The 72,089-nt window shown below is 40.1% G+C and overlaps 3 protein-coding genes across 3 annotated transcripts; 1 reads left to right on the top strand and 2 right to left on the bottom strand.

Annotated features, from left to right (window-relative positions):
• Positions 1 to 49,728: 49,728 nt before the first annotated feature.
• Positions 49,729 to 51,743, top strand: LOC133796888 (delta(8)-fatty-acid desaturase 1-like). The gene is made up of 2 exons (XM_062234579.1): positions 49,729 to 50,013; positions 50,128 to 51,743. Exon 2 carries the CDS (start codon positions 50,129 to 50,131, stop codon positions 51,470 to 51,472), a length of 1,344 nt encoding a protein of 447 aa, XP_062090563.1. The 5' UTR covers positions 49,729 to 50,013; position 50,128; the 3' UTR covers positions 51,473 to 51,743.
• Positions 51,744 to 51,924: 181 nt separating this feature from the next.
• On the bottom strand, positions 51,925 to 53,011 carry LOC133796889 (acidic endochitinase-like). The gene has a single exon (XM_062234580.1). The coding sequence runs from the start codon at positions 52,912 to 52,914 to the stop codon at positions 52,018 to 52,020; it is 897 nt and encodes a 298-aa protein (XP_062090564.1). The 5' UTR covers positions 52,915 to 53,011; the 3' UTR covers positions 51,925 to 52,017.
• Positions 53,012 to 55,141: 2,130 nt separating this feature from the next.
• LOC133793710 (acidic endochitinase-like) lies at positions 55,142 to 56,176 on the bottom strand. Its single transcript, XM_062231005.1, has one exon. It carries the CDS (start codon positions 56,165 to 56,167, stop codon positions 55,256 to 55,258), a length of 912 nt encoding a protein of 303 aa, XP_062086989.1. The 5' UTR covers positions 56,168 to 56,176; the 3' UTR covers positions 55,142 to 55,255.
• Between the last annotated feature and the right edge of the window lie 15,913 nt (positions 56,177 to 72,089).

The following is a 72,089-nucleotide window of genomic DNA, read 5'->3' as shown; positions in this document are numbered from 1 at the left end:
AGAAACATGTGATTAGGGCATGCCATGAATGATTAATATGAGATTGGTCAGGGCTTGAGTCTCTGAGTTTGTGCATGATCATAATTATGCTAGCAAATGTTTAGTAAGCATGCTAAATGCCCTGTTCTTGGATAATTGGCATATGGTACACATTGATAGCATTGCTTACTTGTGCATGGCACTGACTAATTAGTCAGGTTTGGCAAAGGTGCTAGTACCCACTGTGAAGCCGTGACTCACTACTCAGGTTCGGCAGTGGTGCTGGGCACTGGTCACGCACTGACTAATTAGTCAGATCTGGCAAAGGTGCTGGTATCAACTGTGAAGTTGTGACTCACTAGTCAGGTTCAGCAGTGGTACTGGGCACTGGTCACACAGGGCTGACTCACTAGTCAGAATTGGCAAAGGTGTTAGTATCAACTGTGAAGCCGTGACTCACTAGTCAGGTTCGGCAGTGGTACTGGGCATTAGTCACACTTTGCTAACTCACTAGTCATGACAACCCTAGTGTGTAGTGCAAGCTATGTCGATTGGACCTAATCGACCCTCTGTATTGAATGACTCAAGGAGCATTAATGCAGGACCGACCTCAAGTTCGATGAATATAAACAAGCATTTATCTAGCCAAGGGCTAGCCATGTAGAGCCATTGCGGGAAATGGGCACTGGGCCCCTAGTGACTTGGTTGTCAGTCACTCAGTATGGTTTACTAGAACCTCAAGTGATATTCACTCGTCTGATCAGAGCTATGAGCTCTGCATGATCATTTTGATCATCATATGCATGGCTTGGGCACTGAGGCCCCAGTGACTTGCTTGTTGGTCACTCAGCATGGTTTATCGGAACCTCTAGTGTTACGACACTCATCTGGTTAGGATTGACTTGATAGTCCTCCAATCAGATGGCCAGGACTTCTTATCCTGGATACCCCAGCATCTGTTTGAATTCATTTGCATGCTGAATAGAGCTATGATTGCTAGACATGCCAGATATGATTTGATATCTTGATATGACTGTTTATGAGCATATGAGTTTTCTTGTTGGGCTTCGGCTCATGGGTGCTTTGTGGTGCAGGTAAAGGAAAAAGGAAGCTGGACCATTCTTGAGTTGGAGAGCTTAGGTGATGACGTGTACATATGCAGCTGTTCGACTAATACTTGGGCGAGGTTTGAAAGTGGAACTAGGGTTGAACCCTGTTTTGCCGCTTAGAACGGCTTGTTGTAAATACTTTCTTGTAATAAACTCTGAAATTATATTTTTGGGATCCCAATGTATACAGTAAACGTTCTAGTGAAACGTTATATCTTAACCAAAGTTTTTAATCCCTAAACTGCTAATCACACTTAGTTACACGTTTATGGCCAAACGACTCGATTAGCGAGTTTAGCACTGTTTGCAATGTGCACTATAGCGGTCCTTGAAGTTGGGGCGTTACGTTTATGTGACGCCCCACATCACTATGGCTGCTTTCTGGATTGACAACTAGCCCTAGAAACCAAGACAAGTCTTTCCAGCATGCTTTGTCCTCACTTGCACACTTCCTGGGAAAACTTCCCAGGAGGTCACCCATCCCTAGATTACTCCAGGCCAAGCACGCTTAACCATGGAGTTCTCAAGTGATGGGCTACCGAAAAGAAGATGCACCTTCCTGATATAGGTAGTACCCATCAATCCATTTAAGTCCTCTTCAACTGTGTAGTCCCATACCTACACAGTCTTAGAATCATTACACTTGACCTTCCCCAGGCGGTGTGGGATTGCACAGCTTACCCGGTCTTTCCCCTTACGGATCACGGGATTCTGACTGTCACAATCACCCCCCCTTACGGGCCCGACGTCCCCGTCGGCCACACTTCCGGCTGGGTCAAGGGTCAAGGCTCTGATACCATTATGTGACGCCCCACATCACTATGGCTGCTTTCTGGAATGACGACTAGCCCTACAAACCAAGACAAGTCTTTCCAGCATGCTTTGTCCTCACTCGCACACTTCCTGGGAAAACTTCCCAGGAGGTCACCCATCCCTAGATTACTCCAGGCCAAGCACGCTTAACCATGGAGTTCTCAAGTGATGGGCTACCGAAAAGAAGATGCACATTCCTGATATAGGTAGTACCCATCAATCCATTTAAGTCATCTTCAACTGTGTAGTCCCATACCTACACAGTCTTAGAATCATTGCACTTGACCTTCCCCAGGCGGTGTGGGATTGCACAGCTTACCCGGTCTTTCCCCTTACGGATCACGGGATTTTGACTGTCACAGTATAACATAATACTAAAATAATATAAATGGCATAAAAGTAAATAAAAACATGTATAATTTATGGTGATGCAAAATATGCATCATGCTATATTGTGTGTCAAATTTGGCCAAACTCTTAGCATGTGCTGACCCAACTTTTAACATATGACAAATTTAGTACACCATTGGCGCAAGTTTTTTGTAAAGTGAACTATATTTTATCAATGCATCACCAATTTGACACTCCATTGGAGATGCTGTTCCAAAAAGTGTGTCAAATTCGACACATCAATAAATGCTATTTTTTATTTAGTATATTGTCACTAATTATTATAATTGACTAGTTTACAATTAATGTACACCCATATATTATTTTTTATTTGTTTTAATAGCAAATTTCTTGGAGAACATAATTTGGATAATAAAAAATAAATTTATGTATGTTCTTAATAAATATTAAATGAATTATTGATTTTTTTCTGAGTTAATTTGCATCTTGTGTGCATTGAAACACAATTATAAATATTCTGCCAAATATAACATTAACCCATTCATTTTTTTTTCTAAATTTAGCACAAAATTTATATTTTGCATTTGAGACGGTCTTCTGTATTGTTGTTGGATTGGTAGCATAAATGAAACTTAAATTATCGATTAGAATAGATGTAGCTTGATAGGATACCAAATTTAGTGTGGTCAAGATCAGATTCTTCTTTTATACGGCCGAGTTCCAACAATGATATTTTTCTTTATGCATTTCTTTATATAACGCTCAACCTCCCCTACGTATGGTGATACCATAGCTACGCATGGTTAGGATTGTTTACCTAAATTTTATTTGGATTATTAGAATTCCAAAATAGACTGGTAACCATTTGAATAGTCTAATTCATTGATAAATTAGTTGGATTTGAACAATTTTAGATACTATAATTGATTGTTAGGCGATAAGAAGAATCTTATGCTTGGATAACTTTAGATGTTATTGGTTGTTAGGGAATTTGAATTGATACAATATTTTGATATTATTGGCTGTTAATTAGTATACCTTAGCAAGTAAGAAGGTTATTTACGATTTAGATACTCTAGGTTGTTAGTTAGTCTACTTATATATTAGTATCACATTGTGAGATATTTTTCATAAAGATAAAGTTGGTGGTGTATTTATATTCCTTAAACAAGAATAAAATGTAATTTGTTAAGTTACTTTAGGTTGTTTATTAGTATTTGTTGTTAATCTTATACAAGTTTTTAATTTTAAACTGGAAGTGAACATGTAAAACAAAATATGAATACATAAGCAAGTAATCTAAAAGTTTTTAAATTTTGAACTGGAAGTGGACACGTAAAACAAAATATGAATACAAAAGCAAGTAATCTAATATGATACTTAAGATTAAAAATAACAAGTTTCATTTAACTACATTTTGTTTTGTGGTGTCAAGTTGCTAAAAATATCAAATAATTATCGTATAATATACATTTCAGCAATTAACAATTTTTTTTTTCTAGATGATTTCATTGTTAATATCTCAAAGTTCAATAAAAAAAAATAATAATAAATACACAAACAAAAAACTAAACATATCACTAAGAGAATTCAGACCATGATGTGGTAATATGATTTTTAAATTCCTAAACAATATTATCCTAAACTCCCATGGATAATAATAGTTTTGGAATATTAAGGAATAATTTGGCACAACTTTTAGAAAAATTAGAAATTTATTTCTGAATAAATTGTGCCATAAAAGTGTTTGGTACGCAGTCAAAAAATAACTTATTGAATAATTTATGCAGAAATTACAACTAAAAGTTAAAATTGTCACAACCCAACTTTTAAACTATTACAATCTAGCTTTTAACTTTTTGTAAAACCTCATTTTTGAAAAAATTCTAAAATAAATGTGTTTTTTTTATCTAAATATATTTACTTATTTATTATATATTATATATTAATCCAAATTAAAATATTTAAAATAAATTAATATGATAATAATATAAACAATATTTAAATATTAAATATTATTATTTTGTTCTAAAAATATTCTTATAATTTTATATTTATTATATGTTTTTAAATATTTTTTATTTTAATAATTTTATATTAACAAACCACATTATTGTAGACATTTATTTTTGAAATGTTTAATACAGATTTTGTTATACATTATAATATTAATTTTACATGTTTTTAAAAAATATATATATAATATGTTAACTTTTTTAAACATAAATGATAATTTTTTTAATAAAAATTAAGATTATGTATTATATATTATTATTATAATGATATTTTATAATATTTAAATTTATATTAATATAAATATTAAATATCTAGTTTTGCATTAAATATTATTATAATATTTGAATTCATATTAATATAATTAGTAAAAAATTAAAATTATATATTATTATCATAATAATATTTTATAACATTTAAATTTATATTAATATAATTATTAGATATCTAGTTTTGTAGTACTATATATTATTATAATAATGATATTTTATAACATTTGAATTTTGAATTTATATTAATATAATTATAATATATGTAATATTATATTAACTATTATTATAATAATAATAATATTATTGTTATAATAATAATATTTTATAGTATTAGAATTTATATTAATATAATTAACAAATATGTAATTTAAATTAGTTTTAAATGTATCTTCCGTTAAATATTTAGAATGTTCTGTTAGAGTTAACAATACTGTTAAAATCGAAAATAATTATTATCTACACACTTTTTATATAGAAGAGATATATATATATATATACAATTTTATGTGTATTTTATTAGATTGTAAACATCATTTAACATTCAAAACAGATTGTTTACAATCAATCTAATAACACATTTTATTTAGAACATTGATTCAGAGTCTAAAGAGCATACCTCCCATATTGCCAATCCATTTCCTCCCTTAGCAATCTTCCAAATCACCTACAAAACAAGTGCAAAATGCAAGAGGGACCTAATGGATAGCAAACCCTTACCACAATACTACTCTTACCTCAACTTTCACCCATACTGTAACGCCCCAAACTCCAGGGACCGTTACGGTGTGCCTTGTAAACAGTGCTAAACTCGCTAACCGAGTCATTTGGCCAAAATCGTGAACTAAGTATGATTAGCAGTTTAGGGATTAAAAACCTTGGTTAGGAGATAACGTTTAATATATACATTGGGATCCCGAAAATATAATTTTAGAGTTTATTACAGAAAATATTTACAACAGGCCGTTCTAAGCGGCAAAACAGGGTTCAACCCTAGTTCCACTTTAAACCTCGGCCGTGGCGGACGAGCAGCTGCATATGTACACGTCATCACCTAAGCTCTCCAACTCAAGGATGGTCCAGCTTCCTCTTGCCTTTACCTGCACCACGTAGCACCCATGAGCCGAAGCCCAGCAAGAAAACACAATAAAGCATGATATAATATCAACAACGATCATAATAACCATTCAGGACTATCAGTCCAAGCAAATAGGTGACAATAGCCAAAAGTCACAATAATGAGCATCGCTCCTTCTAGCCATGTGACGATAGGGTCACCAGGGCTTAACCGATAAGTGATTCTTCCTTAAGTTTGATTAGGACAGGTGCAAGGTGATTAGTCACCAACATAACCTTCCTCACGACTCTAGAGTCGAAACTATGGACAACGTCCCTTAGCCATGTGGCAAACGGTCACCGGGGTCATATACCTTGGCTATAGTCATCTGGTCGTAGATCAGGCAAGCGCTTATAAGTTCTTCGACCCTAGGGTCGGTCTAGCATTAATGCCATAGAGCCATTCAATGCGTGATTCTCGACTTTAGAGTCGGTCCCTGACTAGTCAGTGTCTTTCACAAGCAAGTCATGCCACCAATCGTATACCACATGTTCAATATCCATAAACAAGGTATTTAGCATGCTTACTAAACAGATACCAGTACAATTAGGACCATGCACAACCACAAAGGCTCAAGCTCTGAACAATATCATACCCAGTATACAAAGCATGTCCTAATCACATGTTTCTCATGCGTCATATGCAATAAATCCAGCAATCTAACATGCACCAATAACAGCCATGCATGTCATGTTTAATAGTCAACCAACATGCATCAAGAATAGCCATGCATGTCATACATAACAATCAACCGACATGCATCAGTAATAACCACGCATGTCATACTCATTAATCAACCAACATGCATCATAATAACCATGCATGTCATACATAGTAATCAACCGAAATGCATCATAATAACCATGCATGTCTCATATACACAGGGTGCAGTTTTCTTACCTCAAAGTCAAGCTAGAACGATTAAAAAAACAACCCTTGAGAACGATCAACTTTTAGTCCTTTAGCGGTCACCTAGTCATAACCAAATATAAGGTATCATCAATAAAAATGATCAACATAAGTTCCCAAGTCAATATCTAGCCTCTGGGACATCAATCCCCACTTAACCGGGTACTAGGTACAACCCCGAGGCCTATGACTTGAATCCCCAAGCTAAAAACCACATTTTGGAAAAAATTGGCCTTAAGGGTCGCGGCCCTACCCTGCTGCGTCGCGGAGCGCCCTCAAACAGAGAGGGACCCCTCCTCCCCCCCGCCAGACGCCAAGCACCGCGGCGCTCCCCTGCTGCGCCGCGACGCCCAGCCCAAACCAGCTAAGTCGGCCACACGCACCAGAATTTCCCCTGTGCCATTTCCTCTCAAACCAGTCCTTCAAACCATCATAAAACCTCTTCCTAACATACAATTAAACCCCCTAATAACACCCATAGCTCACCCTCATCAAATCCCAATCAAACCAACACTAAAACTCCCTTTGATTCACACTTTCCACATCAAGATTCTAAGGCTGAAACTAACAACCAAAACAGAGCATAACTTGAGTTCAGTGATCAAAACTTACCTTAAAACCTGTTTTGAACTTTCCACACAAGCCAAATCAAGAGCTCCAACCCAGCCCTTAAGTTTCCCTTGGTTGAATCCCCACCTAGAACTCAAAACCTCAAAGGAGGAATGAAGGAAATTGTGTACGGGAAAGGAAGATGAGAGTCTCTGTTTTTGTCCTGTTTAGTCTACCACTTTCTATAGCCAACAGCCACCTAAAGTCACATATATCCTCCCTAAAATGACCAAAATACCCTTGTTTCATCCAAAGCCTTTAAAACCATCACAAGGGTAAAATTGGTACTTCCCGCTTACACCGTTAATCATAATTAACGCTTCCCAATTCCCGCTAATCTCAATATCCTCAAACACCAATAATTCATATCCCATTACCCTTTAATTCCCGGTAATGCTCTAACCATTGATATTACCCCGAGACTCACCCCGAGCCCCGAACTTAAACCCGTTATGACTAGACCGAACATTTACATCTCATGATCGTCTCATGTCGATAGCTCGAGCCAATCCACCTTATAGTGTGGCTATATTAATTAATCACAATCATGCACCCAAAGTATACAATTACGCCCACAGTGGCCAAATTACCAAATTACCCTCATAATTAACATACGAGTCCATATGCATGCATTCACCATCATATAATAATATAATCCACATAAACATGCATATAATCATTAAATACTATAATAAATCAATTATGGCCCTCCCGGCCTCCTAATCAAGGTCCTAAACCTCATTAGGAAATTTGGGGCATTACACATACAACATATATATATTATGCTCTTATACCTTAAGAGGTATTAGTGGGTTAATTGGGCTCATTATATTATGAAGTGGTGAACTATAGTTTAATGGGCCAACACATAGTCATTAGGGTGTCACCATGTGTCTCTAATGCAATTAGTAAGTGTAAACCATCCCATTATGGTTATTGGTAATTAGTAGGCACTTTAGTTAATGGTTGTGATTATGGAATAATGTCTATGATTATATTAGTCCATAACAATAATTCTAACATTCTCCCACTTGGACAATATAATCAAACCACCATAATATTGTCTAACACATATATGGCAATCAAATAAATCATACATAATATTATACCGATAGGATACAAATATTACATATGACTTGGCCATGTAGACATTTAAATATCATAACAACCATTAACTGTCAAACCAAAACATGCATGAGGTACGATAGATTGAGACTATGCGCATTCATCTCCTTTTGTACCTGTCACTTCGATGAACAATAATATATACATATATAAACATATATACGTAATAGCAACAATAAGAAGTGACTTCAATTATCATTATGCATGTTCAGAACAAAACACAAGCTATAAGCAATCCATACAAAATACTAGCATGTTCAATACATAAATAACAAAACTCCCACTGAGCTCAACAAGCTAGGCTCCCGACAATCCCATTCGGGCAACGTGCTCTAAAAACACACATACAGGTAAGCCTTTCGTTAGTGGGTCTGCTAACATGCTAGTGGTAGGCGTGTACTCAATAGAAATGAGGGACTCAACGACTTTCTCTTTAACAAAATAGTACTTTATATCAATATGATTTGAGCGAGAAGTACTCCTAGTGTTCTTAGAGAAAGCTACTACTGCAGAGTTGTCACAATACAATTTCAGCGGCCTCGAAATAGAGTCTACAACATTCAATGTTGAAATGAAATTCCGCAGCCATATTGCTTGACAAGTAGCCTCATAACACGCCATATATTCTGCCTCCATCGTAGAAGAAGCTGTGAGTGTCTGCTTGACACTTTTCCATGAAACAGCTCCTCCAGCCATCATATAAATGTAGCCTGAAGTGGACTTTTTATCATCCACGCATCCTGCATAATCAGCGTCACTGAACCCAACTATATCAATAGTGTCAGCTCGCCGATAAGTCAACATATGATCCTTTGTACCCTGAAGATACCTCATGACTTTCTTAGCCGCTTTCCAATGGCTAAGACCAGGATCACTCAAGTATCTACCCAACACGCCGACAACAAAAGCAATATCAGGACGTGTGCATACTTGAGCATACATCAAGCTACCAACCAGTGACGCATAAGGAACGACTTTCATGTCATCTCTTTCTTTATCATTTTGTGGACATTCAGCCTTTGAGAACTTGTCACCCTTCACTATTGGTGCCTTCCCAGGAGAACATGCATGCATATTGAATCTTTTCAAGATCCGATCAATGTAAGTCTTCTGAGACAAACGAAGAATACCATTAGCCCTATCCCGAAAAATCTGAATACCAAGCACATAGGAAGCCTCACCAAGATCCTTCATATCAAAATGGCTAAACAAAAGTTGTTTTGTCTCAGAAAATAGATCAGAATTATTAGATGCAAGCAGGATGTCGTCAACATACAATACTAGAAAAATAAAGCTGCTCCCACTGACCTTCATGCATATACATTGATATACTACATTCTCCTTGAAGCCATTTGCAGTGACAATCATATCGAACTTGAGATACCACTGCCTTGATGCTTGTTTAAGCCCATAGATAGACTTTTTGAGCTTGGAAACCATGTGTTCTTTGCCAGACTTCTCAAAACCAATAGGTTGAGTCATGTAAACATCTTCAAATAAATCTCCATTCAAGAAGGCGGTCCTCACATTCATTTGATTGAGTTCTAGATCAAAATGAGCAATTATAGCCATAATGATTCGCAACGAATCTTTGGTGGAAACAGGTGAAAATGTTTCTTTGAAATCAATACCTTCTCTCTGGCTATAGGCTTTAGCCACAAGCCTAGCTGTAATGCCCCGGATTCCCTATTATGGTTAATGGCCGGATTAGTAGGCCGGGAGAGCCATAACTGTTTAATTATGCCATTAAATGTGTTTATGCATGTTTATGAGAATTATATTATAATATAATGTTAAATGCATGCATGTGAGTCCACATTTGTTTACAGGGGTATTATGGTAATTTGGCCCATTGAGGGTATAATTGTATATTTGTATGTGCGATAATGATATATTGTGAGACCACATTATAATGTGGATTGGTTCGAGTATTTCGACATGAGACGATCTTTAAACGTGATTTATCGGTTTGGTCATAACAGGTTTGAGCTCGGGGCTCGGGGTGAGTCTCGGGGTGATATTAAAGGTTATAGCGTTACTGGGGATTTAAGGGTAACGGGTTATGAAATATTGGAGTTTGAGGATATTGAGATTAGCGGGAAATGGGAAGCGTTAATTCTAATTAATGGGTTTAGCGGAGTGTACCAATTTTGCCCTTGGGTTGGCTTTAGAGGCTTAAGATGACACAAGGGGTATTTTGGTCTTTTTGGAAGGATATATATGACTTAAGTGACTTAGAAAGCTGTAGAATAAACAGAGCAAAACAGGGGTTTGCTTCCTCCATACCCGTACATCACCTTCTTCATCTTCTCCATTGCTCCTTTGATGGTTTTGTGTTCTTGGTGATAGTTCAAGCTAGAGGAACTTAAGGGCTGGATTGGAGACTTGTCTTAGCTTGTGTGGGAGGTTCAAAATCAGTTCTAAGGTGAGTTTTAGCCACTGGTTTTTATACATGCTCTGTTTTTCGTTTTGGTTTTTAACTCATGGTTTTTGATGTGGGGAGTGAGGATTAAATGGAGTTTTTGGTGTTAGTTGATTGGGGTTTGATATGAGTGAGCTAAGGGGGTTATGTGGGGGTTTAATTACATGTTTGAGGGAGGTTTTATGAGGGTTTAAAGGTCTGGTTTGAGAGGGAATTTCACAGGGAGAAAAACTGGTTCGTGTGGCCGACTTAGCCATTCTGGGCTGGGCGCCGCGGCGCAGCAGGGGAGCGCCGCGGCCCTTGGCGTTTGGCAAGCAGGGAGCCTCTCTGTCTGGAGGCGCGCGCGGCGCAGAAGCAGGGAGGGTCGCGGCCCTTAAGGCCAATTTTGCTAAAATGAGGTTTTTAGCTTGGGGATTCAAACCATAGGCCTCGGGGTTGGACCTAGTACCCGGTTGGGTAGTATTTGATGTCTCGGGGGCTGGGATTTGGTTTGGGAACCCTTGGTTATCATTTTTATTGATGAATCCTATATTTTGGTTATGACCAGGTGACCGCCGAGGAATTTAAAGGTTGATCGTTCTCAGGGGTCGTTCATATTATAATACTCACTCGAACTAGAGGTAAGAAAACAGTGTATGAATATAGTTGCACCCTGTACAGGTATATGGCATGTATGATTTGATATTTGAGGCATGTTGGTTGATATATGTGGACATGGATTGCATATTAAGTGCTAGTGAATGCTGATTACCTGCTTGAGACACTGACTAGTCAGGGACCGACTCTAAAGTCGAGAATCATGCATTGAATGGCTCTATAGCATTAATGCCAGACCGACCCTAGGGTCGAGAAACTTATAAGCGCTTGCCTGGTCTACGACCAGATGATTATAGCCAAGGTATATGACCCCGGTGACTGTTTGTCACAAGGCTAAGGGACGTTGTCCATAGTTTCGACTCTAGAGTCGTGAGGAAGGTTATGTTGGTGACCAATCGCCATGCACCTGTCCTGATCAAGCTTATGAAAGAAATCTCCTATCAGTTAAGCCCTGGTGACCCTATCGTCACATGGCTAGAGGGAGCGATGCTCATTATTGTGACTTTTGGCTTTTGTCACCTACTTGTTGGACTGATAGTCCTGAATGGTTATTATGAACGTTGTTGATATTATATCATGTCTTGCTATGTTTTCTTGCTGGGCCTTGGCTCATGGGTGCTTTGTGGTGCAGGTAAAGGAAAGGAAAAGCTTGGCCAGCCTTGAGTGGAGAGCTTGGGCGATGTAATGTACATACAGGGCCGCTTGACCGCCACGGTCAAGGAGTTCTCAGAGGGACTAGGGGTTTACCCTATTTTTGCCGCTTAGGCCGGCGGAGATTGTATATTTGGAACTGTAGCAACTCTTTTTGTAACATGAACTACTTGTAAACGTTTTAAAAAGGCTCATGAGCAGTTTATTTACTTAATAAAATGTACCATTTCCTTTTTATTGGTTTTTCACCTTAACCTGTTAATGGTACCTAGATCACGTTTTTAACCAAAGGACTCGGGTAGCGAGTCAAATTTCCGGTTCACCGTTCACCGTAACGGTTCTGGGGTAACCAGAGCGTTACACTAGCCTTATACCTTTCCACTTGCCCATTCCAGTCACGTTTGATCTTATACACCCATTTGCATCCAATGGGTCTGCAACCTTTGGGTAGTTCAACCAACTCCCAAACTTCATTTTGTGACATAGAACTCAATTCTTCTTTCATTGCATCCATCCACAACATAGATTTAGGACTACTCATGGCTTCTTGATAAGTGACTGGCTCAGAATTATCCCCCTCATCAAACTCATGTTCCTGCAAATAGACAAGGTAGTCATCACGAATAGCAGACCTGCGGGTTCTTTGTGATCTTCTCACCATAGCTTCATCATCCCCAATATCAAGATTTTCACCTTGTTCTTGAAAATCTTGAGTTTCTACCGGAATCTGTTCAATCATAGGGTCATCAATAGGAGCGAAAGCGACAGGTACAGGGACAAAAATGCGGTCTTCCCTGAAAACAATTTCTCTGGACCCTTGACTTGAACCAAATTCATCCTCAAAATAGACAGCCCTATCTGATAACATAACCCTGGTGGTGTGAGATGAGCAATAAAATCCGGAACCCCTTGATCCAATGGTGTAGCCCACAAAATAGCCACTAATGGTCTTCGGATCAAGTTTCTTAGACTGTGGATTATAGGGCCTCACTTCTGCTTTCCAACCCCAAACATGAAAATGACACAAGCTTGGTTTCTTACTTGACCATAGCTCATAAGGCGTCTTTGGGACAGACTTGCTGGGCACTTGATTCAAGATATAAGCTGCAGTCTTTAATGCCTCACCCCATAAAAACTCTGGCAAACTAGAATGAATCAACATACATCGCACCATGTCAAGAAGAGTGCGATTTCTCGTTTCAGCAATTCCATTCTGTTGGAGTGTTCCTGGCATTGCATATCTGGCATCAATGGCACATTCCTGTAAGTACCTAGCGAAAGGCCCGGGGTTCCTTCCACTTTCATTATAACGTCCATAATTGTAATGCCCCGGATTCCCTATTATGGTTTAATGGCTGGATTAGTAGGCCGGGAGGGCCCTAACTGTTTAATTATGCCATTAAATGTGTTTATGCATGTTTATGAGAATTGTATTATAATATGATGTTAAATGCATGCATGTGAGCCCACATTTGTTTACAGGGGTGTTTTGGTAATTTGGCCCGTTGAGGGTATAATTGAATATTTGTCTGCGTGTTAATGATATATTGTGAGACCACATTATAATGTGGATTGGTTCGAGTATTTCGACATGAGGCGATCTTTAAACATGATTTATCGGTTTGGTCATAACAGGTTTGAGCTCGGGGCTCGGGGTGAGTCCCGAGGTGATATTAATGGTTATAGCGTTACCGGGGATTTTAGGGTAACGGGATATGAATTATTGATGTTTGATGATGTTGAGATTAGCGGGAATTGGGAAGCGTTAATTATGATTAACGGGATAAGCGGAAAGTGCCAATTTTACCCTTGAAATGGTTTTAGAGGCTTTAGGTGGCTAAGGGTATTTTGGTCATTTGAAGGGATTTATATTACCCTTTATGTAACGCCCTGGTTACCCCAGAACAGTTACGGTGAACAGTGAACCAGAAATTTGACTCGCTACCCGAGTCCTTTGGTTAAAAACGTGATCTAGGTACTATTATCAGGTTAAGGTAAAAAAAAACAATAAAAAGGAAAGGGTACATTTCATTACGTAAATAAACTGCTCATGAGCCTTTTAAAATGTTTACGAGTAGTTTGTATTACAAAAGAGTTGCTACAATTCCAAATATACAATCCCCGCCGGCCTAAGCGACAAAAATAGGGTAAACCCCTAGTCCCTCTGAGAACTCCTTGACCGTGGCAGTCAAGCGGCCCTGTATGTACATCACATCGCCCAAGCTCTCCACTCAAGGCTGGCCAAGTTTTTCCTTTCCTTTACCTGCACCACATAGCACCCATGAGCCAAGGCCCAGCAAGAAAACACAATAAAGCATGATATAATATCAACAACGATCATAATAACCATTCAGGACTATGAGTCCAACAAATAGGTGATAATAGCCAAAAGTCACAGTAATGAGCATCGCTCCCTCTAGCCATGTGACGATAGGGTCACCAGGGCTTAACTGATAGGTGATTTCCTTCATAAGCTTGTTTAGGACAGGTGCATGGTGACTGGTCACCAACATAACCTTCCTCACAACTCTAGAGTCGAAGCTATGGACAACGTCCCTTAGCCACGTGACAAACGGTCACCGGGGTCATATACCTTGGCTATAGTCATTTGGTCGTAGACCAGGCAAGCGCTTATAAGTTCTTCGACCTTAGGGTCGGTCCCGCATTAATGCCATAGAGCCATTCAATGCGTGATCATCGACTTTAGAGTCGGTCCCTGACTAGTCAGTGTCTCAAGCAGGTAATCAGCGTTCACTAGCATTTAATATGTAATCCATGTCCACATATATCAACCAAAATGCCTCAAATATCCAACCATGCATGTCATATACCTGTACAGGGTGCAACTGTATTCATACACTGTTTTCTTACCTCTGGTTCAAGTGAGGATTATAATATGAACGACCCCTGAGAACGATCAACCTTTAAAATCCTTGACGGTCACCTGGTCCTAACCAAATTATAGAATTTATCAATAAAAATGATAACCAAGGGTTCCCAAACCAAATCCCAGCCCCCGAGACATCAAATACTACCCAACCGGGTACTAGGTTCAACCTTGAGGCCTATGGTTTGAATCCCCAAGCTAAAAACCACATTTTAGCAAAATTGGCCTTAAGGGCCGCGGCCCTCCCCGGCTGCGCCGCGGCGCGCCCTCAAACAGAGAGGGCTCCCTGCCTGCCAAACGCCAAGGGCCGCGGCGCTCCCCTGCTGCGCCGCGGCGCTCAGCCCAGAACAGCCAAGTCGGCCACACGCACCAGAATTTTAACCCTGCGTTTTCCCTCTCAAACCACCTCTAAACCCCCTCCAAACATATAATTAAACCCCCAAATAACACCCTTAACTCACTTACATCAAACCCCAATCAAACTAACACTAAAACACCCCTTTGATTCACATTTTCCACATCAAAACTCTAAGTCTGAAACTAACAATAAAAACAGAGCATAACTTGAGTTCAATGATCAAAACTTACCTTAAAACCTATTTTGAACTTCCCACACAAGCAGAACCAAGTCTACTAACTCAGCCTTGAAGTTCCTTAGCTTGAATCTCCACCAAGAACTCAAAACACCAAAGAAGGCAATGGAGGAAGTTGTGTATGGGAAGGGAGAAGATGAGAGTCTATGTTTTGTTCTGTTTATTCTACAGCCTTCTAAGCCACTTAAGTCACATATATCCTCCCAAAAAGACCAAAATACCCTTGTGTCATCTTAAGCCTCTAAAGCCACCTCAAGGGCAAAATTGGTACATTCCGTTATACCCGTTAATTATAATTAACGCTTCCCAATCCCCGCTAATCTCAATATCCTCAAACACCAATAATTCTTATCCCGTTACCCTAAAATCCCCGATAACGCTATAATCACTAATATCACCCCGAGACTCACCCCGAGCCCCGAACACAAACCTGTTATGACCAAACCGATAAATCATGTTTAAAGATCGTCTCATGTCGAAATAATCGAACCAATCCACATTATAATGTGGTCTCACAATATATCATTAACACGCAAACAAATACTCAATTATACCCTCAACGGGCCAAATTACCAAAATACCCCTGTAAACAGATGTGGACTCACATGCATGCATCTAACATCATATCATAATATAATTCTCATAAACATGCATAAACACATTTAACAGCATAATTAAACAGTTATGGCCCTCCCGACCTACTAATCCAGCCATTAACCATAATAGGGAATCCGGGGCATTACACTTTAGTTGGTTGTAGAAGCTTGTAGACTAAACAGAACAAAAAAACAGAGTTGCCTTCTTCCCTTCCCGTACACTATCTTCCCTTCTTTCTTCCTTTGGTGTTTTGAGCTCAAGGTGGGATATCAAGCTAGGGAACTCCAAGGCTGAGTTAGTGGACTTGGTTCAGCTAGTGAAGGAGGTTCAAAACAGGTTTCAAGGTGAGATCTAGTCACTTTATTTCAGGTGGTGCTCTGTTTTTATCTTTAGATTTTCAGCCTTTGTTCCTTGTTGGGAGTTTGGATTTAAAGGGGGTTTTGATTGATGTTTAGATTGGGTTTTGATGAGGGGAGGTTATGGGTGATGTCTAGGGGTTTAATCATGTGTTTGGAGGAGGTTTGGAGCTGGTTAGAGGGCTTGGTTCCAAGGGAAAACGCAGGGGAAAATATGGTGTTGCGAGCTATCGTTTTGGCTGAACTGGAGGTTGGGCCGCGGCATGGCCAGGGAGGGCCGCGGCCCTTGGGGGATGCTGAGTTTGGGTGCCTCTATTTGAGGGGCGGGCCGCGGCATGGCCAAGGAGGGCCGCGGCCCTTAGTGGCTTTTTCGGCAAAAATGTGTTTTTAGCTTGGGGATTCAAGCCTTAGGCCTCGGGGTTGAACCTAGTACTCGGTTGAGTAGTGTTTGATGTTCTGGAGGCTAGATTTTGGTTTGGGACCCCTCAGTTATCATTTTTATTGATGAATCCTATATTTTGGTTATGACCTGGTGACCGTCAAGGAATTTAAAGGTTGATCGTTCTCAGGGGTCGTTCATATAATAATTATCACTCGAACCAGAGGTAAGAAAACAGTGTATGAATACAGTTGCACCCTGTATAGGTATATGACATGCATGGTTTGATATTGAGGCATGTTGGTTGATATATGTGGACGTGGATTGCATATTAAATGCTAATGAGCGCTGATTACCTGTTTATGACACTGACTAGTCAGGGACCGACTCTAAAGTCGATGATCACGCATTAAATAGCTCTATAGCATTAGTGCAGGACCGACCCTAAGGTCGAAGAACTTATAAGTGCTTGCCTGGTCTAAAACCAGATGTATTTAGCCAAGGTATATGACCCCGGTGACTGTTTGTCACATGGCTAGGGGACGTTGTCCATAGTTACGACTCTAGAGTCGAGAGGAAGGTTATGTTGGTGACTAATCACCATGCACCTGTCCTGATCAAACTTATGAAAGAACCACTCGTTAGTTAAGCCCTGGTGACTCTATCGTCACATGGCTAGAGGGAGCTTGCTCATTATTGTGACTTTTGGCTATTGTCACCTATTTGTTTGGACTGATAGTCCTTAATGATTATTATGATCGTTGTTGATATTATATCATGCTTTATTGTGTTTTCTTGCTGGGCCTTGGCTCATGGGTGCTTTGTGGTGCAGGTAAAGGGAAAGAGAAGCTCACCCAACCCTGAGTGGAGAGCTTGGGTGATGTTGTGTACATACAGGGCCGCTTGACCATCACGGTCAAGGAGTTCTCAGAGGGACTAGGGGTTTACCCTATTTTTGCCGCTTAGGCCGGCGGGGACTGTAAATCTGAAACAGTAGTGACTCTTTTGTATTACAAACTACTTGTAAATATTTTGAAAGGCTCATGAACAGTTTATTTACTTAATGAAATGTATCCTTCCCTTTTTACTGGTTTTTCACCTTAACCTAATAATAACACTTAGATCACGTTTTTAACCAAAGGACTCGGGTAGCGAGTCAAATTTCTGGTTCACTGTTCACCGTAATTGTTCTGGGGTAACCAGGGCGTTACAATAATACTCTCCACCTCTATCAGAATTAACTGCCTTGATCTTCTTCCCCTTTTGAAGCTCAACTTTCGTCTTAAAAATCTTAAACGGATTTAGATTTTTCACGAATGAGCTCAACATGGCCAAACCGGGAAAAGTCATCAATGAAGGTGATAAAGTATTTATAACCACCCATAGCATGCGGAACAAAAGGCCCACAAATATCAGTATGAATAAGCTCCAATACATCTGTACACCTGTCTGACTTGCTCTTTCTAACCTTGGCAGTTAACTTTCCTTTAATACAATCAACGCAGGCAGTGAAATCTGAAAAATCCAGATCTTGAAGTACCCCATCTTTGATCAACCTTTCCATTCTGTCTTTAGAGATATGACCTAAACGTTTGTGCCACAACATAGAAGATTTCAAATCTAATCTTGCACGTTTAGAGCCTACAACAGCATTAAGACAAGAAGTAGAAGAAACAGAAGCAACATCATGCAAATCAAGTTTATATAAATTTCCACATAAAGTTCCATTTCCAACCAAAAGAGAGTCATGCTACAAAATGAGTTTTCCAGTTCCAAAAAGAAAACTATATCCAAGCCTATCCAAAATAGATACAGAAATCAAATTCCTCCTAAAAGAGGGTATGTAAGCAACATCCTGTAACTCCAAAAAATGTCCTGTATTCAACTGCAATCTAACTGTCCCCAAAAATTCGATTTGGACTTTTGTATCGTCTCCCATGTACACATTCTGCTCCAGACTACTCGGTCTTCTTCGACTTGTCACTGCCTGCAAGGAATTCATAACATGAGTTGTGGCTCCAGTATCTAACCACCAATAATTTGAGGGCACATCAATAATATTGGATTCTAAACAAACCATCACAAGACAATTACCTTTCTTCTCTAGGTGAGCTTTGAGCTTTCTACAATCAGCTTTCTTGTGCCCAAAATTCTGGCAAAAGTTGCACTTCCCTTTGAAAAACTCATTCTTATGACCATTAGAGGATGAGCTGGACTGTCCATTCCCTTTAGGACTAAGTGCCTTTTTCTTGGGAGGTCTTTGGTTACCAGAGTTATTGGAAGGGAACTTTCTCTTGTGAGGATTGTTTGGGTTCGTCACCATGGAGATACTTCTTGCCCTACCTTTTCTCATGTCCTCCTCTTCCTTGGCAAGAATAGCAGACATCTCCCCAACAGTCCATTGCTCTTTTTGAGCATTATAGCTTGATTTGATCGCATCAAACTGAGATGGAATAGTCTCCATCACCAACCACACCATGTAATCCTCACCAAGGTCCATGCCCATTGCCTTAAGTCTGTGATAATAGCTCATGAGCTTGTCAATATGAGCCTTGATGTCACTTGAACCATCATAAATGGTGTGATGGAGCATGTTCAAGTGTTCATTCTTCTCATTCTTTGAGAATTTTTGGTACTTTTCCTTAATGGCAGCAAGAAAATCCTTCGCATTTTCGGACTTAGGAATACTATCACGAATGGATTCATCCATGTGATATCTCATGAGCATCAAGCAACAACGATTGGAGTGTTCCCAGTCCTCATAGAATTTCTTATCCTTCTTAGTAGCATCATCAGCAGGCTTAGATGGTTCATCAATTCTCAAGGCCAAGTCCACTTTCATGAAAGTCAAGTTCATCGTGATAGACTCAACCCACTGCTTGTGGTTGGTTGCATTCAATGTCAGGACGGCGGAGGTTCTAGGATAGCTAAGTGCTGAATGAGAAACAAGAGCAATAACTATTAAATGCATGTTATAACAAAATCATGTCATTTGTGCTCTTTTCTCATAAATGATCGCAAAAAATAACAAATGATCATTATGTATGCTAGAGTTCTTAAATAAACAAAAGATAGAACTCAATCACAAGTAAGAACAATCTATTAAGCATTATAACCAAATACTTGAATTTACTATCTAGAGGATAGACGAATTGTGGTTCATAAAATTCAATAGACTTCCTTCACCATATTAAGCATCCTTACCAAATAATTATTATCGATATGATAATTAATTACTCATATGGACCTTAATGTAACTTTGGAGGAAAAACACAAAATTTAAATAAATAATTATTTAAATGTTTCTCTTCACCAAACAATTTACATGTTTATTCTTACGATAGGCAAGAAAATAAACAATAATTGTTGACAATATATAATTAGATTTATGCCACAAAAGATTAAATATAAATACATTTATGAAACCAAATTCATGAATTAATCTTGAGCATAAACATATACAAAATATGGTATTAAAAAATGAGTGAAAATGGTACAAAATTGGCCCAAAAGCGACCACACACGCGCCCAAAATGGTGTCTGTTTTTTTTTTAAAGCCTGTACGACATGTAGTTTTTGAAAAACGACATGTAGTTTTTTTTTGTTGAAAAAACGACATGTCGTTTTATAGCCAAACGACATCCTTTCCCCTTAAAAACGACATCCTTGCCTGACAGAGGCAAAACGACGTGTCGTTTTTCGTCGTCCCTGACCTCTGAAAATTGGGCAAACGGGTCGCATTCGACCCGGTTCGTCCCGCGGGTCCGACACGACTGGAACCACCTTCTCCGGCCACCATTTTGGCCACTATAACGTGGGTTTTCTTCCCCTCTCCGTCGCCGACGGCCCTAGCATCTCCATTCTCCCCATCTCACAACCAAAGTGTCAAAACAACATGAAATTCGAAAATGGGTTTCCACCATTTTTGAGCTCTATGAAAAGCTCGGTTTCATAGCAATACACACGAAATTTTTGTCTAAAAACATTGTTAAAACCCAACACACATTATCAAACCCGATTTCCCATATTAATATATCATGATTTAGAAAATTTTGTGAAAAAATCAGATTTTGAAAATTTGGGTTTTTTGTCTAAAATCAAGCCCTAAAACTCAAATGACCTTGCTCATGATACCAATTATTAGATTGTAAACATCATTTAACATTCAAAATAGATTGTTTACAATCAATCCAATAGCACATTTTATTTAGAGCATTGATTCAGAGTCTAGAGAGCATACCTCCCATATTGACAATCCCTTCTTGAGCCATTTCCTCCCTTAGCAATCTTCCAAATCACCTACAAAACAAGTGCAAAATGCAAGAGGGACCTAATGGATAGCAAACCCTTACCACAATACCACTCTTACCTCAACTTTCACCCATACAACATATATATATTATGCTCTTATACCTTAAGAGGTATTAGTGGGCTAATTGGGCTCATTATATTATGAAGTGGTGAACTATAGTTTAATGGGCCAACACATAGTCATTAGGGTGCCACCATGTGCCTCTAATGCAATTAGTAAGTGTAAACCATCCCATTATGGTTATTGGTAATTAGTAGGCACTTTAGTTAATGGTTGTGATTATGGAATAATGTCTATGATTATATTAGTCCATAACAATAATTCTAACATATTTTATATAATATAACATTTTAGCTAGTGATCATTTTATTAGTGTCTTATCAAAAATATATTTTAACTTTAACATGTTTCAATAAATACAATATTTATATTGAAATCTATTTATTTGTATGTGTGAATTGATTTTTATAAAATAAAATAAATATGATATGCATTTTGGTCTTTTAATATTTAACAGCACTCTAATCATATAGTTTACCAAATACTTGGCTACAACTTTTCTAATTCACAATACTTTAAAATCTATAATTTACTAAATACTGAACAATTTTTTTTATAGCACAATTGTAGTTGCTTTTCTCCAAAACACATCTGTACCAAAGTCGCTTTAAGAGTTACTAAATTTTGTGAGATTTATTTATGTATATAACGTTTTTAAAGGCGAATCATTTAATAGACTGATTTAAAGAAAAAATAGAAAAATAAAGAATTTATCCCTTGATTATTTAATAAGTATCTTTTTTTTTTTTTTAAAAATACTACTCTAATTTCCCTAAAAAAAAAAGAAATAGAAAAAGAAATACTACTGTAATTGGATTTGATATGGGTATGTTAAGGACTTGATTAGTAGTTATCAAAAATACAATTTTACAAATCTAGAAACATAAATCTGTGGGACCTACAACTGATTAGTTGGTGAAACAAAATTCCAATACAAACTCAAATTTAAAAAAAAAAAATTGAAATCACTGATTTCCCCTTTTTTTTTTTTTTTTTTTTTTTTTGTCTTTTCAAATCTTATTTGTCAAATGATATTTCCAAAGTTGTATATGGGTTTATGGAATGTAGAGCACAACACTGGCAATACATTTGTTTTTATTAAAAAAAATAAAAGAATTGGTAGGCCATTTCAACTTAAGAAATACACCCACTTTTTTTTAGTATTAAGAAGGCTTACTAATGATACCCAACATTGGTTGTTCATAGTTTGGCTAAATTAGCTCTCTCCTACCAGCACGAATTTGTATGATGGTTGTATTATCCAGTATCATTGTTTCTCACATTCTGGCTGATGCCAGTGGTTGAATGAATAAAATTCATATTCCAATAAAAAAAAATTGCGATTATATATATATTCTATTTTAATGCCTATAAGTATAACAATGTTCAATAATTTTAGTATCGCCAAAGTGAGTAGAAATCAATTCCTGTATGGCCTAAATTATTTATAGTCTTGGTAAGTTGACCTTTGCCATTATACTACTGCCAGTAGTATACATATTTCTTCTTTTATTTTTTTGTTTAGTCTTCACACTGTTTTGGTTTTCTTTTAATTTATTTTTTCTGTTAACGTTGAATGTATATCTATATATATATGAATTAATTTTTCCTGAATCTTGATTTTCAACCTTTTTTTTTTTCTATCTACGTATACATATATAGATGCACACAAGCTGAGACTTGTCGACTTGTGCCTTCCGTGATCAAGAAGTAGAAATCATAATGAATTTTTCGAGGTATGGAACTTTGCTTCTTTTTTAATGCTGATGATGCGCTAAATCCAAATAATTTTCATAAAAATAAAATATCAGTTCTCCATGAAAAAAAAGTAATGTATTAATTTTATTTTTAATTACTTTAAATTACAATTAAATTAAATTTGAAGTTCATATAAAAATATTTTTAAATTCAATTCTACTTATTATATATTCTACTAGAAAATATAACCGTGTTTTGTACAGTTTTTTTTGTAATAGTTAAAAAATATATATTTTAACATAATTTTTAGAAGATTGTATGGTATAGATTTCTTTTCACCCTACTCGTATATATATGCTCTTTATATAGTGTTCATTATATAGCGAATCTCCTGCATATTTTTAAGAAATTCTAAATAATTAAAGTGCCGAAAACAAAGTTCAAATTTCTTATTATACGTGTGATTTTATTTAATATTTTTTTATACCCTTACATGGTTTGTTTTTATATAAAAAGTCTAAATTATATATAAGAAAATTTATGTTTTATGTAAGGGTAATTTTAGTCAATTACACGTTTGAACATTTTATTTTAAAAAATTAATTTTTAGATCTCGTATTTTGTCAAAAATGTTAAAAAGATTAATAAATATATCGATTATTTGAATATTGTATTATGGACGATTACCCGTTTTGACCTTTAATAATTAAAAATTAACCTTTGAACCATGTATTTAATCAGAAGGTTACAAAAATTCTTTATAAAAAGTAAACTATATATATTTATATAATTTATATTTTTTGTAAGGGTTCACAATATTTTGAACCTTGTATTCTCGTCGATTACCCGTTGGGACCCTTTATTTTAAAAAATTAACTTGGGGACCTCAAGTTTTGTCAAAATGTTAAAAAATAGAAATATATAGATAAATTATTTGAACCACATATATTTTGGTTGGTTACCTTTTTGGACTTGTATTGTTAAGAACTAACATTTGGACCACATGTTTTGTCAAAAGTTAAAAATTATAAATAGATAAATAATTTATTATTATATGGGAAAATACCAGTTTGGCCTCTATGTTTTGCCCGAATACTCAATTGGCCCCTGTGTTTTGTTAAATGACAATTCAGAACCTCTGTTTTGCAAAATGGATTAAAATAGTACTATGAGCCCAATTTTGGTCAAACATTTTTTCAATATGACCAAAATACCCTCAAGTTTTTTAATTAATGAATTAATTATTTAAACGTAAATAGTTTTTTAAAAAAATATATCTTAACAACATATATAGTTTAAATTTGAATTCTAATTTTATTTATTTAATGTTAGAACCCTTCATGGTGCTGTTGCGGTGTGTATTTTTGTCAAACCGCCCGGTGCAATGCAGTTTGCAGTTTTAAATTTTATAAATGCGGTTCAAACCGCACCGCACCACATCATTATATATATTAACTTTTTTATATTTTTTTCAATTTTACTACATTTAAAGTTAATGCATAAATGTTTATATAGCATAATATAATATACACAATATTTAGTAAAAAAAAATATAATGTTTCATAGGATGCTAATGTTAGAATATTTATTTAAATGGTATATAAAATCAATTTGTTACAATTAATTGATTTAATATATCAAAGTCAATATTTTATTTATTGAAAAAATATTCTAATTAATAGTCAATATTATTTGTTACCCGATTTTGCATATCTCAACTGATTGAGAGAATATCTGAATCTGTGGCAGAGACTCTGATGGTAAGTCTCACTTTGTAAATATAGAGTACCGGTCCCTAAGCTCACTGCTCATTATGACTTTCAGTAACTCCACCTAAAAAGAGTTAGTGAGAGCTTGGAAGCCCGAGTACTCATTCTAATTATTTTCTTTTTCTTTTTCTTTTGTAGATTTAAAGCTAAATCGAGGTTATCAATTGCAATGGCTGGAGGTATACAATATTCAATCCTCTATTTGTATATGTTCAATCTATATATTAATTATGCCTACATGTACAGGATTGTTCATATGCATACATTTCATTTAATCTAACTGATTACCCAAAAATGGATTTTGATGACGTGGCAAAGAATTCTTACACGTGGATTGACACGTAGCGGAATTGAATGACAAAGGTGCTGTTCGGCCATCGACCAGGAGCACACTTCATCGCCAACATTAAATTTTTGATACGACCAGGCTGATCGTGAAGCCCGATTTATTTCCTTCTTAAGTTGTAATCTAATATTAACTGCATTTGAATATTTCTTCATAATTATCCTTGATACGCTATTATTAAGGAAAGATAGGACACGTTAGAATGTGTAACCTTCCTTGAGCCTATAAATATACATGAAATAGCTCAGGGAAGGGACTTTTGGATTCATTAGCTTTTTTGCTTGATATTAAGAGAGAAAGAGCTATAGTGATTCTTGATCATTCTATTGTAATCCTTCTAAGGTTGGTGAAACTCAAAGAACCTTAGTTTTTTTATCACGGCTTTGAAGTTCAATAATAAAAATACACTAAGTGGACGTAGGTCATTACCAATCACTTGGGCCGAACCACTATAATTTTTTGGTGTTTTTTCCTTTCCATTAGGTTATCTTTTCAAGCGTCGTTCTATATCGTATCGTATATTTGACTCTGTGTCGTTGGCTAAATTGAGGGTCAACACTAACATTTGGTATCAGAGCTTGGGACATATCTTCATTGATAGAATTAGAAGGTTAGTGAAAGATGGGTTACTCAATACCTTAGATTTTACTGATTTTGATACTTGTGTGGATTGCATTAAGGGAAAGCATACCTCCAAGTCTAAGAAAAGTGATGTCCATAGGAGTTCCGACCTATTAGAAATCACACATACTTATATATGTAGTGTAGACATGGACTCATATGGTCAGAAATACTTCATCTCTTTCTTAGATGATTACTCATGCTACATGTATATCTACTTACTTCATAAGCACTAGATGTCTTTAAGATATTTAAAGCTGAAGTAGGAAACAATGCAACAAGCAAATTAAGATAGTGAGATCAGATAGAGGTGGAGAATATTATGGTAAACACACTGAAGATGGACAAGCACCTATCCCTTTTGCAAAGTTTCTTCAAGAAAATGGGATTGTTGCCCAATATACCATGCCCGGTACACCCGAGCAAAATGGTGTTGCAGAAAGGAGAAACCGAACATTGATGGACATGGTGCGGAGTATGCTTAGCAGCAACCCTAAACTTCCTAAATCCTTGTGGACTGAAGCTCTAAACACATCCGTAAATCGAGTTCCAACTAAGGCAGTCTCCAAAACTCCTTTTGAATTATGGAAATGTTGGAAACCGAGTTCGCAACATGCACGCATTTGGGGATGCCCATCTGAAGTTAGGGTATCCACAAGAAAAGAAACTAGACCCAAGGACCATACGTGGATACTTTATTGGATACTCTGAAAGGTCTAAAGGTTACAAGTTTTATTGTTCATCTCATAACACTAGGATTGTGGAATCAAGGAATGCAAAATTTCTTGAAAATGCCTTGATTAGATGGAGTGATCAATCCAATGACTTAGGTTCTGAGAAAGATCCTTCAGAACCCTCCACCTCAAGAGCAAGAATGATTGTGGTTGATAACACCCCTACAGTCCAAATGGATGTTGAACCACCACAACCAATTGTTGAAGATCCACAAGTCAATGATGAAGTTCAAATGGATCAAGTTGTTCAAGAGTTGCCTATAATTGTTGAACAACAAGCTGAACCGCCAGCTCCCCAAGAGCCTGCTGGTGTAGCCTTAAGAAGATCCACTAGGACAACAAAATCGGTGATACCTAGTGACTACATTGTGTATTTGAAAGAATCTGACTACAATATTAGAGTCGAAAATGATCCAGAAATGTTTTCACAAGCTATGAATAACAAAGATTCGGAACTATGGTACAATGCCATGAATGAAGAAATGAATTCTATGAAGAGCACGGAGTCTGGGATCTTGTTGAGTTGCCTACTGGGGCGAGGTCTATTGGGTGTAAATGGGTCTTCAAAACAAAGAAAGACTCATTAGGCAACATTGAGAGACACAAAGCGAGACTCGTTGCTAAGGGATTCACTCAAAAATAAGGAATTAACTACACGGAGACCTTTTCTCCGGTATCTAAGAAAGATTCCCTCAGAGTATCTTGGCATTAGTTGCTCATTTCGATTTAGAGCTGCAATAGATGGATGTGAAAACTGCTTTCCTAAATGGTGACCTAGAGGAGGACGTATACATGAAACAACCAGAAGGATTCTCCTCTAGTGATGGTGAGCATTTGGTGTGCAAGCTTAAAAATTCCATCTATGGTTTAAAACAAGCGTCCCGCCAATGGTATTTAAAATTCCACGATGTCATCTCTTCTTTTGGATTTGAAGAGAATGTCATGGATCAATGTATATACCAGAATGTTAGTGGGAGTAAGATTTGTTTTCTTATTTTATATGTGGATGATATTCTTCTTGCAATCAATGATAAGGGCATGCTACATGAGGTGAAGCATTTTCTCTCAAAGAACTTTGAGATGAAGGATATGGGTGATGCGTCTTATGTCATTGTCATTAAGATCCATCGAGATAGATTCAAAGGTATCTTAGGTCTATCTCAAGAAACCTACATTAACAAAGTTTTAGAGAGATTTCACATGAAAGATTGTTCACCAAGTGTTGCTCCTATCGTTAAGGGTGATAAATTAAATTTGAGCCAGTGTCCAAATAATGATTTTGAAAAGGAAGAAATGAAGAACATCCCATATGCTTCTGCTGTTGGAAGCTTGATGTATGCTCAGGTGTGCACAAGACCCGACATTGCCTTTGCTGTCGGAATGCTAGGAAGATTTCAGAGTAACCCGGGGTTAGACCACTGGAAAGCTGCAAAAAAAGTTATGAGGTATCTTCAAGGTGCTAAGGATTATAAACTCATGTTCAGACAAACCGAAAAACTAGAAGTAGTTGGCTACTCAGATTCAGACTTTGCTGGTTGTACTGATTCACATAAATCAACCTCTGGTTACATGTTTATGTTTGCCGGTGGAGCTATATCATGGAGGAGTAACAAACAGACCTTGATTGCTACTTCTACTATGGAAGCCGAGTTCGTTTCGTGTTTTGAGGCTACATCGCATGGAGTATGGCTAAAGAGTTTCATTTCAGGCCTTAGAGTTGTAGATTCCATATCTCTGCCTTAGAGTTGGGCGACCAGGGAGCCGAACTTCCAGTGTCATCTTGGCCTATTGGCTGCTTGCCCGGTCACTGCTGAACCTCAGGGTTCTGATCATCGGACATGGTGACATGGTGAGCCTCCTGCCCATCACGTTGGTCTGCCTCGTTACCATGTCTTGAGCGAGTGACTACCATGGTTGGGTATTTGCGATAGCACCAATCTAACATCCTCTCAATGAAAGCACCAAACTGTTGACGCGGTTCTTTGGAAATAGATAATTAATAGAATAAGGAGAGGGATTAGTGCTAAATAATGAACCGTAATAGATGAATGATCTCTTAGTAAAATGATAACACAAATACTTTTTTAGGTGGTTCAAAGGTTAAAATCCTTCTAGTCCACCAGCCAATATTATTGATATCTCTCTGAGATTCTTTACAGGGTATTTCTTTATGTTATACCCAAAAATTGGAGAATGCATCCTAGGAGGCTAAGGAGAATGCATTCTAGGAGAGCTAAGGGGAGTGGTCCTAGGAGGCCCCAAGGAGGATGTGGTCCTAGGAGACCCCAAGGGAGTGATCCTAGGAGAACCCAAGGATGAGGTCCGAGGAGAACTCAAGAAGTGGTCTTAGGAGACCCCAAGGAGGATGTGGTCCTAAGAGACCCCAAGGGTGTGTAGGAGGCAAGCCTCCCAAGGTTTCCTAAGTGTTGGCTCGAACGTGTCCAAGGTAAGTAGCTAAGGAGGAGGAGTCTCATGCAAGAGAATGAAGACTTAGATTTTGATAAGGAGAGCCTATACAATGTTCGATCGGACATGTTTGGGAGATGCTAAAGGAGGTTGCCTCTGACCACCTTAGTCCGAGGAGAAGCCAAGGATATTGGTTCAAGGAGGAACATGGCATGCTAGAGGAGAGTGCCATGTTAGAGGAGAGAAGTGCATGTCCTATCACCATGCACATTCAAACCACGAAAACATGTCCTACCACCATGCACGTCCGACCAACACTTGCATGAGTGGTTAGTAGGAGGTGGATCGAATAGCTAGAGGAGACTAAGTCAAGATTCCCAGAGACAGCTTCAACAACATACGCGGGAATCTCTCATTCTTCCCACAAATGGGGGGTTTGTTACATTTCGAATTTTGAATGTTTAAATGTAATAAATATAATAAAATATCCCTATCATAAGGGGATATCAGTTGAGGATCCCAGGCCTATAAATAGAGAGCTTATGGGATGAGAGAGGGGTTCTTCTTCGGCTTCTTATTTCTAGAGAGAGAAAATTGGGACTGTGTATTCTAGAGAGAGAAAATTGGGTCTGAGTATTCTAGAGAGAGAACTCTTGTATTTTTGCCATCAGTACTGAAGAAACTCAATTGGCTCAGTCCATCTAATCTTGAGTACAGATATATAAATCACAACTCTAAGTGGATTAGGCTATTAACGACAATCGGGGCTGAACTACTATAAAAATCTCCTGTGTTATTTATTTTTCTGGTTTAAACCGTCTGTGTCGTTTTTATTTCTCTTGAAGGCTTGTCGTATTTGACGTTCTCACGTCGTTGGCTAAAAACGCAGTCAACACTTTACAAATTAGAATCCAACCCTTTGCAACTCCCAGGGTCTCCATATTTATAGGGAGAGGGCACCTGGGGGTTGGCAAGGGAGGTCATCCCGTGACCTTCTTACACATCATGTCACTTCTATGACATTCATGATTAATTCCTAAAATCTGACAATGAAGTGTGGTCTAATCAATAGGTAAGGGGGATAATGGGCCGCATGGCTCAACCCAGCCATGGGTGCCTGAACACGCACATTTATGCTGCGTGTCCGAGAATTCAGGGATGGATCAGACACGTGATGTCTGATATATGCACGTTTACATTGCGTGGTTGACTTTATAAAGGGCCAGAGGTGCCAACTCAAGCTCGTATCTCGAGCTTGATGTAGTCTCAGCTCATGGTGTCCATACTTCTGACCCGACTCCTCAGTAATCTCATTAAGCCTTTGGTTACCTCGAGCTAAAGAGGTAGGACCTTGTAACAGCAGCTCCGGGTACGTGGCTTCCACGTGGCTGATATAATTATGCCCTTTCTCAGCTCACTAATAGCCCGTGGATATTTAGGGCGTACATTTGCCCCCCAAGCCCCTGCTCATGGCATATGACGTCACCTGGGGCCACAGTGGGGGCTTTTAGGCTTCTTTGTGGACTCTTCACATTCCACCCATTACGCTGGTATCGAATACGTGGAGCATCGTGGTTGGTGACAGTCCGTCTTTCGAGAACCGCATTAAATGGCCTAGCCTGTCTTCGGCTGTCGTTTCGTCTTTCGAGTAGTGATCCTCGTATCCTACATCAAGGCGATCGAACGGCCCTCATCCATTGGCCTTTTACGTATATAAAAGGCTGGCCACCTTTCGCATGAGCCACCCTTTCATTTGAAAATTTTCTCATCTTCTTCTTTCTTCTCAGTCTCAAAACCCTTTCTTTCTTCCGGTCATTGTTCCCAGCGTTCCAGAGGTTCAGACATGAGGGCTCTTTTGTGACTCCGGTACCAGCGATCCCAACAGGATTTCAACCCAGACGACCCTTTAAGTCTCTTCACAGCAAAACATTTCTGTAAGTCCTCCGTTTGTGCATGTTTTAAATGTTTTCCTTCACTGTTGCTTAGGTAAACTTTCTCTTTAGTCGCATGCAGTAGGTTGCTTGTCTTTTGCTCTTTTTTTTTTGCTGGTATTTTATGCATAGGTTTTTATCCTACGGGTATCGACCGTAGGAAAAACTGTTTAGGAGCATGACTCAGAGGATACGAATTCTGGGGTGATTTTCTAGGTAAAATTTTTTATGCATGTTTGGAACAAGAAGTTTTTAGGGTGCAAAAACTGGGTAGCTTAGGGGACACGCTTCACAGGCAGTTTTGCCTACTGTTGCCTACTGAAACTTTCCTTCCAAGGCAAACTTTTACTCTAACCCTCCTAACACACAGATTCCGAGTAATCGGGGACCCGTTGGGAGCACAGACGCGTGTTCATAGAACCGCGTGGTCTCACTCGCCACGGGCTGAGATTACCTCAGCCCGTGTAAAGGAAACCCTTCGCGCTAGATTCTTTCTTATATTTAGGTCGCCTTTTCTAAATTTTCTTCTTTGTTCGTTAGGCGACCAGATGGGACCAAAGAAGAGCGCACCCAAGAAGAGTGCTGGCAGCTCGTCTTCCCAGCAAACCAACCAAGGAAATGAGGTGGCCACGGACTCCCCAATCCCCATCTTCGGTCCAACCGTGGAGAAGGAGGTCGAGGTGGGGCCCGACACCTTTTTCGAGGCCGAGAGGATCGCCTCGAAGGTCACCACCCAAGGGAAAGTCAACAAAATTATGCTTTCCCATAACATTGAGATAGGGAGGGGCGCCCTGGATGCCCAACCTCCCCTTGAAGGTGAGCGGAGCTGCGCACTGCTCAACGAGGAGTACGCCGCCTGGAGCGACAAGCATCTCAAGGCTGGGGCCTTCCTCCCATTGGACCAGTACTTCGCGGATTTTTTAAATTACGTGAAGCTGGCTCCCTTCCAGCTCCCCCCTAACTCATATCGTCTGTTAGCGGGGTTGAAGTATCTATTCCTAAAGCAGGAATGGGAGGTCCCCACGCCGGCGGACATCCTCTACTTCTTCTACCTCAAAGCCAGCCCGGAGCAGCGGGGGCAAGGCAACGGGTTCTACTACCTAACCCGTTTTCCAAATTCGGCTGCGGTCATCGAGCTGCCCAGCCACCCCAACAACTTTAAGGACCAGTTCTTTATGTCAAAGGGGTTTCGCAACTGCGAACACCACTACTTCAACCGTCTTCGTAAGTTCCTTCTATCTCAGCTCGTAAGTTGATTGCTGATTAGCCTCTTTTTATTCGTTCCTGACCTAGAAACTGTTATGCAGTTATTTTCGCGAGGACGGCCAAGTCAGTGACCCTTGGGGGTCAATATGAGACCTTGGCGAGGCTCCCCCCATGTGAAAAGGATTATCGCCAGCTCGTATTCGACGAGACGATGCTGGCGTGTAAGTTAATCTCTCTGGGCCAGACTCTGGCCTTGAGGAGACTACGGACCATCCCCGCTGCTCGCGAGATGGCGCCCATCCCTGAGGAGGCGGGCGCGGATGAGGATGAAGACGAGGAGGACAAGGTGCCCCTCTTGTGGCGGAAACTGGCTCTGGAGGTCGCCCAAGAAGTAAATGTGGAGAGGGCCCAGTCCGGGGCAGCAGCCAGCCCCTCCGGCCAAGGTAACCCTTATTTATTTAGGGATTTAGATAGAGCCACTGCCGACCTACGACTTGCTAGGTTTAACCCCAGCCAACCCGTTCATCTCCACCAAAATGCCCCAGACCGCGACATCACCCTACTCCAATGCGTCGACCAGCTCGTGCTGTGTTATGACATGAGCCGCCCTAGGGGTACTATAGTTGTAGATAATACCCTGGCTTTTAGGTCGGCCTTTTTCGAGGAGTACGAGACCAATCTTAGGTCGTGGCCCTCCCTCCTGGAGGGTGTAGTAGCTTCGGGTCTTAGGCAGTACGTAGAAGAGTCTAGTCCCGAGGCAGATCCGGACCCAGAGCCTCTTCTAGCTCGTGAAGTCGTTATCTTAGACTCCCCCGCTGAAGCTCCGGGGCCAGAGGTCGTGACCATAGATTCCTCCTCTAGCTCGGAGGGTAGGACCCCTTTCAATAAATACTTAAGCTCTGATTTCTTTTTTTATTTTTTTTGCACAAATATTTTTACATGTATATTAATGCTTTGCTATCTTTGTTTCAACAGAGGAGATGTCGCAGTCCGGGAACAATGATTTGCGAGCAATGTTCCCTGGAGGAAACCCTTCCTCTGGGTCTTCCGGGCAAATGGTGAAGAGGCTTCGGATGGCGAAGAAAGCCATTGGGATCACCTCCAAGTCTCCTGCAAAGGGGAAAAACCAAGCCCCTACTGCTCTGGAGAAGGTGCCTCCACCCCCTCCTACAACAGAGAAGATGATGGCTCCACCTCCCCCGCGACTTTCTGTCTCTATTCGGGAACCGGAGGCGTCCACTGGGACCTTGGTTGCTTCGACCCCCAGAGTTCATGTCTCGGTCAACCCCCAGGCCCTGGAGAAGGTCCCCGAGGTCTTCAGGGGGACGGTCTACGAGACCGCGACCTACATGGTGGATCATTGCTACAATGCCACCTCGAGGGATCTGCGGGAGATCAAGACAAGGAGCCCTGAGAACGTGATGGAGTCTTCGTTGGGGATGACCCTCACGGTAAGTTGGCTTGGCCACTGGTACTCCCTGTTCGTTTGTATCATATATATTTTTTTCTAAGGCACTTGCCTTATTATCTTTTGGTCTTGCAGGCGGCTCTGGCCCTCCATCGGAGCATATCTCGGTCCAAGGCTAGGATCGAGGAGATCAGGGGTGAGCACCAAGTTGTTCAGGTCGCCCTCGCGACTGCTCAACAACAGGAAAGGGACGCCAATGTGGCCCTGGAAACTGCCTGGGAAAACGAGAGGGTCATGCAGGCCGCCTCGGTCGCTGCGTAAACTGAGCTGGAGGCATCCCAGACCAAGCTGTAGGAGGCCGAGGCCACCAAGGCCGCCCTAGCCGCTGCAAAGATCGAGTTCGAGGAGGCCAAGGCAGCTCGAGCCGCACTGGACGCCGCAAAGGTTGAGGCCGAAGATGCCAAGGCTGCTCTGGCGGCGGAGAGGGCAGCTTCCAGCTCCTCCATGGAGGCTATGCTGTACCACTGCTGGGTCTTCAACCCGGATGGTGACTTCTCCTTTCTGGGGCCGGATGCGTGGGAGTCCTTCTTGGAGAAGTTCAAAGCTCGCCTTCAACAAGAGGCGCCCTCCAAGACCGGGGAGACTCCCACTGCCACCAAGCAGGATGGCGATGGGGTGACATCATCAGAGCGGCCTGGCGGGGCATAGGACTTTTCTCCTTTTCTTTTATCATTTACTTTTTTTTTTGTAACTTTATATTATGAGGTTTTTTAACTTCGAGACAATTGATTTCTTCAACTTTATTTCAATTGATTTACATATTTTTGCCTCTATCTTGTTTCTCTTCTATGCATTCGGTAATAATCTTAGTTGTTGTTGGTATTGTGATTGGCATCTTATGCTTTTCTAGGAAAAAACATGCTAATCAACTTGAACCAACTTCTAAGACAAGTCCTGGTTGTATCCAGGACATTAATTTAAAAACTTAGTTCGCCTTAATTCTTTATCGATATCTCATGCTTTTTAGGAAAAACATCGATCATCAATTTGAACTAACTTCTAAGTTTTAGGACTTGGTTGAATCCAGGACATTAATTTGAAAACTTAGTTCGCATTAATTCTTGATCGATATCTCTTGCTTTTTAAGAAAAACATCGATCAATCAATTTGAACTAACTTCTAAGTTTTAGGACCTGGTTGAATCCAGGACATTAATTTGAAAAATTAGTTCGCGTTAATTCTTGATCGATATCTCGTGCTTTTTAAGAAAAACATCGATCAATCAAGTTGAACTAACTTCTAAGTTTTTTAGGACGGCCTGTGTAACGCCCCAACTCCAGGGACCGCTACAGTGCACGTTGCAAACAGTGCTAAACTCGCTAATCGAGTCATTTGGCCATAAACGTGAAACTAAGTATGATTAGCGATTTAGGGATTAAAAATTTTGGTTAAGATATAACGTTTCATTAGAACGTCTACTATTTACATTGGGATCCCGAAAATATAATTTCAGAGTCTATTGCAAGAAAATATTTACAACAGGTCGTTCTAAGCGGCAAAACAGGGTTTAACCCTAGTTCCTCTTTCAAACCTCGCCCAAGTATTGGTCGAGCAGCCGCATATGTACACATCATCACCTAAGCTCTCCAACTCAAGGATGGTCCAGCTTCCTTTTGCCTTTACTTGCACCCCAAAGCACCCGTGAGCCGAAGCCCAGCAAGAAAACTCATATGCTCATGAACAGTCATATCATGATATCAGGTCATATCTGGCATGCCTAGCAAACATAGCTTTATTCAAGCATGCAAATGAATTCACACAATGCTGGGGTATCCAGGATAAGAAATCATGCCCTTCTGATTGGAGTACTATCAAGTCAGTCCTAATCAGATGAGTGTTTCAACACTTGAGGTTCTGGTAAACCATACTGAGTGACCAACAAGCAAGTCACTACGGGGCCGGCGCCCATAGCCATGCATATGATGATCAAAATGATCATACAGAGCTCATAGCTCTGATTAGATGAGTGAATATCACTTGAGGTTCTGGTAAACCATACTGAGTGACTGACAAACAAGTCACTAGGGCCTCAGTGCCCATAGCCGTGTAACGACACCGTTACCTGGGCTTTCCTGCAATGGCTCTTATCAGATGAGTGACTGACAAGCACGTCACTGTGGGGCCGGTGCCCATAGCTATGTGACATAACAGTCACAGGGCTCACTGGCCCTGGCTCTAAATGGCTAGCCCTTGGCTAGACAAGCGCTTTTTAATATTCTTCGAACTTAAGGTCGGTCCGGCATTAATGCTCTTTGAATCATCCAAAGCAGAAAGTTGATTAGATCTAATCTTTGTTGGCTTGCGTTGAACACGCTAAGGCCGTCCTGACTAATGAGTCAGCGCAATGTGACCAGTGCCCAGTACCACTGCCGAACCTGACTAATGAGTCACAGCTTCACAGTTGATACTAACACCTTTGCCAATTCTGACTAATGAGTCAGTACCATGCACAAGTAAGCATTGCTACCAAACATATATCATATGTCACACATCCAAAGATGAGGCATTCAACATGCTTACTTAACAATTGCGAGCATAATAATGATCATGCACAAACACAGAGACTCAAGCTCTGACCAATCTCATATCCATCATTCATGGCATGCCCTAATCACATGTTTCTCGTGCATCACATGCATCACACTTAATCATCCAGCATGCCTCAGTAATAATCATATGCAAATGAGCAAGATTGCTAAGCATTCATTATGCTATCAATGTTTACATTTAAACATCCAACATGCATTAAGAATAACCATGCATGTCACATATGAGGTGCAGTTTTCTTACCTTTGGTCCAAGCACGGGTTACCAACAAATGAGCCACAAGCACAATCCCAATTACAAGCCCCTAGTGATAACCTAGTCACAACCATAATATAAAACCTCATCAAAATGAGTAAATAAATACTTCCAAGCCCAACCCAAGCCTCCGAGACAACAAATCCCACTCAACTAGGTAATGGGATCGATCCCAGGCCCTTAGAGTTAAGTTCCCATGCTCAAAACATTAATTTGCCCAAAAATGACAACAAGCGCCGCGCCTTTAGGCAAAACAGAACCTCCACCTGTTTCTTCAAGCCTGGGCCGCGGCACCCAAGAACAGGGCCGCGGCCCTACCTCAAACCAGCCATTTTTCCTCGTTTTCAACCTTTTAAAACCTCCCATAAGCATATCCAAACATCTCCAAACTCAAAAATCAAAGTTCCCAAACATCCCCATCATCCAAAACCAACAAAACCCAAGTCTCAAATCACCCAAAAACTCAACAAAACACAAAGTCTAATTCAAGCTTAAAAACTTTAAAAACTTAGAACTTAAAACTTGAATTACCTCTGATTGAGTTGTTTCCAACCAAATCCTCCGGCTAATAAGCTTCTAATTTTCCTTAGGATTGCTATGCCTCGATCCTCGCTTGAATCCGAGTCCTAGAACTCAAGTTACCTTCGAAAACGCAATCGGGAGACGAAAAGGGAACTTTTAGGGAGAGAGAACGTACATAATGTTCTTTTTATTTCTTAAAAGGTTACTTCAAGCTTAAGTAGCTTCCAATAAAACCTAATGCTCGGGGTCCCAAAAACACCACCGGGGACATTATAGTCAAAACTTCCAGAATTTCCCTCTGGTCTTACTAACTCCCAATTTATCACCAAATGTTAATTCCCACTACCCAATAACCCGGTAATGCTCTAAATATCTCTTGACTTACTCCAAGTCGAGCTTAAATCCCGTTGTGAATTTCCCACTAGCTTACCTCCTAGGATCGTCTTGTGCTGGGTAACCCTGGCATAACCAAAAAATAACAAAGCACCACGCCCATTTCACATATATGCCAAAAATGCCCGAAATGGCCAAAATATGAAAATCACCCAATTAATCACAAATGGGTTCACATGCATATTTAATACACCTAAACATGCATATTATCATTAAATAGCATAATAAATCAATTATGGCCCTCCCGGCCTCCTAATCAAAGTCTTAAACCCTATTAGGAAATTTGGGGCATTACAGCCTGGTTATATCAAGGATACAACTTAGTTCGCGTTAATCCTTTATCGATATCTCGTGCTTTTCAAGAAAAACATCGATCAATCAATTTGAACTAACTACTAAGTTTTTTAGGACGGCCTGGTTATATCCAGGATACAACTTAGTTCGCGTTAATCCCTTATCGATATCTCGTGCTTTTCAAGAAAAACATCGATCAATCAATTTGAATTAACTTCTAAGTTTTTTGGACGACCTGGTTATATCCATGGCATATGCCCCCCAAGTAACTAGGAAATGGTATTTCGTGGTTACTTGACTTTACATCCACAAATATACACAATAATGTAAAAAGATTTAATTCTCATTACTTAATAAACAAAAGACGACCTTTCTGATTAAGCCTTACAAAGGTATCATTGATAATATTTCTTCAAATGGATAGCGTTCCAAGTTCATGGGACTGCTTCTCCATTAAGCCGAGCTAATTTGTAGGTTCTTTCCTTTATGACCTCGGTTATTTGGTAGGGCCCTTCCCAGTTCGGTCCCAATACTTCGTCTTTGGGATCCTTACTGGCTAAGAAGACTCTTCTGAGGACCAGGTCGCCAACGCTAAAGGCGTGTTTTCTGACCTTTGAGTTGAAATAGTGAGTGATCCTTTGCTGATAATGCGCAGCTGTAGCTATGAATCTTCTCGTCTTTCATCAATCAGGTCGAGGGACGCGCAAAGCAATTCGTGATTGCGGTCCTGGTCAAATGCCTGGACTCTATGCGAGGCTACCTTTACTTCGACAAGAAGGATTGCCTCACTCCCAAAAGCCAGGGAGAAAGGAGTATGACCCGTCGGCGTTTGATGTGAGGTCCGGTATGCCCACAGTACCTGGGGGAGCTGTTCTGGCCATATTCCCTTTACTTCGTCCAGCCTTTTCTTAAGGCTTGCCTTTAGCGTCTTATTGACGGCCTCGACCTGCCCATTTGCCTGGGGATAGGCCATGGAGGAGAAGCTTTTTACAATGCCGTGTCTCTCACAGAATTCGGTGAAGAGGTCGCTGTTGAACTGCGTTCCCTTATCTGATACGATCTTCTTTGGCAGCCCGAATCTGCAGATAATGCTTTTGACCACGAAGTCGAGGACTCTTTTTGAAGTGATTGTTGCCATGGGCTCTGCTTTTGCCCACTTGGTGAAGTAGTCGATAGCCACCACCGCATAATGGACTCCTCCCTTTCCAGTAGGGAGGGCCGCCAACCAAGTCAATTCCCCAGACCGCGAATGGCCACGGGGACAAGATCATCTTCAGCTCGACTGGGGGAGCTCGGGCAACTGTGGCAAATCGCTGGCACTTGTCACATTTTTTGACATAGGAGATCGAGTCCTTTGACAGAGTGGGCCAGTAATATACTTGCCTTAAGATCTTCAGGGCCAAGCTTTGCCCCCCAGTGTGATCTCCGCAAAAACCCTCGTGCACTTCCTGCAAAATGGTCTTCGCTTCGCTTGGCAGAACACACCGTAGGAGAGGTAGAGAATGTCCACGCCGGTATAGTATCCCATCTACCACTGTATACCTTGGAGCCTGGTAAAGTACCCGCCTTGCGTCATTTCGCTCTTCAGGTAACTTTCCTGTTGTGAGATATTCGAGGATGGGGGTCATCCAGGTCGTCCTGGCGTCGATCATCTCGACCTCCGCCCTGACTTCCTCTATGCTTGGTTTTTCCAAGAATTCCACCGGCACTAACCTCAAAGTCTCCGCCTCCCCGGAGGTAGCGAGCTTTGCGAGGGCGTCCACGTTGGCATTCTGCTCCCGAGGTATCTGCTCGATTGAGCCACGCTCGAATGCAGACAGCTCGCTCTTTACCTTGGCCAGGTAAGCAACCATCTTGGTTCCCCGTGCTTGGTATTCACCTAGCACTTGGTTTACCGTGAGCTGGGAATCGCAGAAACATTGGACGGAGCTGGCCTTCAGTTCCTGGGCCACCCTTAGCCCAGCCAGTAAAGCTTCGTATACAGCCTCGTTGTTGGACGCTTTGAATCCGAATCTCAACGCCGAGTGGAATCGATGTCCTTTTGGGGATATCAAAATGATTCCAGCCCCGGATCTGTTCTCGTTACACGAGCCATCTACGAAGACCTTCCGTGAGGCCTGGACTAAGGAGGCCTGGGCTATGGAGGTCTAGGTTGAATCTTCCACAGGATCTTCTCGGAATCCTGTGCATTCTGCCACAAAATCAGCCAGGGCCTGGCTTCTTATTGCAGTTCGCGGTGTGTACAAAATCTCGAACTGGCTGAGCTCAATAGCCCACTTCAAAAGACGTCCCGATGCTTTAGGTTTTTGCAAAATCTGCCTTAAAGGCTGATCGGTTATGACATGTATTGAGTGGGACTGGAAATATGGCCTGAGCTTTTGGGAGGCTGTAATGAGACAGAAAGCCATCTTTTCCATCAACGGATACCGGGACTCAGCTCCGAGAAGCCTCTTGCTGATGTAATAGACTGGCTTTTGAGACCGATCTTCTTCTCGGACTAAGACGGCGCTAGCTGCATCTTCCGTGACAACTAGGTAAAGGAAAAGAGGCTCTCCTGCTGTAGGTTTGGATAATACGGGTGGCTCAGCTAAATATGCTTTCAAGTCGAGGAAGGCACGTTCGCACTCCTCGGTCCATTCGAACTTCTTATTCCCCCGGAGCAGGTTGTAGAATGGCAGACATTTGTCGGTAGATTTAGAGATAAACCGATTAAGGGCCACCACCCTTCCTGTCAGGCTTTGTACGTCATTTCGCGACCGAGGTGAGGGCATCTCGAGCAGCGACCTGTTCTTATTGGGGTTTGCCTCGATTCCTCTGGTATTGACTATGAAACCCAGGAATTTTCCTGACGCGACCCCAAAAGTGCATTTTTGTGGGTTAAGCCTCATGCCGTATTCTCTTAGTATCTTGAAGCATTCCTTCAGATCGGAAACATGGTTACCGGCAGTTTTCGACTTGACCAGCATGTCGTCAACATACACTTCCATGTTCTTCCGATCTGGTTGGCAAACATCCTATTTACCAACCTCTGGTATGTAGCTCCGGCGTTCTTCAACCCGAAGGGCATGACCTTGTAACAATAAACATTAGTTGGGGTCATAAAGCTATTGTGTTCCTGGTCTGCTGGGTTCATGGAAATTTGATTATAGCCCGAATACACATCCATAAAGGACATGAGCTCGTGCCCCGTCGTGGCGTCTACCAATTAGTCGATTCTAGGCAAGGGGAAGCAATCTTTGGGGCAGGCTTTGTTCAGATCGGAGAAGTCGATGCAGGTCCGCCATTTCCCATTGGGCTTCGGGACCAATACAGGATTGGCGACCCAGATCGGGAACTTAGCTTCACGGATAAAGCCGCACTTTAAGAGCCGGGCTACTTGCTCCTCTAAGGCTTCAGCTCGGGATGTTCCTAGGCACCTCTGTTTCTGGGATTTCGTAGGCACGCTTTTATCCAAGTGGAGGGTGTGTATGATGACGCTCGGATTGATCCCCACCATGTCTTCATGAGACCATGCGAACACGTCCAGGTTCTCCTGTATGAACTTAATCAGCTCCGCCTTCCTTTCGCCACATAGATTCTTCCTGAGCTTTACCATCCGCGAGGGATTTTATGGATCGATATTTACCTCCTCGAGCTCTTCGGTAGCTTGGAGCTCGGATTTATCCTCGCCTATTCTGGGGTCGATAACATCATTTAAGATGATATTTTCCCCTTCGACATTCTGAGGTTTTTCAATCTCAGGATTAGGCACAAGTTCCTGAGATTCCTCATCTCTGCCATGGACGGTCATCGTTAACTCCCCGGGTTTTAATTTTCCTTTCATAGAAATGTTGTTGCATTCCCTGGCAGCAAGTTGATCGCCACAGACCGTGCATATCCTCGAGAAAGAAGGGAATTTTAGCGCGAGGTGGCGGATGGAGGTAATAGCTTCAAACGCTATTAGTGTAGGTCGACCCAAAATGGCATTGTACGTGGCGGGACAATCGATGACCACAAACTCGAGGAGTTTCGAGACTGTCCGAGGTCCCTCTCCCAAGGTGATCACCTGCTCGATCGTTCCTATTGCTGCCGATCCTTCTCCAGAGAATCCGTATAGCATCATGGAGGTGGCTTTCAGCTCGGTGCAGACAAACCCATCTTTTCCAGCGTAGACCGGAACAGTAAGTTTACCAAGCTCCCATTATCGACCAGTACTCTCCTAACCCTCTGCTTAGCGAGCTGAACGGCTATGACTAGAGGGTCGTTATGAGGGAACTGGACGTGGCTGGCATCTTCTTCAGTAAATATGATTGGTTGCCTCTCCAATCGTTGATGCTTTGGTAGATGATGCTCAGAGACGAACTCCACTCCATTATGAGCCTTAATTTCGTTGACGTATCTCTTTTGGGCACCTCTGCTCGTGCCAGCCAGATGGGGACCTCCAGAGATCGTGGAGATCTCTCCTCCTATCACGAGAGGAGGGACGTCCTGATCTACCCGAGACCCGGGCTGACTTATCGGGACTTCCGGAGCTGGATGGCCGGCGGGAACTCTATTCCGCGCATACTGAGCCAAGGGTCTGGCTCTGATGAGAGTTTCGATCTCATCCTTCAGGTGCCTACAATCATCGGTATTGTGCCCAATGTCGTTGTGGAACCGACAAAACTTGGAAGGGTCTCGCTTCCCCTTCTGGTGCTTCAACGGTTCCGGCTTCTTCCAGGGGAGGCGAGCAGAGTTTGCTAGGAAGATGTTCTCCCTATAGTGGGTGATCTCGGTATAAGTCGCGTAGACCGGCTTGAATTTTTCTACGGACTTGTTCTTCTTTGGGTCGTGCTGGCCGCCTTCACTGCTCCTTTTTCTCTTGCCTCCACCAAACTGGTTATTCTGTGTAACGGTCTGTGTCGTTGCCACGACGTCCGTTCCCACTCCAGCGGGCTGTTCAGGGACCTGGCTGGTTCCCGCGGCTGATGCTCACGCCTCCTCCAGGTTGATCCATCCCTGGGCCCTATGTAGGAATTTGTTTATAGTGCTGACTCCCTTCCTTTGTATCTCTTCCCAGAATCCTCCCCCGACAAGGATCCCAGTCCTCAAAGCCATGAGCTTGGAGCTGTCATCTGCGTCTCTGGCCCCAGCAGCAACGTTCGCGAATCTGCTCAGGTAAGCCTTCAGAGGCTCGTCGGGTTGCTGCCTTACGTTCGCCAGGGTATCGGCCTTGACGCAAGCAGCCAGAGAAGCTCGAAATGCTCTCTTGAAGTCAGCAGAGAAGGTTTTCCACGAGCTGATTGACTGCTTCTTACTTTGTTTGAACCATTATTTGGCCGGCCCAGTCAAGGTGGACGGAAATATTAGACATCTCAGCTCGGGACCAATGTTTTGGGCCATCATCAAGGTGTTGAACATACCCAGATGATCTGACGGGTCCCCATCTCCGTTGAACTTGGACAAGTGCGGCATATGGAAACCTGGTGGATATGCCGTTGCTGCTATGCTGGGGGCGAAGAACTCAAGTTCGTCCCCTGAATCATACTCATCTTTTTCTTTTTATGATAAGAGCTTCCTCATCAACTCCTCCATCTGAGCCAGACGCTCAAGGGTTTTGTCCTGACTTCCTTGGTTGTTCCGGGGCTGTTCAATAGCTCCGGATCCATTGTACGCGTTTGGCGAGTTATTATCCCTCCTATCTTGAGATAGGTTATATGGGACGTTCCCGCTGTCACGTACTTCGGACAGGTCTTCCCTTTGGCGAGCACAGCTGCCGTTTCCCACTAGGTCTCCCCTTTGAGAGTTTAGACGATCTCGGAGGTCGCCCCTCGGGGCGGCCTGAGGACTTTGCGCCGAGATCAAGCGTTGGCGCAGGTCTCCGCCGGAGAGGTCACTTCGACGGCTTCCGGTCCAATAGCTCCCGTTTGAGAAGCTCGGAGCCCGCCGCTGGGGATGAGGATCCGGGACTTCTCTGGGCGCCCGACTACGATGGGAAGGTCCGACGGAAGGAGGATTTCTCCTACTGCTCTCATGAGACGGAATGTCTGGGACTGGCTGGGGAGGAGACGGGTATCTTATTGGTGAAGGAGGATGCCTGACAGAGGATATGATCCTAGTCCCGTCAGGGCAGATCAAGTTAGGTCGCGGCCGCTCCGCTCTACCATCCTCTGCGTCCTATGCTCGGCGGTCTGAGCGGGGTGCAGGACGGCTGGCCGGGGCAGGCTGTCGTTGCGAGCCCTCCCCGGATCTCCTTCGCGAGCCTCCTCGGGCCCTCCTGGGTGCACTCGAGGGTGGAAGTGAGCTGGGAGTTGAGGTCCGGACCGATCGGCTGTATTGCTGCTCGGCCCTAGGAAGTTCCTCAAAAGTGTTCTCCCGGTGGTGCGACGTGGGAGTGGAATTTGATGTTGGGGGTCTGACCAACAGATTGGGCCTGGACTGATTACCCCAGCGGGACTTATGAGTCTTGCCTTGCCTTTTTCTGACGTTGGCGTCGGTTGTAAGAGGGGGTAGTCGGGCCAAAACCTCTTGAATCTGCTGGTTTGCTTTCGCCAGCTGACTCCTCAACTGAGCATTTTCCATTTCCACCGCCGTGTAAAAATCTGGGTTCGGATTGGGCGGCCGGGGAGCCGAACTTCCAGTGTCGTCTTGGCCTATTGGTTGCTTGCCCGGCCGCTGCTGAACCTCAGGGTTCTGATCATCGGACATGGAGGCATGGTGGGCCTCTTGCCCATCACGCTGGTCTGCCTCGTTACCATGTCTTGAGCGAGTGACTACCATGGTTGGGTATTTGCGATAGCACCAATCTAACAGCCTCTCAATGAAAGCACCAAACTGTTGACGCGGTTCTTCGGCAACAGATAATTAATAGAACAAGGAGAGGGATTAGTGCTAAATAATGAACCGTAATAGATGAATGATCTCTTAGTAAAATGATAACACGAATATTTTTTTAGGTGGTTCAAAGGTTAAAATCCTTCTAGTCCACCAACCAATATTATTGATATCTCTCTGATATTCTTTACAGGGTATTTCTTTACAAATTAGAATCCAACCATTTGCAACTCCCATGGTCTCCATATTTATAGGGAGAGGGCACCTAGGGGTTGGCAAGGGAGGTCATCCCATGACCTTCTTACCCATCATGTCACTTTTGTGACATTCATGATTAATTCCTAAAACCTGACAATGAAGTGTGGTCTAATCAATAGGTAAGGGGGATAATGGGCCTCACGGCCCAACCCAGCCGTGGGTGCCTGAACACGCACGTTTATGCTGCGTGTCCGAGAATTCAGGGATGGATCAGACACGTGATGTCTGATATATGTACGTTTACATTGCGTGGTTGACTTTATAAAGGGTCAGAGGTGCCAACTCAAGCTTGTATCTCGAGCTTGATGTAGTCTCAGCTCGTGGTGTCCATACTTCTGACCCGACTCCTTAGTAATCTCATTAAGCCTTTGGTTACCTCGAGCTAAAGAGGTAGGACCTTGTAACAGCAGCTCCGGGTACGTGGCTTCCACGCGGCTGATATAATTATGCAATTTCTCAGCTCGCTAATAGCCCGTGGATATTTAGGGCGAACAATATAGATAAAGGAAAAACACTAAAATATCTAATTATAAAATTTATAATATAAGTAAATTAATTTTAAATTGTTTCAAAGCACTTTTTCTATTTTTTTTATATTTAAAATTTTTCTTTTTTAAATTTATGATTATTAGTTAATAATTAAATAAAATTACTAAAATATCTCATTATAAAATTTAAAATAGAAGTAAATTAATTTTAATAATAATAATAATAACTATATAATAATAATTTAATTATTTAAACATAAATAATATTAAGAAAATATATCTTAACAACATATATAGTTTAAATTTGAATTCTAATTTGATTTATTTAATCTTTTTGTTTATACTATATATAATTTGAATTCAAATTTGATTTGATATTTAATTACGATAATTGTTTAATATTAACTAATAATCTTAAATTTAAAAAAAATAAATAAATAAGAAAAATGAGGAAATAGAAAGAGTGTTTTGAAGCAATTTTAGAATGACACATCACCTATTTGTAGCTCTCCTTTATATAAACTAGAAAACATAACCGCGTTTCGCGCAGTCTTTTATAATTATTAAAAAAAATATACATATTTTAAAATATTATGTACTTATATTTATAATTTAATTAAATAGTTGTTGTAATGAAATATCTAATCAAATTTAAATTCAAAATATACATCGTTGAAATAAATCAAATTATACATGTTGTTAATATATATTTTTGTAAAACTATTACATTTAAATTTAAAAAAACATAAATAATTTAAATAAACATTTATTATTTTTGTTGTTGTGCATTATTTTATTTTTAGTAATATTATTTTTCATTCATAATGTATTTCTTATTTCTAAAAAGAATTTTTCGTGTTTCACATCAACCTCCGCATCTTTTGTTGCTACGGGAATGTCCACTAAAATTACAATCTATAAAATATTTATTTATTATAGTGAAAACAAATCACAAATCCAAATAATGTCATTAGTAATATCTTATTTTCACAAGTTTAGTAAAATATCAAATAAGAGAAAAATACAATTATAAATATTGATGATTGATGATAATAATTATAATATTTTGTAAAACTATTCACTTTTGAATAAAAAACATAATTATAATATAATCAGAAAAATAGATATATAGAGAACCGAAAACTATTATGTAATTTTTAATTAATTTTTTTAGTATTTTTCAATGATTAAGTAGTTAAGATATTTAAGCAAATTAAATTAATATGTATATATATTAATATTTTTAATTTTTAAGATATTTTAGAAAATAGAAAATGAATAAAAATTAGATTAAATAAGAAAATAAAAATAGTGCTTTGAATAAATTTTAGACTCTCACATATTCTCCTTGAAACTCTCATTTATATATAGATATAAAGATATAGATTTAATATTTACTAAATTACATAGCGAAAAGAAAAATTGAAAATTTGGTACGTGAGTTCTTTAAAATTCATATATACAGTGTAAATCGATATACTCAGAGTTTACTTTCTTTAGTGAAAATAATAATAATTAGAATTTTAAATAAAAATGACAGCATCATGCGATTCAACACCCGATAATAAATTTTAATTCTCATTAATATTCAGGTATTATATGTTCTTACCAATATCAAGGTAGTTCTCTTTCTAAGGAAGAGAACTGCCTGCAAAAGCAACATATTATTTTGTAACGGCATACTTTTATGGGTTAAAACTAAAAAAAATTAATTAAATATTAAAGAAAATAAAAAATTAAATATTTTAGATTGTAAAATGTTAATTATAAAATGATATAATAATATAATAAAATCTAATTGTGATAACTGTTTAGTTAAACGACCATTCTCATTGATATCTCTTTCATGCTATTATTATTGGATAACTACTGTTACGTATGATTATATTAGAATCAATGTATTTATAAGTATGTGTATTAATTTGGTTAATTCTGTTACATTTGTTGAAGGGTTGATGTACGTATATATGTATGTATATTTTTTTTTGGACACAATATAAAATTCTCACAAAATAGTAAAAATAGATTGTAAAAAATATAGGATACCACCTTCTCATTTATATATAGATATAGATATAAATATTTTGTAAAACTATTCACTTTGGAATAAAAAAACATAATTATAATATAATAAGAAATATAGATATATAGATAATCGAAAATTATTACATAATTTTTAATTAATTTTTTTAGTATTTTTCAATAAATAATTAGTTAAGATATTTAACTAAATAAATTTTTAATCAAATTAATATGTATATATATTGATATTTTCAATTGTTAAGATATTTTAGAAAATAGAAAATGAATAAAAAAATTAGATTAAATGAGAAAATAGAAAGAGTGATTTGAAGAGATTTTAGAGTGTCACATAATATCCTTGAAGCTCTCATTTATATATATATATATAGATGTATATTTTTTTTTTGACACAATATAAAATTCTCACAAAATAGTAAAAATAGATTGTAAAAAATATAGGATACCACATTCTCATTTATATATAGATATAGATATAAATATTTTGTAAAACTATTCACTTTGGAATAAAAAAAACATAATTATAATATAATAAGAAAAATAGATATATAGATAATTGAAAATTATTACGTAATTTTTAATTAATTTTTTTAGTATTTTTCAATAAATAAGTAGTTAAGATATTTAACTAAATAAATTTTCAATCAAATTAATATGTATATATATTGATATTTTCAATTGTTAAGATATTTTAGAAAATAGAAAATGAATAAAAAAATTAGATTAAATGAGAAAATAAAAAAAGTGATTTGAAGAGATTTTAGAGTGCCACATCATCTCCTTGAAGCTCTCCTTTATATATATATAGATATATAAATTTTTGTTATATTTGTTTTTATTTTTAAAAATAATAAACAAATAATACTAACCACTAACCAGCTACATTTTTCAAAAACATATTTATATTAAATTTAGATTTTCATTTTACATCATTCTCTTTGAAACTATTGTATTTTAATCAAGGATGCTTTTAAAATATGAGAAATGGAAAAGTATCGACATTTGACCAACGTATTTAAAAAAAAAAATTGCTAAGGGGCACTATTGGTGCCTAATACTACAAGGATGTAACATATCGCTATGGGTAAAATTCAAGTCTTACATAATTCAGTTTAATTATTATTATGAAATATTGCTAACTAATTAAAAAATAATACCATTGGTTGCCTTAAGTTGCCAAATCACAATACTTATGTCTTAAAATGTTTGAAGTACATAATTTGACCAAAGTGAAAGAATTAGAGCCTTAATTGTTAGCTTACCACTCCAATCACAGCAAAAGGACCTAAACTAAAGCACTCGTGACACGTGTCTAACTTCATGGCTGTCTGTCAAGGTTGGGGTGAATCGACTATGACTGGAATCATCAATATCAAAGGAAGAAAATATAGTGTGTCTAGTCTATAACTTCAAGAAAACGACATTTTTTTTCTTCTTCTATTTTTATTTAATACTTTAATTTTTATTCCTTTGATATTTAGTTAAGGCATATTTCATTAGTTTTAGTTCGGCAATATTTGTTTTGTTAAGCCATTCAGTGTCCGACAACTCTTTAATTGGGCCAAAATAAGACATTGATTGGTTCGACATTTTGCAACGAAAGATTTCGAATATGCCTTAAAAGAAAACCTTTGGAGCGTGCATTAAAGGTGGGAATAGAAAATATCATATCGAGTTTCTGTATACTTAATAATTAAGAAAAAGAGATACTTTATATTAAAATTAATATTAATATACCACACAACAAAGTCTAAAGATAAGGAATATACCATATAAAAATAACATGATAAAAAATCAATATTTGTACACTAAACCAAAACTGATTAGCCTCACAAAAAAAAAAAATAGGGAAAATAATTAACGGTGCATATTCTTTACCTTTAATGGACATTCTGAGTTATCCAGTTTCAAGATAATTTGTGGTGTCACAGTTTAAATGAACCTATAATTACCTATTTTTTAATGCTTTATTTAGATAATTTTTATAATAGATAATTCGTGACCTAAGTGGAGGAATGAATGGACGACTCCAATGCAACTAGTTAATGGCAAATGGCAGATATTTCCGTTTGAAGAATTTTGAATAATTATTTTGTTTTAGAGAAAAGCAATTAATTCAATTTCAAAGGAAAAAAAGCAATTAATTAAAAAAAAATTGAAAATTGGGTTGGGTGACAACTAAAAAAGACTCAATTATTTTCTTTATTAGCGCTCCGGTCGCTGGATCAACGCACGTGAGACCCATCATCACACCAACCCGAAAATATCTAACAGCAAAATGACTAAAATGCCATCCCAATGGAATGACGGAATTACTTTTGACACCCTGTTTTTTCTCAAAATTATAAAATAATAATAATAATAATGCCATAAGCTAAGCCAAACGTCTAGAACAACAACACCAACAGCAACAAGGCTCTCGTCGAAATTGAAATATTCAATTTAATTTAATAAAAAAGAAAAATTTAATGGTTAGCAACAAAAGTGGTCTTTACAAAATAGTTTAATAGTGTCTATAAAGCACGTTAAGTTTCCAATATTATCAGGTGTTATCTCGTGGTGTGTTGGTGTCTTCTAATATTAATCATTTTAATATCAGGGTAGGAACGCAAATAAGTTGGATCCAAAACCATTATTGTAATATTGATACAAATGAAGGGTGTTAATGTAAATTCATGAAAGAGAAAAATATGTGCTGTCAAAAATATCCTTAAAAATTCGTCTCTCTAGATGCCTTGGGCATTTTGGGTCCCACAAACAAGACTAGGTCTTTTTTCCACCGCAAGCGGCAAGGTTAACCGCGTGCTTCGTTGGGTGCATAAAGCTCAATCGCTCCTTCGTGTTACGTCGCTAACATAAGGATAGCCAAACAAGTTAAAAATAAAAACCCAGAATCCAAACAAGAAAAGGGATCAGATTTTGAAAGGGAAAAAGGATCCAAACACCAAAATCATAGTAGAAAACACCCTATTGTTAATGGGGTTGCTTTTCTAGACAAAAAAAGAGAAAAAAACAATATTATACCATAAACAGCAGAGAAAGTATAAATTTTTATTTATTCTTTCTCAAAAGGGGTTCTTAGTTTGATTTGTTGGAGGTCGTTTTTTTCACTTTCATATCTCTTTGTGGGATCTCTGTTTCTTGTTGGTTCTCATTCTGAATATCTTTCTGGGATTACTGTGTTTTTCCTTTTGTCTGGTTTTTTTTCCAGAATGGAAGCCGAGAAGAAGTACATTACTACTGAGGAACTGAAGGAGCACAACAAGGCAGGGGATCTGTGGATCTCTATTCAGGGTAAGGTTTATAATGTCTCGGAATGGGTTAAGGATCACCCTGGTGGGGATGCTCCTCTACTAAGTTTCGCTGGCAGGGATGTTACTGATGCCTTTATTGCATACCATCCCGGCACTGCGTGGAAACATCTTGACCAGTTTTTCACCGGTTACTATGTCAAAGATTTCGTGGTCTCAGAGATTTCCAAGGATTATAGGAGACTTGCAAACGAGTTTACCAAACTGGGGTTGTTTGAAAAGAAAGGTCATGGGATTTTCTACACTCTGACATGTGTTGCTATAATGCTTTCCATGGTTGTCTATGGTGTTGTGAAATCTGAGAGCGTTTTAGTCCATATGGGTTGTGCTATCATATTGGGGATGCTTTGGATTCAAAGCGCTTATGTTGGACATGATTCTGGGCATTACCAGGTCATGTTAAGCCCAGGATATAACAAATTTGCTCAGCTTTTGGCTGGGAATTGTCTTACTGGGATTAGCATTGCTTGGTGGAAATGGACTCACAATGCCCATCATATTGCCTGCAATAGCCTTGATTATGATCCAGATCTTCAACACATCCCGGTCTTCGCAGTATCTTCTAAATTCTTCAAGTCCATTACTTCACGCTTTTATGGAAGGGAGTTGACGTTCGATTCATTTTCTAGGTTCATGATCAGCTACCAGCACTGGACATATTATCCGGTTATGTGTGTTGCCAGGGTTAACTTGTTTGTACAGACACTATTGTTATTGTTGTCAAAAAGACCAGTCCCAAATAGAGCTTTGAACGTAATGGGAACCCTTGTGTTCTGGACTTGGTTCCCTCTCCTTGTTTCATGTCTACCCACCTGGACAGAGAGGACGATGTTTGTGCTTTTGAGCTTTGCAGTGACATCAGTTCAGCACGTTCAATTCACTTTGAACCATTTCTCAGCAGATGTATATCTCGGCCACCCGGGTGGGAATGATTGGTTTGAGAAGCAGGCTGCTGGGACTATAGATATCTCATGCTCACCTTGGATGGATTGGTTCTATGGAGGGCTGCAGTTTCAGCTTGAGCATCATTTGTTCCCTCGCATGCCTCGTTGCCAACTAAGGAATATTTCTCCTATTGTTATTGATCTTTGTAAGAAGCACAATTTGCCTTATAGGAGTTTATCCTTCTGGGAAGCCAATGTTTCCACCATTAAAACTCTCAGAACTGCTGCTCTGCAAGCTCGGGATCTTACCAACCCTATCCCCAAGAACTTGGTCTGGGAAGCTGTTAATACTCATGGTTGAAGAGTCAGATTTTGGAGGCTTTTCGAGATCCCCTTTTTCTATTCGCATTTGATCATTATTTTTCAAGTAATAAGTTGAGAACTTAGAATGGTGACGGTCTATTCTTAGTGGTTTTGAGCACGTTATCGTTTTTTATTCATATATAGTTATCTAGATGAAATCTTTTCGCTTAAACTGATTTCATTTTTACATGTTGCTGTTTAGTTCTATTCTTTACTTTGATTTATGTTGAGAGCGCTGATCAATGAGATGGAAAATTAGTTTATAGACATTTTCTTTGGATTTATTTCCTTTTTATGTTGCAGTGTGTAGTTCTCAAATCATATTGACCAATATGCTACTAATATATGTATGCAAATATTCTTCATTTGTGCATTGAAACAGAGGATATGAAAATAGTCTTAATAGTTTTTCAGAAAGCTAGGTGAAGACAATTTCGTTATATGTATGAATAGCTCACATGTCTGCAAATATTTATACATCATAGTCATGTTGAAGAAATACATTCCCATACTGCCATAGCCCTGGGAGAGATATTTAGACTATTAGACATGGCTTTTTATGGATTTACTATATCCAGTCTGATCATCATAGTACTTAGACCACAACATAACTCCTCCGTACTTGGAAGAGCCCTTAATCGCTGGTAGAACCTTAGAAGTAAGGTCAGCCACAGGTATAAAGCCGCTCCCGGCAGCTGCAGGGGCTGCAGGTAGTCCTAGGAAAATCTTAGTGGCAGCAATATCTGAATTCCACTGTGTCCAAGCATTTTCAAGATTGCTCATGTCTCCAGAGTACTGGCAAGGAGGATTGTTGTAAAACTGAACCCAAACATAGTCAAATAAGCCTGTTTTAAGGGCACCCCCAACCCATGCATCAGGAAATGGGCACTGAGGAGCTGCAGCTAAGTATACTTTTTTGCCCTTTTTGCTATAGCCAGATAGGTATCTAGCAAGATCATCCCAGTGCTGGTTTGTTCCTCCTTCAATATCGAAATCAATTCCATCCAAAACAGCATCCCCAAGCGGGCGAGATGATGAACTTCCCCCCAAGAAATTGTTCCAAAGGTAAGTTGCAACTTGTCTAGCATCCTCAGAAGAGGTAAGGTAATAGCTCCCTGCGCCTCCTCCAATAGACAGCAATACCTTGACCCCTTTTGCTTGACAAGATTTTATGTCAGAGCTTAAGCTGGTGCAGCCATTTGTGTACGGATCACAATGGCCAGCGAGATTGATTACTGGTGTCTGGCCATTGCCAAAGGTTGGAAGAAAAGCTATGTTGACAAAGGCATAATCACCAGTTGCACAAGTTTCTTCCAGAGTTCCCTCATTCCCGTTCTGACCCCAATAAATGGCAATGTCTCCAGCATTAATTCTAGTCAACAGAGCTAGAATTACTGAACTAAGGAATAATGCTTGTAAAATTGCCAACTTTCCTGCCATTTCCGTGGTTAAATTTTTACTTTGGTTGTTGATTCTATTGCTGGCAAAAATCACGTCTTTTATAAGAAAGTTTTACTCCAGTTTAACTGTTATTTTGTGGGGGGACTGCGTGGCTGAGAAGTTGTTTTGTTTTTGACCTATTTTGCCATGAAATGGTTGTGAATTAACGAGAACGCATTTGCTAGGAAACAAAACAAATTTCCACAACCTCAAATTTCCAGTCCTAGATGTTACTGTTTTTTTGGCAAGTATATGTGTCTCTTTTTACCGATACTCAATTTGATTGGAGAACAAGACCGTTTTTAGTGACCCAACTAGCAATTGAAAATGAAAAACGTATCAACTTAATGGTTTGTGAGGGAGACTCACTAGAAAGAGAGAAAAAAATATAACCATCACTAAAATAATGAAAAAATAAAATAAGATTTCATGATTGGATATTTTTTTGACACGAGTAGTCAACAATCAGCGGCCAAAGTATTGGTCTTGAAAGCAAATTTTAAGTAGGATGGGACCTCATCACACAAGTTGGGTAGGGCAGAGAAATTAGTGGTTTTAATTGCATAACGCCTTATATGCTTGGTGGTGGTGGGATGCTCTGTGGCTTGACATGATGGAGATGGGCCATACTTGTCGAGCAAGTCTTGGCCAAACCACGTCCACCGAGGAAGTAACTCCCTCTTTACCGTATTATTATGAAGAAAAAGCATCTTTGTCAATTAAAGAATACAAATCAACGGTAGGGGTCAGCATCTAAATCGGCAAACCGCGGCGACTGACTGCACCACACCGCACCACACTACACCGTAAACCGTGGTGTCAAAAGTGGAATGGTTTGATATGATTTGTATCTTAGTCAAACAGCGGTGCGCGATTTAGCGGTGTGAAATTTTGGTTTGCACCACACCGCACCGTATACTTACAAATATGTTAAAAAAAAAATTAAACTTTACATATATACTATTTTTTAGTAACTCAATCTAAAACTAGGAGCCCACTTAAATTAGAGAATAACTTTATTCTCTAACACATCATACACGATAACAACTCCTTCCTCTATCATCTCATTTGCGCCTCCTTCCTATCACCTCTCTATCTCACACATATTTTTTAACACACTTACACAGTAGAAAACCGTCCAAATCACACCGCAAAAAATAGTTTGGTTTGGTCGGTTTGGTGCAACGAAATCACACCGCATGATGTATTTTAGCTACTACACCGCACTTGTGGTGGGGTGTATTAAAAAATATTCAAACCGCTCAAACTACACCGTGCACCCCCTAATCAACGGAGTAATATTCCGGACAAGATCTAGTCATTGAAATTCGAGCATTTCATACAGCAACTCGTTTTTTTTTTTTGTACATCGTCATCTTGTAACAACTAACCCAATATATATAGTTATATATTCATGTTAACTTATTGAAAAAAATGACATAGCGGAAATTGAATTTTACCTCATTATAAAACGCAATAATAACGGGTCAATTACAAGTTAGTGAAATATTTGAACAGGTGTGTGGTAAGTTGTTTCATCCAACTGGCAGTCACATGTTTATACTTATTTATCCCAAGTACTGATGACAGTGACATTGATATACACCAATTTATTCTACCTATTTAAACACACAGGACTGTTTGGTAACACTTACAAAAATAATGCTTTATTTAATTAATTAAAAATTTGATAATTAAATATAAAATAATATTTATTAACTTTATTTTTATTTATTATTTTTTAAAATTTAATTAAAATTCATTAAATTTTAGAAATAGAATTTTTTTACTTTCAATTTTTTTTAAATAATTTTTTATTTTTAATTAATTTTTTTATTGTCTTCTTCAAATAAATACCTCATTTTATATAGTTAAATAAAAAAATAAAAGTTATTAAAAGTATTTATTGTTTTTTTATTTTAAAAATAAAAAATAAAAATAATTAACAAACATATTTTTATTTTAAAATAAATAAAAAAACAAAAACAAAAAAATAATAATAATATTTTTAATTTTGCGTTTAAAAAATTCAAAAACAAAAATTTAACCATTACACTAATTTGGTATATGATCGGGTCCACATTAATATATGTTGTTGACTTGTGACAGCTCATTTCAAATAGGCCATGACCTAGAAGCAGAGATAGCCATACTATTCGAAAAAGGGGAAAATAGACATAGAAAAGACACAACTGAACAAAAAGATAAGTACTACTTGCTTAGATAAATATGTATCGTACAACGTGGTGAGAGGGAGAGTACAATGTAAAATAGAAGATAAGCAAAGATACACAGGTAGTAATGATTTCTAATGATAAAAAATTATCATAGAATATTATCTCTAGACATGGCTCTTAATAGAGGAACTGTATCCAGTTTGGTCATCATAGTACTTGGACCAAAGCATGACTCCTCCATATATAGAAGAACCCTTAATCGCCGGAAGAACCTTGGAAATAAGATCGTTAGCCGGAATGAAGCCGCTACCGGCGGCCTGAGGCGATGCAGGGAGGCCAAGGAAGATTTTTCCAGCTGGGATATCAGAAGTCCATTGCTTCCATGCATTTACAAGGTTAGAAACATCTCCAGAAGTGTATTGACAAGGAGGGTTGTTATAGAATTGAACCCAAACATAGTCAAAAAGCCCTGTTTTGAGAGCATTTCCAAGCCAAGCGTCTGGGAAAGGACACTGTGGGGCTGCAGTTATGTAAACCTTCTTATTACTGTTGCCTCTTTTGCTGTGCTTCTTAAGGGTTCTCGCAAGGTCACCCCAATACTCGTTTGACCCTCCTTCAATGTCAAAGTCAATGCCATCCAAAACGGCTGGTCCAAGTGGACGAGAAGATGATTGTCCTCCTAAGAAGTTGTTCCAAAGATAAGTAGCGACTTTTTTGGCATCAGAAGTAGAGGAAAGCGAGTAGCTTCCGGCCCCACCGCCGATGGAGAGCATTACTTTGATGCCTTTGGCTTGACAAGCTTTTATGTCTGAGCTTAAGCCAGTGCAGCCTTGGCTATAGGGATCACAGTGACCCGATAAGTCCATCATTGGAGTTCGGTCATCTCCAAATGTTGGTAAAAAAGCTATATTCACGTAGTCATAATTGCCTGTGGCGCAAGTATCTGATAAGGTGCCTTCGTTTGCATTCTGACCCCAGTAGATGGCTATTTTTCCCGCTTCTGAAGTAGTGGCCAGCGCAATTATTATTGCTAGAACAAGAGGAAGAAGAGAGACTAATAATGAAGAGAATGCCATTGATTTTAGCGTGAGAAATGGGTAAGTTGTGTTGTCTTAGTACTGATTAGCTATGTTTCAATGTACTGGCTTTTTATAGTGTAAACTGTAAAATGTATATGCTAATTTTATAAGTTGCTCTGACGATTCGCATGTCTTATTGACCTGTTTTCGTGTCTTAAATTTTTGGTTAACTATGCTGGCTTAGTTACCTTGCCAGAAACGGAGTTTTAACAAACACATACATATGTGAACATTGTCGTGTCTCTTTGCTCTTGTTTGCACCATACTATTTCTCCTAAATATATAATATATAGATATATATATATATGTATATATATATATCATGATCCATGACGTAGGGATGGTTCAATCATATGCAACTCAGGGCAGAAAATTCTAATACATTGGCTCTCGTGGTTGTCTTATATTTCATAATTATTTGTCAATAATAAGTAGTTTTCAACGTTATATCCTTGTCTGCAAGCGAAATTACTAAAGTTTAAGCTTCTAAAATAATATATTCAATAGTCCTCAAATTAAATGTGATCACATTTATTTCCTCATTTTTGTTATTACATTTAAAAAAAAATTATAGTAATATTTGTTAAATTATTTTGTAATTTGATGTCTATAATAATTATATAACTAAAAAAATAACTAATTCAAAGAAGAAGAAAAACATATCACTACTTTTTTTTTTTAAAGATTAATTTAGAATACTAAAATGATAAGAAAATACAATATATAACTGTTGATGCTATTTTTCATCAACTTAGAAATGAAGAACAATTAAACAAAATACTAGAGGAAACAAACGATAAAAGACACGATTCTTACATATTTCAGCAGTTAAAATCTGCCTAGTCCATGAGTATGTGTTATTCACTTTATGGAATTCTCTCAAAGTTTTCTGGAAGCAATTATACATAGTGTTCCCAATACAAATTTCTCTTTTTCTTTCTACAAATGAATAATTCCACTTTATTTATAGAGTGATTTGCCGAATCTCTCCCCTCATATTTCGGGGAGTTATGATATAAATCAATTAAATAAATGCGTATGGTTATTTTGAACGCGTATAAATCTCATAATATTTGGGATTTAATAACAGATTACATCTGATTCCTTAAACATATGGATTTTATAACAATAAACATGTTCACACACAGTTACGAGCTTGAACACTAGACTCACACGCCTTCAAGACCGTCACCCATCACGAGCTCGATACTTCAATTCGCCTATGTTCTTAACAAGTAACGTTGTCGAGATCATCATTTTCGAACTCACAACCCTCAAGCTCGAACCGTCTTCTCTGATGATAGGAAATAAATCATGAGATTTATACAAGTGTTGAACTATTGCCATTGTGGCTTCGAGCCTAGCTTATAACCTCGGAACACCTCCGAGATCATGTAGTTTTCGAGCTCATTTACTGCTTAGCGAGATTGTACTTGACATTTTCATTAAAGTTGATTATGATGAATTGGCTTATTTCGAGCTTGCACCTTACAAGCCTAACTTTTGAGATAAAACTTAACAAGTAACGTTGTCGAGATCATCATTTTCGAACTCACAATCCTCAAGCTCGAACCGTCTTCTCTGATGATAGGAAATAAATCGGGAGATTTATATAAGTGTTGAACTTTTGCCATTGTGGCTTCGAGCCTAGCTTATAACCTCGGAACACCTCCGAGATCATGTAGTTTCCGAGCTCATTTACTGCTTAGCGAGACTGTACTTGACATTTTCATTAAAGTTGATTATGATGAATTGGCTTATTTCGAGCTTGCACCTTACAAGCCTAACTTTTGAGATAAAAAACTTATATTCTCGAAATTTGGGTGTAACAATAATAATAACATAAACCTTTAAGTTTTTTTTTTTAAAAAAAAACATAACATTAATTTTAGATTTTTATTTTTTATTTTTTTGTGTCATTTTAGACTGTAATGTTTAGTTGATTTAATAAATATTTAATTTATTAAATTATTATAATATTTTAAATTATATTTATTTATTGAGTATTAATAGAAAGTTAAAGAAAAAATATATTATGTAAAAGAATTTTTTTGGTGCAATATTTAGTGTTGATGGTTGGAGTTATAATAGCAAAAATAATTAATGAAATTGACCCCAAACTGGTGCAAAAGTTATTCCAATATATTGACCCTTGAAGATGGTCGTAGCCTTGGTGAATCTTTTCGTGATGGGTTGTATGTTATTTTACAGTGAACCTTATATTTCTGTGGGAAAAAGAATAAAAAAAAAAAGACAAAAGAGACAAAATAATGTAAAAGCATTAGGCGGAAAATGCAACAAAAACATTGAAAACGATAACAACTCACAGGAAAACGAGAGCAAACAAATCCAAGCAACATTAATCAATTTAAGCCTGAAAAATGATTGTAAAAAAAAACACCTGAAAAATGATAATTAAAATAAACAATATTAATTTAAACCTACAATACATTCAGAAGCGACAAAATAATAATACTAATAAAGACTCGGATAACATGATGATTTTGATAAAAATTAAATTTTGAAATTTTTAGAGTTTTAATAAAATAAAATTATATTGATTGATTTTTTTTTCTTAAAGCATCTCAAAATTTATGAAGGAGTTTGACTTCTTAATTAAAAAATTGATTTTTGCTTTTAAAAATTAAAAATTATTTTTTGGAAATAAATTAAGATGTTTGAAATTATTTTCATAAAAACAATTTATAAAAATAAAGTGTTGACGCCGTTTTTCGTCAGCAGATAAAAGAAGAGAGCACGTAAACAATTTAAGACAATGACCAAAAATAAACAAACGAATCAAACACGGTTTTTTACGTGGTTCAGCAGTTAAATTTGCCTAGTCCACGAGTCACTGTTATTAACCTCAAGATTATCTCTAAACAATTCTTTAGCAAGAATTCTCCAGAGTTTTCTCTCAAGGATTAGGATTTCGGTCCTTTACAATGGTGCATGCCTTCTCTATTTATAGAGAAGGGTGCAGAATACTATCCCACATATTTTGGGTAGTTACTCTTTTGTGAATAAAAATAAATGGCTTTAAATGCCAATAATCAGATATTAAAGGAAACGTCCCCCAAAGATCAGGGGGCGTATAACTGTATTAAATAATATCCCACAATTCTTGGGGATTTACATCAATTAATGAGGGCTACATCTCATAGTTATTATACTTGTAGATACTCAAGGTGGTTACAGCGTATCTTCAAGGCTCCAGCATTTCTGGTCTCATGTCATTGTGCGAGCCACTGACATCTCCCGAGCTAACGTTTATTTCGAGATGGGATATCGAGCTCAAGAACCATGCTCCGAAGTTCCTGAAGATGAAGGTGTTCTCGGAGCTACCTTTCGAGATCGAGGTCATTTCGAGATCACCGCATACGAGATCATACATCATACTTTGCAGGCTCGACTTACAATCCTAGATCACTCTAATCCTCACGAGACCATTTGTTGCGAACTCAGCTTTCGAGGTCATATTTACTATGGCTCGAAATCTGGGTATAACATTTTGCCCCCTCAAAAGTATTTGTTCGAATCCTAAGAGAAGGAAACTTTTGAACTACTCTTTTCGGGAACCATACCGTCACACTGTTGAAGATGGACACGTGCCAGATGGGTATTGCTCACTTTAGGTACTTGAGTACCTGGGAACACGCCCACGATCGTTCGTCTGACAACTTTTCGGCGCCATCTTGTCACCGATTCCCATCCATTCGATCTGTTGAGGAATTTAATCAACGCTCCTGATTAATTCAGTTTTCCCACCTATATATACAAGACTCCCTCTTCGTCTTCTTCACATTTGTTCATCACAAGCTAGAAAAAAGAAAAACACTCCCTAAACTTCTTATCACAGTTTACACTCAGTGCATGTTTTCTAGACCGAAGAAACAAAGGAATCCTGGTTTGTACGAGTCAGTGAGTTCTTTCTTGCAACCTCTTCTCCACTCGACGATTTCGCTGCAATCACCATCACTGTGTAAGTACGCCATTTTTGTTGTTCTTTTTATACTATGTTTGCTGTGTATGTTAGTTTACGTTCTTAGCATGATGCGATAGGAGGTTTTGAACCGATAGGTTTTTAGGCTTTCTGGATTTTCACTCTGGATGTTCGTCTCTGGTTTATACCCAGTTTCGACGTTTGAATGTGGTTCCCATTTTCTGGGTTTTGAAATTCTTAGGCAGCGTTTCTTGTACATTAAGCTTTCGGATAAAAATATGGGCTTTGACAAATACACGAAACCCAAAAACGCTTTTCCTGGCTAACCGCCACTCTCCTTTCCCTTGAATTTCGGGACTTTAAAAAAAAAATCATCCACGCTCCTTTTCCTTTCCTGTGGAACACGCACTCTGACCCCTTAGTGAGGGTCTAAATACTTAGTTTCTTGTCCTTAGATCTCCGAGCTCATCCATCGAGCTCGTGATTCTTGCATGCATGGCCCTCACCATTTTTTCTTTCTCGTTAGATGTCACAGAATCCGGAAAGACGGTGGGGGTCATTACGAGCAATTCCTTACGAGCCCAAATCTCCGAGCCCGGAATCGATCTTTACCCGGAACCAGCGTCGGATTAAAGAATACGAGATCGCACGCGAGCAAGAAGACATTCGAGCCCACTATCGTCGCCAGATAGACGAGGTCATTGAAAAGAAGAGAAGGGTTCTTCGGGAAGCCATCTATCCGGAGCCTAACCCAGGACCTAGGCCAGTTCCCCTCGACCCTGCGTTAAAATTCATGGTAGCATACCACCCGGGGGAACTCCAGTTTTCCTTAATGGCGGAGCCTTCGTCTTTGCAGCCTAGGAGGGAGATGTTTGAAGCCGAATTCTACCAGAGCTCGGTTACCACCTCCGACCAAATAACTGATATCTTGGCCATCCATGGCCTTAGCTCGTTGGACACACTGAAGTGTCGAGCTCGGACAAGGCATGAACGGAGCTGTTTTGCTCCTGGGGGCCGCGATTCTAGTGTGAAATACGCGGCCTGGAGCCAGGAACATATAAGGGCAGGAGCTTTGCTGCCCCTGAAGTCATTTTTCAGAGACTTCATCGATTTCGTTGGGTTGGCTCCATTCCAACTCAACACCAACTCATACAGGGTGCTGTCTGCCCTGAGGTCCTTATTCCACGAGCTGGGGTGGATAGGACCTTCACCCCAAGAGATTTTATATCTCTTTTGTTTGAAGAGTAATCCCTCCCGAGCTCGGGGAGGAGATGGTTTCTACTATCTTTCGAGCTACCCCAAAGAGACGAAGATCTTTGAAGATCTTCCGAACCACCCCCCTGACTTCAAGAAGGCTTTTTTCTGGACAGACGGTCTGTTCCCGTCTCGACATCGTTCGTTTAGGCGGATTCGTAAGTATTCTCGTTACTTTCTATTTTTGAGCTCGAATTTTTAGCCCTTGAATCCATGTTTAGTTGAAGTGTATCTCGTCTTTCAGCTAACTTTCAGCGTCCCACTCCTGACGAAACAATGAAGGAGCACAGAGAGGCTCTGCTCCGACTCCCATACGGCAGGAGGTCTCTCTCATTTCTATTACATGAGGACAAGCTGCGAGCTTGTGGGTTGTTGGGACAGGGCCAGTCAACCTCTGACTGGTCCAGTAAAAAATATGAACGCTGGGAGGAAGTGCCACTGCCCACAGGCATCCTTCCTCCGAGGAGAGAAAGGAAAGCATCTCTCCCAACTCGCTCGAGAAGTCCGCGGTCGGGAAATGAGGCCAATGACGAAGCCTCGAGTTCAGACTCCGGAGGAGGTAAAACCCTTCCTACTTCGCGAATGTGGTCCCCCACTTTGTTAAAACACAGGCCCAATAGACTAATCTCGTGCCCACAGGATAGATACCACTTCTACATATGGAGTTGGGTAGATGACTGTGTCCATAGGTTTGATAGTGGGCTCGGGAAATATGATACCATGTACACCACGGACGAGGTGTGGAATGGGATAGCGGTGCAGTATGGGACCAATGACTATAGGGACCTCTCGAGGTTGTCACCAACTTATAGGGAAGGTACTCCCCCCGCCTCTTCTGAAGACGGGGGAATTTCATGGTCCCCAAGCTCGAGCTCGGGGAAGAGTCCCAGTTAGGTTTTTTCTTCAACTGGTTTACATCTTTTCCCAAAGTTATTATCATTGTTTAACTCACTGTCATTATGCAGGTGCCATGAATCCCGACCTCGACGCCGTGCTCTTTAGTGATGGGGGAGCTGGCGCCCAGAAGAGCAAACGCCCGAGGATACCAAAGAGGCCCGACCGACAGTCCAAGGTACCTAAACGTCACGAGACGACTCCCACGGCCCAGATCACTGCGAACACCTCCAAGGAGCCGACTGCCTAGGTTGATGGGTCAGGCTCTACTGCATCCATCTCGCAGCTTCCCACCGAGACCCGGTTAATAGTTGCTCGGCCTCCGAAGAAACCTTCTACCTCAACGGTTCAGCTGCCAACGGCCCGAACTCATACTGAGGAATATGTACTTGATGGCGCCGCTGGGGCAGAAGGGGCGCTTCTCAGCTCGGACGTCCTTTCTCGGGTGGGTCAGAGCTTTTCTGGCTTTGGTGCCGACCACTGGGACCTCGTGCGCAAGGCCTCGGACTGCAACACTCTTTATGAGAAGAGTATCGAACTCTCCGCCGCGGTAGCCTTCTCAATTCTGTTTAGAGTATTTATGTCTTAGAGTATTTATGTCTCTGATTATAATTCTGATTCATTCTTTGTGTTTCAGGCCCTTGTTGTTTCAGCGCAACTCAACTACAAGCTGACCAACGAGGTGCAAACGAGCTTATCTCTGGCTCAAAAGTCGAAGGATCTCGAGTTGAAGATGGTTGACGAGCTCAAAGACTCAAAGTCTGAAATTGAAAAATTGAAGACCCGTCTCGAGGAGCTTGAAAATTCAAATGCTGAGCTCGAGAAGGCCAAAGCCAAGCTCGAAGAGGAGAAGTCTGCCACCCTCGATTTCATGGAGAGCGAGAAGACCCGCCTCCTGAATGAGTCTAAGGAGCAGAGGGAGAAAGCGGTCGACCAGGCCATGTACAAACTTTGGGCCGACAATGCCGATCTTGACACCAGCTTCCTGGGTCCTCTCGAAGCCACATATGTTGAGCGGTGGAATGCCCGTCTTTTGGGAAGTACAGCTGCTCGAGAGGCGGCCCAGCAGGATAGTCATGCTATTCGTCCTGGAGGGTCTGGTGATATTGATGCTGAGAAGGCCAAGGATACTCTTCTTTCTTAAATCCGATCTCGGAGAGATCAGTTATCGGGGCTGCGTCCCCTCATTCTTGTAACTATTTAAATTTGTGCCCACGGGGCTGACACAATTTCTTTAACTTTTCCTTTTATATGCTTTACATTTCTTGGCTCGAAATATTTTGCATTCTTCCTTTTATATGCTTTACATTTCTTGGCTCGAAATATTTTGCATTTTTCTTGCATTGATGAGTTATGTTTATTTAATTCATACAAACATAGTTTAGATTTAGGCTCGAAATTCAATGCATTCATGCATAGTTTATTCGAATTATCCGCTTCCAACCTCGTTATTTATCAAGGTCGGACATTACTTTAACCATGAACTGAAAAGTACTTATATGGCATGTAATATGAATGATTTGGTTATATCTCTTTGTCACTTTTCCTCATCCTCAGTATCTTGGCTCCGAGGTTATGAGTTCGAAACTATTTTTCTAAGATATTCCAGCCTCGGTTTCGACATATTTCGCAATAGGTTTAGGCTCCCATTTATCATTGATCGATAATTTGGCTGGTTTGTTCCAAATCTGTTGTTTGCACATCTGGTTAACTCCAAATATTTAGGTTTTTTTGATGGTTCGGTTATGTCCGAACTATCTAAGCTCGCGTATTTGGTCATGTCCAAATACTTTATGTTTTTGATGGTTCGGTTATGTCCGAGCTATCTAAGATCGCGTACTTGGTTATATCCAAATACTTTATGTTTTTGATAATTCGGTTATGTCCGAACTATCTAAGATCGCGTACTTGGTTATGTCCAAATACTTTATATTTTTTATGGTTCGGTTATGTCCGAGCTATCTAAGATCGCGTACTTGGTTATATCCAAATACTTTGTATGTTTTTGATAACTCGGTTAAGTCCGAACTATCTAAGATCGCGTACTTGGTTATGTCCAAATACTTTATATTTTTGATGGTTCGGTTATGTCCGAGCTATCTAAGATCGCGTACTTGGTTATATCCAAATACTTTGTATGTTTTTGATAACTCGGTTAAGTCCGAACTATCTAAGCTCGCGTATTTGGTTATATCCAAATACTTCATGTTTTATGATAACTCGGTTAAGTCCGAACTATCTAAGCTCGCGTATTTGGTTATATCCAAATACTTCATGTTTTATTTATTACTTTTTATTTTTTAAGCTGGTGGTATGTATACCAATGATGCTCCCTTAATATCCTATGAGTGTGACCATAGGTTATTAAATTAAGAGAGATTGCAAAAATAAAATTACATGTGAAACAAAGTAGACCTTTTATTTGATGAAATTCAAAGACAAACTAATATAGGTAGAAAATCATGGTTACAGGCAACACTTTTCCTATACTATTGATAATAAGGTCTAAGGTGTTCGCCATCCCATGCTCGTGGTATCAGGCTCCCATCTAATCTTGCCAGTTTGTATACGCCAAGTCGGATGACTGATTCTATCTGGTACGGTCCTTCCCAGTTTGGCCCGAGTACTCCAGCCGATTGATCTCGGGTTGCTAAGAATACGCGTCTCAATATCAGATCTCCCACTCCGAACTTTCGATCTCGAACCCTTTTATTGAAATATCTTGTGGTTCGTTGCTGGTAAGCAGCATTTCTTAGCTGAGCCTCTTCCCTTTTTTCTTCGATCAAGTCTAGGGTTTCTTCGAGCTAAGCGTGGTTTGAATCCTGATTGTAAATTTGAGTTCGAATTGTTCGGATTTCAACGTCGATGGGCAACATTGCCTCGCAGCCGTACGCTAGAGAGAACGGGGTATGTCCCGTCGATGTCCGAGCTGTAGTTCTATATCCCCAAAGGACTTGAGGTAATTCCTCAGGCCATCGTCCCTTTGCTTCTTCCAACTTTTTCTTCAAAGAACTTTTGAGAGTTTTATTAACGGCTTCGACCTGACCATTCGCCTGAGGGTGAGCTACTGACGAAAAACTCTTTATTATACCGTTCTTGTTACAAAAGTTCGTAAATAAGTCGCAATCAAACTGGGTTCCATTGTCAGACACAATCTTTCTTGGCACTCCATATCGGCATACGATGTTCTTTATCACGAAATCTAGGATCTTCTTCGAAGTTATGGTCGCCAATGGTTCAGCCTCCGTCCATTTTGTGAAGTAATCAACCGCGACCACAGCATACTTTACTCCTCCTTTGCCAGTTGGGAGCGAGCCTATGAGGTCGATTCCCCACACTGCAAAAGGCCATGGGGATGTCAACATGGTCAGTTCGGAAGGTGGAGCTCGGGGTATCGTGGCGAATCTTTGGCATTTGTCGCACTTTTTCACGTAATCGAAAGAGTCCGTTTTAATGGTTGGCCAGAAATATCCTTGGCGTATAATCTTCTTGGATAGGCTATGCCCCCGGTATGATCTCCGCAGAACCCTTCATGAATTTCTTCAATAATCTTCTTTGCCTCGGGGGGAGTCACACATCTGAGCAATGGCATGGAATACCCTCTTCTGTATAGCCTTCCGTCCAGGATGGTGTAACGAGGAAGTTGATACATTAGTTTCCGAGCCTGATTTCGATCTTTTGGAAGAATTCCATTTTCGAGGTACTCAACGATCGGGCTCATCCAGGTCGGTTCTGTCTCGATCATACACACATCTTCCTCGTCTGGCTCAGTAATGCTGGGTGCTGACAGGTGTTCTACGGGTACAACATTCAGCTCCTCATTTTCGGCGGAAGTGGCGAGCCGAGCTAAGGCATCTGCATTTGAGTTTTGTTCTCGGGGAACCTGTTCGATCGCATAAAACTCGAAAAACTCCAATGCGGATTTTGCCTTCTCCAGATAAGCTGCCATTTTTGTGCCACGAGCCTGGTATTCTCCCAAGATTTGATTTACCACGAGCTGGGAGTCGCTGTAACAATGTATAGCTTTGGCCTTGAGCTCTTTTGCTATTCGCAGTCCCGCAAGTAAAGCCTCATACTCAGCTTCATTATTAGATGCTTTAAAGCTGAACCTTAAAGCAGAGTGAAATTTGCTCCCTGAAGGAGTGATCAGAATAACTCCTGCCCCCGCTCCATTTTCATTTGACGACCCGTCGACGTAAAGTTTCCACAGCTCGTGGGCCGTGGTTGTTACCTCGTCGTCGGCTGTACCGGTGCACTCCACTATAAAGTCCGCCAACGCTTGTGCCTTAATGGTTGTTCTCGGATGGTAGGTGATCTCGAACTGTCCGAGCTCAACAGCCCATTTAAGGAGTCGACCAGACGCCTCTGGTTTGGACAAGACTTGCCTTAGTGGTTGATCTGTTAGTACATGGATAGGATGCGCTTGAAAGTAAGGGCGGAGCTTGCGAGATGAGTGGATTAGGCTGAGGGCGAGCTTCTCCATCAGTGGATATCTTGACTCTGCCCCCAGTAATCTTTTACTGATGTAGTAGACGGGTTTCTGTATTCTCTCTTCTTCTCGAACTAGCACCGCGCTTATCGCGTGTTTAGTTGTTGAGAGGTATAGGAACAGTACTTCTCCCGTCTCAGGCTTCGATAGGATGGGTGGTTCGGCTAAGTGCCTTTTGAGCTCCTGAAAGGCTAGTTCGCACTCATCTGTCCATTCGAACTTCTTACTTCCTTTCAATAAGTTGAAGAATGGGAGACCGCAGTCCGTTGACTTCGAAATGAACCTGCTCAGAGCTGCCATCCTGCCAGTCAAGCTTTGAACATCTTTATGCTTCCGAGGTGAAGGCATATCGATCAGGGCCTTTATTTTATCGGGATTAGCCTCGATTCCATGAGAGTTGACAATGAAACCCAGAAATTTCCCTGAAGACACCCCAAAAGTGCACTTCTGAGGATTCAACTTCATGTTGTACTTTCTGAGCACGCCAAAGCACTCTTCGAGGTCATCAACATGGTTCTTGTTAAGTTGAGACTTTACAAGCATGTCGTCAACATATACTTCCATGTTGTTCCCTATTTGCTCTGAGAACATCATGTTTACGAGCCGCTGGTACGTGGCTCCGGCATTCTTGAGTCCGAATGGCATGACATTGTAGCAGTAGAGCCCTTTATCGGTGATGAAGCTCGTATGCTCTTGGTCGGGGGCATGCATGGGAATCTGGTTATATCCAGAATAGGCATCCATGAACGACATCAGACCATGCCCCGCCGTGGCGTCTACGAGCTGGTCAATTCTCGGCAGGGGAAAACAGTCTTTCGGGCAGGCCTTGTTGAGGTCTGAGTAGTCAATGCACGTTCTCCACGTCCCATTGGGTTTCGGGACCAACACCGGATTGGCCACCCAGTCCGGGTAAAAAGCGTCCCTTATGAAATTGTTTGCTTTCATCCTGTCCACCTCCTCCTTTAGTGCTTTCTTTCTGTCTTCATCCAGCTGCCTTCGCTTTTGCTGCTTTGGGGGAAAGCTTTTGTCTATATTCAATGCGTGGCTCGCTACATTAGGGCTTATTCCCACCATGTCAGAGTGTGACCACGCAAAGACATCCTGGTTTTTCTTCAGAAAGCAAATTAATTGTTATTTTGATTCGTCTTGGAGGTGTTTCCCGACCTTCACTTTCTTTGAGGGGTCAGCTTCCTCGAGCTGAACCTCTTCGAGCTCTTCCAAAGGTTGGAGGTCAACCTTCTCCTCAATCCTCGGATCGATCTCCTCATCAATTTCTAAAACTGTCCCATCTTTATTCTGTATGACAACGAGTGCTTGAGCGCTCGTTTGTTTCTTTCCCCTCAAGGAAATGCTGTAGCACTCCCTTCCTGCCAATTGATCTCCTTTCAATGTTCCGACTCCGCTTGGAGTTGGGAACTTAAGGGCTAGATTCCTTACAGATGAAACTGCCCCCAGCCCGACCAGGGCGGGTCTCCCGAGCAATACATTGTAGGCTGATGGTAACTCTACTACCACGAACTCCATCATCTTGGTCACCGAGACTGGATAGTCTCCCAAGGTCACAGGGAGTTCGATGGACCCCATACAGGCGGTTCCTTCTCCAGAAAAGCCGTACAACGTGGTTGCACAAGCCTTCAGGTCGCGAAGGGAGAGTCCCATTTTTTCTAGTGTTGCTTTATAAAGAATGTTAACTGAGCTCCCATTGTCTATGAGAACTCGGCGCACTCTTTTGTTGGCAAGCTGTAGGGTGATGACAAGTGGATCATGAAGAGGGAACTAGACATGGGAGGCATCCTCCTCGGTGAAGGTTATAGGCTGAGTTTCAACCCTTTGGCTTTTTGGTGCCCTTGGTTCGGGTTCATAAGGAGACCCGTCCCCTGTCTTCAGCTCATTCACATATCGCTTTTGAGCATTTTTGCCCCCTCCTGCGAGATGAGGACCTCCCGAGATGGTTATTACGTCCTCTCCATCTATCGGCGGAGGCCTGTCTTCATCCCGAGATCGGGAGTTATTATTCTGTGCTGCCGGAAGCGCGGCTACTCTCTGGCTGGCAGTAGCCTGTCCAGTATTCTGGTTTTTGACATACTGCCGGAAATAACCTCTCGAGATTAACCCTTCGATCTCGTCCTTCAGCTGTCGGCACTCATCAGTTGTGTGTCCGGTGTCCCTATGAAACCGACAATACTTGCTGGAATCCCTCTTGGACTTTTGATTCCTCATAGGGTCCGGACGCCTGAAGGGGACCTGGTTTTCATTAGCCAGGTATATTTTTTCCCGAGACTCGTTGAGCTCGGTGTGCACTTTATATACGGAGAAATACCTTTCTCCTTTTTTCTTCTTTCCTCCATCAGCCTCGGGGTTATTTCCTTCGCTCTTTTTCCTCTTGGAGGGATTCTCCGAGGTAGGCTGTGGAGCTGCTGGGTCAGCCGAGGTTGAGGCGGAGTTAATGTTTATCGTTGTAGTTTCGGTTTGCGAGGTCGCCTTGAGCGTTGACCTCGCCTCCTCTACATTGACAAATCTCTACGCCCGTCTGTTAAACTCGGTTATCGACCTCACCGGTTTCCCTTGCATGTCATCCCAAAGGGCACTTCCAGGTAACACACCAGCTCGGATGGCCATCAAGTGCCCACTGTCATCCACGTCTCGAGCTCGGGCGACCTCTAGATTAAATCTTGTCAGGTAGCTCTTCAGTGTTTCGCCCGGTTGTTGTCGGACGTTAGTCAAAGTGGATGCTTCGGGTCTGACTCCCATCATAGCTCGGAACTGCTTCTTGAAGTCTCTAGACAATTGATCCCACGAAGTTATAGAATGTCTCTTGTACTTCTCGAACCAACTCTTGGCAGGTCCAGCCAATGACGTCGGAAACAACATGCATCTGAGCTCGTAACCCACGTTACTAGCTCTCATGATAGTGTTGAATGTACTCAGGTGGCTACATGGGTCGGTTTTTCCTTCAAACGCTGGGACGTGAGGAATCCGGAACCCTTGAGGAAACTGAGTGTTAGAAATATTGGGAGCAAACGGCTCGAGCTCCTCATCAGAGTCCTCATATCGACCGTTCCCTCGTTCATTCTTCAAAAGCCTAAAGGCTTTTTCGAGCTGATCAATCCTTTCTTGGACTGGGTCCTTAGGCGGTGTCTGGAATTGCCGGTCATTAATCGCGATCCCAGGCTCGCGTCTCCGTGGGGGATCTCTACGCCCATTCAGATGATTCCTTAGATCCGGATTTATCTGATCTCCTTTCCCCCTGCTCTGATTCAGATGATTTCGCAGGTCAGGATGGCTTTTGTGATTTCCAGTATTTTTACGACCCCGATCGTGTTTACTGACGGACCTAGTTTCTCCGGACTCATCACTGGTGAAACTCATTGATCGGTCATTTCGTGGTGGATCCTTTCTACGCCGCCTTGTCTCCGCAGTGAGAGATCGGGACGTTTGACTCCTCTCAGATGGCGCGCCTCTCCGCCCCTGGAACGTCTCTCTGTTTCCTTGTCTTTCCCCTGTACGCCCTTGATCCTGATCTCGACCAGGTTGAGCGTTTCTGCGGGGAGGTGAAGGATATCTTATGGGAGACGGAGGGAACCGTATAGGTGACGGTGGTTGTCGTCCTTGCTTCGGCCTAGAGGGCCCAGAATTTGCCCGAGATGGGCCAGTTGGGTTCGGTGCACTACCAGGAACCTGAGTCCGAGCCTCGGTAGGAGCTCGGTTATTCTCAGTTCCTGCAGGTGCTTCCGCAGGTGTATTAGGCGGGACCCGAGCTCGGGTACTCCTCTGAGGCCTAGAAGGGGCGGATGGCTCTGCTGGTGTTGGAGGTTGTGCCGGCCTCCTTGTGGCAGCATTTTTTCGTGGACGTCCACGGGGCCTCCGGGGAGGAACGTGCACGTCCCTTGGAGGAGGGACTTGGTCTTCGCGCGGAGGCGGGGGCTGAGCCACCTGCGCCTCTGCGGCTATCCTAGTCAACTCCTCGTTGCGTTTGTTGGCTTCTGCCAACAACTGTTTCAGCTGCCGATTCTCCAATTCTACAATAGGGACATAACGTTCAGGGTTATAGTACATGTCCTCATCCCTTGGTTGTGGAGGTGGCCCCCGGGAATCGGAGGACCCACTCCTTTCATCAGCGTCCGGGTTCTCCATTGGCTGTTTTCCAGGACGCCTTGGGTAATTTTCTTCAGGGGTGTTCTGATTGTTTGCAGCCATGACTCTCTCAGGGATGAATGCTTAAGGCTCTCAATGAAAGCACCAAACTGTTGACGCCGTTTTTCGTCAGCAGATAAAAGAAGAGAGCATGTAAACAATTTAAGACAATGGCCAAAAATAAACAAACGAATCAAACACGGTTTTTTACGTGGTTCAGCAGTTAAATCTGCCTAGTCCACGAGTCACTGTTATTAACCTCAAGATTATCTCTAAACAATTCTTTAGCAAGAATTCTCCAGAGTTTTCTCTCAAGGATTAGGATTTCGGTCCTTTACAATGGTGCATGCCTTCTCTATTTATAGAGAAGGGTGCAGAATACTATCCCACATATTTTGGGTAGTTACTCTTTTGTGAATAAAAATAAATGGCTTTAAATGCCAATAATCAGATATTAAAGGAAACGTCCCCCAAAGATCAGGGGGCGTATAACTGTATTAAATAATATCCCACAATTCTTGGGGATTTACATCAATTAATGAGGGCTACATCTCATAGTTATTATACTTGTAGATACTCAAGGTGGTTACAGCGTATCTTCAAGGCTCCAGCATTTCTGGTCTCATGTCATTGTGCGAGCCACTGACATCTCCCGAGCTAACGTTTATTTCGAGATGGGATATCGAGCTCAAGAACCATGCTCCGAAGTTCCTGAAGATGAAGGTGTTCTCGGAGCTACCTTTCGAGATCGAGGTCATTTCGAGATCACCGCATTCGAGATCATACATCATACTTTGCAGGCTCGACTTACAATCCTAGATCACTCTAATCCTCACGAGACCATTTGTTGCGAACTCAGCTTTCGAGGTCATATTTACTATGGCTCGAAATCTGGGTATAACATAAAGTTACAAAAAATAAAAAACCTTGAGAACAACAAATTTTTTTTTCTCACATTACTTTTTTAATTATTATTATTAAATATTATTTATTGTCATATCATTTTCTCTCATTAGTTTATCTCAGATCACTTTCTCTTTCTTCAGTTTCTCTTTCGTTATTTTCTCTCTTTTTATTTTCTCTTTTATCATTTTCTATCTCCTTATTTTTTTACATCACTTATTATGTCATAATTTTCTCTTTCATAACTTACTATATTCTTACTTTCTTTCTCATCATTTAATATATCCTTATTTTCTCTCTCA

This window comes from Humulus lupulus, chromosome 8 (assembly GCF_963169125.1).
Source record: "Humulus lupulus chromosome 8, drHumLupu1.1, whole genome shotgun sequence".
In the NCBI taxonomy this organism is placed as follows: Eukaryota; Viridiplantae; Streptophyta; class Magnoliopsida; order Rosales; family Cannabaceae; genus Humulus; species Humulus lupulus.
The sequence above is the reverse complement of the archived record's forward strand: the minus strand, read 5'-3'. Positions and strand labels throughout refer to the sequence as shown.

Excerpts from the sequence above, each read along its gene's own strand:
- LOC133793710 (XM_062231005.1), bottom strand. The coding sequence starts at position 56,167 with ATGGCATTCTCTTCATTATTAGTCTCTCTTCTTCCTCTTGTTCTAGCA.
- LOC133796889 (XM_062234580.1), bottom strand. The coding sequence starts at position 52,914 with ATGGCAGGAAAGTTGGCAATTTTACAAGCATTATTCCTTAGTTCAGTA.
- LOC133796888 (XM_062234579.1), top strand. The coding sequence starts at position 50,129 with ATGGAAGCCGAGAAGAAGTACATTACTACTGAGGAACTGAAGGAGCAC.